The following is a 72,089-nucleotide window of genomic DNA, read 5'->3' as shown; positions in this document are numbered from 1 at the left end:
ATTGAAGAATAGCCTCTAACAGTAAAGGGGGACATGTTTTAATTATAATGGCAGAGATAGGATCACCCCTGCAGCTAGTTGTTTTCAAGTGTATGACCACCTCTGTCGGTTCTTCTTAGCGTGATTGCAGAAAAAGAGAATGCCGGGATTGTGGGGCATCTAATGGGCTCCTGACATTCGGGAGTGTTACCTTCATTGGGGGCACTCGCATTTTTTAAGCTAATATTAGCTTTGATTCCCTGTAGTTTAGCTGCCATAGCATCTTGGATAGCCTGGCACCATTTTTTGTCTTTTACGACTTCCTGAACCTCATGAACAGGTGTCAATTCTTGCTCCTTGAGAATTTTGAACAGTTCCTTAACCTCTGTCCGTGCTTCACTGATCCTATTATTAAAAAAATTCTTCTTTGCATCTAGGATAGCCGCTTTGTACAATCTGGCTGCGCCTTTGTAGGCCAGGAGCAGGTCAGCTGAGTTATTGGTTTTCCATTTAAAATACTGTTTACGCAAAGCCACTTTCAAATTGCGTAGCGTGGGGGTAAACCAGGATTTATTAGGAGTGACCAGCTTATTTTTTCTCGCTTTCTCCGGTGCTAAGCGATTGGTAATGTCATCAAAGGTTTCCGTAAGTATAGCAGAGAGTTCCTGAGCTGATTCTGGGAGTAGATTGTTTGTCAGGTGTCTAACCAGAGGGGAAATCTGTTCCAGAGTGAGCAATTTAGAATTGCGTCCCGTGGTGAGAGGAGCGATTTTGCTTTTAGGTTTGACTGGAAAAATCAAAGGAATTGCAAAGTTGATGAAATAATGGTCTGACTATGGGCAAGACGAAGTCCTTTACTGGACAGTCCCTCTTATCATTGGACAATTGTGTTGCAACTAACTAACTATCCATGATCTTTTCAGAGATAAGCCTACCATTCTGTCCACATTACCAAAATAAGACTAGAGAGGTTTATAATTTGCTTGTGTTTCCAATCTGTTCAGATCCCTTCTGATGTACTTGAGGTGTGGGGCTGATTGATGGTTTACAAATAGATATTCATCCCTGGACCACTGGTACCCCGGAAGTTGATTCATCACAAAGGGAGAGGGCCTGGCACAAAACGTTGCATCATCCGGATGCTATCTTTTGTGCTGGAATCCGCAGTGTGACCTTTTGTGTGCGGCAAACGGACATAGAACCACACAGTGCATCTGTCCCCTATGCCCACCCAAAGCTTATTGTTGTCCCACTCTCATATTTCGCTTAGCGTTGTACAGAAAATGTGAGTTAGAGAAATCTCTTTTGCTGTATGTACTTCACAATAAACTACTGGTGAGTGGGGTATCTCACACAGGCAATCTGATATTCAATAAACCATGATCAGGAGGGCAAGGATGCATTGCCAACCCTCTTAATTAGTCCCAAATTTTAACAGAATTGGTCTGAAGCCATTTCTGTAGATTATTTTCTAGGGTATCCTGTTTGGCAAGAGTGCCAGGTGTTCAAGCTGTTTCTTTTCTTATTTATATACTTTCTGTGTGTCTATACAAGAGTATGAATAGATACTGGGAAAAATAATATATAAGTGAGAGAGAAATCTTAGGCAAGTATGAGAGGACAATGGATGGTCGTTACAAGGAAAGGAGTATGAGGGAGAGGAGTAGGAAATAGGCTTGTTTGAGTGCATAGAAAGGGAAGCTGGAAGAGAGTCAGGAAGAATTGTTCTTCCTAGTGAGAGAAGCAGGATTGTGGAGGTTAAAGAGTTGGGGAAGATGTGGCATGCAAAGGAGGATGATTAGATCAAATCAATTTTTTATTTCACTTTTACACCCAGGTTCATCGCAATTTTGTCATGTCCCTTTGGAGCAAGATTCAGACAATGTAATGTAACGATTAGCCATAGAGGTAAGCCGAGTGCTTCCAATACGAGTCAAAAAAAAAAGGAAACACTAGCACTGTGATTATGCTGCAAATGCAAGGGATGTGCTATCACACAATCTTGCGGCTGTTAGTTTTGTCCCAGTTGAGAATCGGGATGATGTAGATCATCCCCACTTGTCTGTCCACCAAATTGTAACTGAATGAAGGAATCTTTGAGACTCTGCCCACCCTAGGATCCACTAGAGACTGGGTTGATCCAAATTCCTACCCGATATGTGGAGAAAAATGGAACCTAGATTTATTTCCCTACAGTAAACTGAAAACATGGAGACTGCTTCAATGTAATGCACCAGAGGCTGTGCCCAAAAGTTTGTTTCGGCAATATTTCTGCCTCTTACTCGCCATCATGAAGAATAAAAGGGGTGCACCTGCAAGATACAAATACTTAACATACGCACCAGAGAGACCTCATTGAACAAGTAAAGCAAGTACCACAAACTACCACAATTTATAGGCCCTTTTAAGTACATTATGTTCAAAGAATGAGTTTCGATGCCAAGGTAAAATAGGACATGCAGAACTAGCCCAGTTGAAATCAGAACATTGCCTCGTGTAAAAGGATAAGACCAAGAAATGGAGTTCATTTATGAGCAAGAGAACCCCTCCCGTTCCAGATTATTTATTTAGAAACTCTAAAGTTTAAAAGAAGAACTCTATTACCAGCATCTAGCCGTATCCTTTATTGTAAAGTTAAGAGAAAATACAGCTTTGATTTTAACATTATATGTTCCTTCATTTGCAGTGGTAAAGTAATGTGAAAATGCAACCATAAAGCAAGAAAAGAAACACCATTTAAAGTCCTATTACTTTGACTATAACTGCATTCTATGTAACTTGAAATAGTGCATGCCTTTACGAGTAAACTAGATTTAGCTCGGAACACATAGTCCCAAACTCAGGAATCTGTCATGAGACTCCAATTACAAGATGGTTTCTTCTCTACAATAAGGTTTGCCTGTCTGAAGCTCATTTAAACCAGTTTTCCAGGCTCTGATCACAAGACAGTCTTCACCAAAGAGAAAATTATATTTTGAGATTCCTATGCTGTTATCAGGGTGAAAAACGTATTTGAAATGTACCCCCACTGACATTTAGTGGCTAAAAGTGACATTTATGTAACATATACCACTTGGCAAGATGAACAAAAAGTTATTTGTGTTGCATTTTAATCCCAAAATATAATGGATAAAATCATGAACGTTCTAGTTGAAAATGCTAGGGATTTGAAACTAATTCCGTTTCGTAGAAAAAATAATTTTCAGCCAACAGCACATTCGAATTGTTGACAATTATGAAAAAACAGTATATTTGTAAATATTCATGCCACTGAGTCATGTAGCGTTTCAAAACTTCTGTCCTGATGTATAGATTTCAATGATCTTTATTTATTTTTTTAGCAAACTTGCACCTTCACAGTCAAAGGTCTAGTAAGAAAACGAAATTGCTAGTTCAACATGAGGAGTGATGTACCCCCCAGCCTCCGCCTTTTCCAAGTCATGAGACTTTAGGAGTGTGGATGACAGAGCCAGCCAATGAAAATTAGCAACATAATGTCAGGTGGAGGATATGCACGCAGGTGGATGGAGATTATCATCATTAGTCTGGATATTACTGGAAGGGGAGAACAGACTCTAAAAGAAGGGATAGATTTCTATATAGGCTGCACAAAGGAGTATTTCTATTCAGAAGGAGATGAAAAGTCCAGTATGGGAACATATGCAGCAGCTAAAAAAGATCTTGTAGATTGAGAAATTCCAAACTAAGCGGGTCAAAACTGATTCCCAAAGATAGAAAGCAAGAAAGTAAGTATTGGTATTTGTGCATAAGCTGTCTTTGATTGAGTAACATTGTGGTGACATCCAAGGCATAAAGCTGGAGATTACCTTTGTTTGGATGTGACTTTAACTTCTTTAAATAAATTTGAGTTCTCATAAACAACCTGTTTATTGTTCAGAATTATGGGGTGAGACTGTATGAGTAGGGGACATGAGATCATTCATGTCACACGAATCAGAACCTATAATTGAAATCAAAAGTATATCTTACAGATATGTCTCCCAGCGGGTTGAATGACTGAAACCCCACAGGCTTGCATCCCCAACAGGATATTGTATTAACAAGCCTGTGGCGTTGCAGACCCCATCCACAAAGTAATTCAGAAACAAATTTGCATTGAATACCCGAAAACCCCTTTTACAAAGTTCTCATACATATTTGGATGAGAAGGAAGAAAATCTAAAATATGGAACAGCCTTTGATACAAGTTTGCCACAATCACAGTACATAGTAGCATGAAAGCCTGGCCCTGTTAGATGGGTGTAGTGTTTTAAAATGAGCATGCAAAATGTGCACAGCTGGAGGAAATCCGTTCCCAAACTCACCAAGTAAAGGAGCAGTGCAACTGCGAGCACTGTAGGGCAGATAAATTGATTGTTTGTTTTTCAGTGACCACAGAATGCCTGAACGGGCATCAAAATGGCAGTGTTGTTGTGAGCCTCGTATAAAGGTGCTGGACAAAACTATACAACACAGAGAGACCCAAATAGATGGATTTGAAAATCTGTTGAAGGAAGCAATCCCTAGGCGAAGCCAAAGCCCTGAAACAAACACAAGCTACGGTGTCCATCCCAATTGCTGAGATAATTACGAGCCCTGAAGGGTTGAGACCAAAGAAAGACAATAATTGGAGAAAGGCAGTGATCTTCCCATTGAACCCTGGAAATGCAGGAAAACCACTACCTGGCAGATGTAGCACACATCTGGCTAACCTTTCAACAGAAAAGGATAAACCAGAGGATGGATTCTCACGAGGGAAGACTTAATGTAGCAATGGGCCTAAAGGAGCAGCTCCTAGCCAAGAAGTGAAACCTGAAGGAAGCCTGAAAGGAAAGGTCTTCCTAACGTTACTGACGAAGAGGCTCCTTGCTGGAAGCTATCAAAATATTGTCTACCTGGGAAGGGCATTGAATGAGTAGGTGAGTGTGACAGAATGCCATCTGGTGAGTGGTGGCATAGGCTGAGTTTTTTCATTTTTAGAAGTAAAATGATGCTGGTAATTCTTTTTCTGAAAAGGAGATATGTTATTTGGACCTCTCTTTCACAATGCTCCCTTCCAAAATCATTTCCTGACATGTTATGTAATTTGGCATTTATATAGCGCTGTATATATCATTGGGATGACCTCAAAGAGCTGGTAGGTTGAATGCCCTCAGGGACCGAAGGCAAGGTCAGGTAAGGGAGTAAGGTGTCATAGGGTGCTTGGGTGCATCAGTTATGTGTGCAGCTGATGCAATTGCCTGATGGTAGCTGCATCCTAGCATTAGGTGTGGTGGTATTGATATCAGTTGAATGTGTGAAGTCTGGAGGATGGACACCAAGACTGGGTTCTGGCTGCGCTAGCCCTGTGTAGGATGCTTATGTGTGCAGCTGGGCCGGTTTGTCATGGGATGTAGCTGTGTTTTATTAGAATGATGAGGTGATCATGGGGTAATGTTCGTATTGAGCAGCTAGGCCGAAATTGATCGATACATCTCCAGCAACTGTGATGCAGTGGCAGTAGGGCAGGTTCAAAGCTCACATATGCATCCTGACAGCTGCTGAGGCAACAGGAAGTGGTGACTTTTTAATCTTCTGCACCTCCTGATTCAAAACATAATTGCGTGCCCCAGTCAGCCCCATGGCACATTAGACTGTAAATATAAGCCATGCCTGGCCCTGGCGGCTACTGGGATCACACAATTATACAGCCACAGCATTTGGTGAAGCGTATTCCATCCTTGACAGGGCTGGTGTGTTTAGCTATATGTCCCAGGTGTTTCTAAGGGAACCTGCACCAAGAAGCTGCTCTTTTGCCTCCAGCCTCCTAAGGAAGGCAACACCTTCCTTAAGGCACAGTGGTACACAAGACCCTGCTCACTTGAGGTGGTAGAACCCTGCAAGTGTACACTGGAACCCTCCTAGCTGGTAGGTAGAGAAAGAGAAGATTCACTTGGCCCATGTGGATCCTGGATTAGGTCTCGACAGCACCAAGAAGTCAAGGAGCAGAACTAGATCCTGTTTCCCTGATTACATCCTTTTTTTTTTTCTTTTTTTTTTTTTAGCTGGCTCGACGGCTTAGAAATGCTTTTAACGCTGCTGCCAGTGACAGAAACTGCTTTTGAAGTCACCACTTTCTGATCTGCTGCAGAGTCGCTGACTCGACCCATCACTTTCCTGCGCTCCAGCACCTTCAAACTGATTGCTGCCAAAGCACTGCAACTTGATGTTGGACCTCCTGAAGCCAACTTGGCTTATTTGAGACACCGATTCTACCTATTGATTGCCTGTGCTGAGCAGATCATTGCTGCAGAGGCCTTCTTGCACAGCTGGACCTCTTTGGGCTAACTCAAACCTGTTTCAAGGCCCATGAACTACTGGGAACCATAGATTTGACATGTCTCGATGCTGACTTGACCCAGTAAAAGCATCCAAAAGCCTAGCTCCATGATGTCAAGCCGCAACGAGAAGAGAAAGGTATTTGCAGTGGCGTGACTGAAGTCCACATTTAAAACATTTCAAAGTATGTTTGACATTTGCTGCTTAATTGCCTGCACCCCTGTATATACCCAGATTCCACCCATTGGTCTCAAAGTTTGTATTTCCCGTGTTTCAACTACAATGGTGGGACTTTTGTGTTTTTAAATTCGTTTTATGCATTGTTAATTTTTATTAAAGTTCCTACCTTTGTAGAACCTCGGTTGGATATTCTTTTATATTGGTACCACTATACTATTGTTGCTTCTTTTACAACAGTATCTGAATTATTGGGCATACTGCTGGTTTAGTAGTAGTGTAGAGAGGAGTATGTGTTTTAGACCCTACTCATCCATGTACTCATGCAGAGGAGTAGTCATTTCATCCCAGGAAGCAATTCCAATTACCACTGAATTGAATGCCGAAGAATCCATGGTCTGGGAGAGACCTGAATTGAATGTTGACAAACTCGAGGTCTGAAGTGAACACTAAAATTCCTGAGTAGAGTGAAGCCCAAAATGTGGGAGAGGTCTTGCGGGGCATTGTGAAAGCAGAGAGACAGAAGAAGGGTCCTCGGTGCCCAAAACAAACATTCTGTCTTGTATTAGATCAGTGTTGTGTATTTGAGAGTAGGATGTGTGATCCCTTCTATTGGCTTTTTTTTGGGGACCATTTAGGTTCTAGCGCAGGGTAGGGCTTCTTAAGATCAGGATTTGGACTTTTATTTTGGTCACTTAATTTGACATTACTTTGTAGACTAGGCTTTGCCTGGAGGGACAAGGACTCCTAAGCTCACGTTAAAAACTTGATAATTTGGACATTCGTCTTCAATGCATGGGTCACATGAAAACAAAAACACTTTGTGCTGTCCCATTCCTGATACTGTTTGCTTAAGGATTGTCCTTATACATTATAGATGCTTCCCTACTTCCTATACATTTTTGTTCCGACCCCTTCCCAGTCAGGATAATGAACAAAGCCATCTTTTGTAAAACTCAATTCTACTGTGTCGCCTGTCTTGGCTCAGCCATGCAACAATAGCCATACACTGTAACTATTGACTGCGGTGGGGTTCTAGAACCTTCTGGTACGTAGGGTACCTATGTGATGAATCAGAGATGATTTTTCCGAAAACCTGGCCTGGGACCCTTCTCATGTGGCCAGGGCAAGGCAGACGCTTTCTGATCCTGACCCTGTGGGTGGTGTTCTGCAGGAGGATCACGCGAGGGGCAATCAGGCCAGGAGGATTGGGGAAAAGCCCTTTTATATCTTTCCCGAAGAACCCACCATCATAATGGCTTATTGTAAAACTGAAGCTGTGAGAAAAGATGATTTGAACATTGGGGACTTCAAGTCCCTCAATGCCCAAAGTACTGGATAAAAAAAAGAGGGCTGCCAAGGCACAAGACTGCAAGTTGCAGCCTAATAGTGTTAATGACCCACACATGAGGGAAACTGGGAGGCATAAAAGGCCCCCTCCGGTGCAGGCCTTAGAGAGCAGTAGCAGGAGGTGGAGTAGTTGTGGTACCTCTGCGTTGCAGTGGAAGCAGAAGCTGGAGAGGAGAAGAGAAGATTGGACCACTGTTGTGTGTAGAACGGATGCCGGTTTCTTGGATAGTTTGACGGCTTTTCCCCTGGAGAACGTTGCTGCAGAGGTTGTACGGCGGGAAGTGCAAAGTTTGAAAGTGTCCCCCAAACCCTCCATAGTAAATCGTTCTGATAGACATTAATGATACACTAGAGGATGAGAAGCAGGCCAAGAGTACTTCCCTTCTGGTGCCCCCATTAATGGGTGACGAAGAGTAAGGGGAGAGGACAGAGACCATGTGGGGGAGTCCATTGATCCGGAGAGGGAGTGACAATGAGGAGGTCTGTGACAGTCTGCCTGGAAGAAGCATTGATAAAGGTGTCCATGATGGGCAGGCCTGGATTGGAGACTCAGATCTTTTTTTGAACTGTTTCCTTCCAGGCTTCAAGAGAGAGGTAGGATAGATGATAGAGTAGCAGTTAAAGTAAATAGGATAGATGGAAAGCACCATGGAGGGAGAGGGCAGCGAGGTGGAAAGAGGGCGAGAGAAAGACGGAGAAACTGCACAATACACAATGAACTCACCAGGCGGCCAAGCAGCAAGGCAGTTGCAGACAAGTTAGGTCCATGAGACATCCCAGGTCGCAAAGAAACAGAGTGTGTAGCTGAGAAGGCAAGGGAGTTCTGGATCCAGTCATTCAGGGTCAACAGGCTCTGCACCTCCTCTGAGGCAGGCCCACAGGGTACCTCCCAGCCACCGAGAGGCACACAGAGCATGGAGGAAAGAAGGCGGCTCAGGTGGAATGAACCCTTCATGGGTCTCTACCCAATGGGCACGCAATGTATCCCTTCATACCGGTTTTGGTTTCCCGGCAGTGGTCAAGCAGACGCCGCCATCTTCTACCCCCACGTCACTATGTGTACAGCTTGGAGTGGTTATGAGGGTCCAAAGGCCAGCAGACTTGGCAAAATGAGGACGAGCAGCTAAGAATTTCAGACTTTTGAAGCAGCCAGAACCAAGAGACTCTATGACAACATGGGTATTCAGGACCAGTTGGAGGAGGAAGAGGCACATCAGATGAATGGGAACATCTGCAATTTCAATTTAACTTCTGGAATACAATGAAGAGTGACTCTGATCCGGGGGCTGGGTATCCAGTGCTGGGTGATTCTCTGCCTTTCAATCAGCCCGGGAACACTGCACTGCATGGGCACACCCCCACCTCACGATGCCACTCGCTATGCCAGTCAGGAGCATTTACAGGAGGTACTTGATGGTTGGCATCCTCATGCAGAGGCCTGATTTAGCTGCATCACACAGGGATTGGACTCCCTTATTGACCTGGAGGCTGAATGGCTTCTGCCAGCTGCCAGGGGACCGCAAACGAGGATCAGCAAAAGTGCTGCCGTGGTTTGCGTGGTGAAAGCATGTGGGCTACCTGGCCGCTATATAAAATGGCTGCTGTGGCCTAGATCATAGGATAAGTCCCAGAAGGCAGCACAGTCGAGGCCCTGAGCGAAGCCCTGCCGGGACCAGTCAGGTGAGCATGCACCAAGCAGTAGAGGGTATCAACGAGCCAGGCCAGGTACATCTCTGTCGCAGAATGGAAAGGCTTCAATGGCGCTGGAACAAGTAAAAAGAAAGAGCTAGAAGGCAAGCCGCCAGCCCAGCAGTAGTCCACAGCTCTCACGTACTAGGTGCCTCTGTATCATAATAGGGGTGAGTTGAATTGGCCGGCAGCAGGGAATCTCTTAGGCCGGGAAACACTGCGGGCGTTTCAGCAGCAGGCATCACAGGTACAGTGTCCCCCCAGCTGGATTCAAGATGGCGGACCCACTTTCACCCTGCAGCGGCTGCAGCTCCCAGAGCGCAAGCAGCGGCCACCGAGAGCCTGACAAGTAGATGAGGTGCTGATGGAATGGCTCACTTCAGGGCACACCAAGCAGAGCAGCAATGTGTGGCAGGCCGCCAAGCAAATCTGAACTCTGTATATGCGGCACTAACGAGGACCCAGCCCGACATCCAATGCATACCCAACCAGCCTTTCTCCGGTTTTGTTTTCTTATACACCTTTTTGTCTCCTTACTTGTCATCCTTGTTTTAAACTACCTTAAAGGCTACATTTTTGCTTTAACAAATCTTTTCTTTTCACATCTTTATGAAACTGTAAAATACTCGTATCATCTCAGTCAGAGTAAATGTTTAAACATTTTATCATTGATGCGACATGTATTGGTAGAGGAATGCGTCTGCACTTTTATAGATCATGAAAGGATCTGCCACTGTTGCGACAGCTTTTCACTAAGCATTCTTTGAAGTGTTTTTTTTTTACTTACACATATGAAGGTGACCACAGTTTATTATTGAAATAATTGTGTTATGCATTTTGTTTACATATTGCGTTCGAGTCGTTAATTTCATAAACTGTGTGATTACCGTTGTTTCATCATTTTCGCTGCTTGATCGATAAATTCTTTTTCTTATAGGTCAGTTGCCAACACTTGTGCATTCCTTTTACCCAGTCTCTTATAATGTATGGTTTGCACACAATATTTGCCCCTGAGTACAAGATAAAGTCAAGAACTCCAGGCCTAAAACAGCGATGGTGAAGATTAAATTCCTGAACCTCAGGCAAGTTGTATAGATGATGTATTCACTTAGTGTCAATGACAGCATTGTGAACCGATGCCCACATCACTAGAAAACACCTGCTGCTAGGAGAATTCTTATTGTAGGGTCTACCAATCTGAAGAAAATCCCCCACAACAGTGCATTGCTCTGCAAAAGAACTTTAGGGCAGCATAACCTCCCTGAGGGCACTGTTTGTCTGTGGGTCCTGTGACGATTCACCTGGTCTCATCACTTCTCCCCAAAGGGGGAGCCCTTTCCTATTAAGCTAGGGAGGTGAGGCTGCTACCCAATAGTCCCCCTAGGGATGGTAATCTGTGGGAGGACCTCAAAGGGATGGACTCCCCTCCTGGGGATAAGGATGTCCACCTGAGGAAAAGCATCTCTACAACCCTGTCACAGAACCCTCTACCCTCATGGTCACCCTTTTCTCCCACCATGGATAGTGGAACCATGTGTTACTGTAAAGCTATGACTGTGACAAATGTAGGACATACTGGGATGAAGAAGAGCATGAGAAGCCATATGCAAAACCAGCCACGTACTGCCACGAGGTGGCTCGCTGGAGGCATGAAGAATGCCAATGAGACTTTTCAAGATGGTTTTGACGTTACGCAAGGGCAGAGTCAACAATATAAACTAGAAAACAAGAAAGGACTGGTGGACTCTAATTACGAAGCCAGCAGCACGCAAGACCTGCCGGGGAGATTCAAACCGAGAGGACCAGAGACACAGAGAAGCTGTTCCTCCATGCAGAGGCCACACAGAATGGGACGCTGTTACAACGTCCCAGGAGACGGCTGGTAGCCGACTCGCCAGACGGAAGAAGCAATCAAGGTGGTGGCATGACAGCAGAAAGGTGGACCGTAACGTCTGGAAACAGTGCCGAGACCACCAGCTGGAGTCTGCTGTGGAGCAGAACAGGTGAAGGAAAAAGGAGATGCAGGAAACCATGACCCCGGGAACAACTGGAGCCATGTCCCGGCAGAGAACCAGGTAAATGGGATGAGGGGAAGACCGGCAGGGGTCCAGGAAGCCAAACCAAGACACCAGATTGCAGCGTCAGTAATCTCTCTCCTCACAGTGGTCAGCCAAACACCACTACCCCCGCAGAGTATATCGGGAGTCATCCCCCTCATTGCAGTGGTCACCCAAATACCACTGCTCAAGAAGAGTGCAAAAGCAATCAACCCCCTCATCGCAGTGGTCAGCCAAATCCCACTGCCCAAGCAGATACCATTGGGAGTTACCTCCCTCATCGCAGTGGTCAACCCTATACCACTGAGCAAGCAGCCTCTGTATCCAATACGGCTGGCCAAATATAATGGAAGGGAGCAATCTCCCTCATCACCATGATAAATGGAAGTCAAATAAGGTTGTGAGTTTTTCTGCTTCCTGGAAGGGGTTACATAGACTGATTAAAGTTTTATGTAACCGTGCTTAAAGACCACTGTGGAGAACCTTTATAGAAGAGAAAGGAATCATTCCCTGGTCCTTTGCAATTGAATACTGATGCAGCTATTTATAATATAAGGTGTGAGCAGGAAACCAGGAGAAGGGAGTTACTGTGACTTAATGGCTACAACTGTTTTGGAGAATATGGTTGATAAGGGGCCAAAGCACTGTTACGCTCACCAGGTCTCTGCGGAGGCATTGGGGCACGGGGGTGAGGTTGCTCGGGTCTGACTTCGCCCTCTGCGCTTATGTGGTGACTGGTGGTAATAGGTGATGCTGCTCGGGACTGCTCCTGCGTGGAGAATAGGGGGTGTGAGTATGCCAGCTTGTGCGCCTGATCCCCATCCAGACCCCTTCTCCCAAACCGTGGGATGCGCTGTCCCTGGAAAGCTCACCTGTTGATTAGTTTTGGCAAGCACTCCGTCCTGCTGCTTCTGGCAGGGGCGCTTGTATGATCTGGACCCTTGCACGTGGTTGTCCAGTCCTGCTGCGACTAAGCCACTATACTTCAGGTAAGTGTTCCTGTTGGCCTTTCTTTCCTCATCTGTTTTTGTTGTATTGTAAAGTTTGTTGTCTTGTATTGCTGTCTGTTTCACTTGTGATGTTTGCTCTTTTGCTTTCTTCCCTTGCAGGTGATGTTGCCAGCCCGGCAGAAGCTGCAGAGATCGAGGCAGCGGCAGGAGGGAATGAGGAACGAAGCTGCAGCGGTACAGTAGCTGGCAAGTTGTTAACTAGGGGGCTTGTGGGGTTCAAATGCGGCGCGGCCCTAGGACGGATGTTTTAACCTCGTCTTTCTTCTTCTTCACATGGTCTGAGTTCATGGATGCAGACTGCAGTGATGCAGGGTCGGGATCAAGATCACTGGATGTCAGGAGATAAGTCTGCAGATGAAGCGATGAAGCTCCAGTTTCATGGAGGTGAGTATGCAGGAGAATGCATGGTTTCAAAGGTACGTAAACTGGTCCAAGCGGCGGTGAGCACCACGTTGCACGTGAGTGCACAGTAACGCGAAGCACCAGCCTTAAGGATGGAGCAGCTTATATAGTCCAGCCAGGGCCCCTGTGTTTATGGGTCCCAAAGTGACATAAGTGAGTCAAGTGACCCATTGCCCCATCACTAGATGGTGTGGTTTTTGTGTTCTGGGGCCTGTGGACATGACAGCACTCCCCCTCAAGGCCCCTCTCATGGGTGGTTTCCCCCCTGGCCCTAGTTTAGTGGGGTTATTGCGGTGGAACGGTCTGATTAATCGTGGAGCGTGGACATGCTCACTAGGTTCCCAGGTCCGATCTTGGGGTCCATAACCTTTTCAGTCTATAAAGTAGTATAACTTGTACCGGACCATCTTAGAATCTAGGATCCTTTTAACTTCGTATTCTGGTTCTCCTTCAACTATTTCGGGACTATATCGATCCGTGTACCTGGTCTCAATAGTTTTAGGAGGGAGACATGAAACACCGGGTGGATCTGCATGTGGGCCGTTATTTCTAATTTCATGGCCACAGGGTTGATTACAGCCTTGATAGTGTAGGGTCCCAAATATCTGGGACGGAACACCTGTGGTACTTAAAGGGGGATGTTTTTGGATGCTAACCAAACCTTGTCTCCGACTTGGTAGTTGGGAGCTTCCCTTCGGTGTCGATCCGCAAACTGCTTCTGTTTCTCTTTGGCTCTGGCAAGATGCTCTGCTGCATCCTTAAAAACCTGGATGATGGTTTTGTGTAAGGTTGTTACAGCAGGCATTTCTAATGATTCGAGTGGGTCAAAAACGCGATTCCGTGGATGTCGACTGTACACTATGTAGAATGGGCTTTGTCCCGTACTGGTGTGAATGGAGTTGGTATATGCGTATTCTGCTAACCAAAGTATGTCCGTCCAGGTATCCTCGGTTTGTTGCAGCATACACCCTATGTATTACTCGAGGGTCTGGTTAGTCCATTCGGTCTGGCCGTCATTTTGGGGATGATGGCTTGTAAATAACCAGAGGTCGATTTTGGCAATTTTACAACACCTTTTCCAGAATGCAGAGAAAAACGAAGTTCCTCGGCCTGATATCAATATTGATAGGAACCCGTGTAGCCGGACGGTCTGTTCCAAAAACACGGTAGCCAGAGTAGAAGCAGTTGGGAGACCTTTCAGGGGAATAAAGTGGGCCATTTTTGAAAAACGATCTACAATGACTAAGATGGTATTGTATCCGTTACAGGAGGGAAGGTCTATAATAAAATCCATTGATAGCATATGCCAAGGTGCTGGTGGTACTTCTAAAGGACGTAGCAGACCTGCAGGACTTTGTTTTGGGGACTTGTGTTGTGCACAGGTGCCACAGGTTGCGATGAACTGGACAATGTCCTTTCGCCAAGTTGGCCACCAGTAATTTCTCTTTATTTTAGCTTGGGTTTGGCTATTCCTGGATGCCCTTCTACTAATGAATCGTGATAGTTTGCGATTATTTGATTGTGTAATTTCTTATCCAGGATGTACAATCGTCCTTGGTAGTATGGTAGGTTGTTCACGATCGTATACCCATCTCCCTTCCCTAGCCATTCCTGTTGCGCTGGTGGACTCATCAAGTGTTACAAGTCAGATTTTAAGTTGTCTAGAGTGATGGTTGCGGCAATCATGCCTTTGATTCATCCTTCAGGGATGATGGCCACGGGGTCTGGTGTAGTGAATGCCTCTTCTCCCTCACTCATGCGAGAAAGGGCGTCTGCTTTTCCATTGCCTACCCCGGGTCTATAGGTGATGACAAAGTCCTATTCCGCAAAGAAGAGAGACCAGTGGAGTTGGCGTGATGATTGCGCTTTAGAGGTCTTTAGATATTGTAGATTGCGATGATCCGTGACGACGGTGACTGCCTAGCTCCAAGAAGATAATGTCTCCAGGCTTTGAATGCTGACTTAATTGCTAGCAGTTCTTTATCAGTGATTACATAATTCAATTCAGGGGCTGAAAACTTGCCACGGGATGCAACTGACCTGTTTCGTGGTCTTGTTGTGACAGGACTGCTCACATTGCTATGTTGGAAGCAGCAGTTTCGACCACGTATGGTAGTTCTGGTCGAGGATGCCCTAGAATTGGTGCTGTGGTAAATGTTTGTTTTAGCTCCTGGAAGGATTTCTCTGCCTCTGCGGACCAATTAAATTGTTTATTTTTCCGTAGTAAAGAGGTGATTGGGTCGACGATCTGGGAGAAGCCAGGAATGAACCAGCGATAAAAGTTGGTGAACCCAAGTCCCCTCTGTACTCCCTTTATGGATGTCAGTGAGGGCCAGTTAAGGATAGCGTCTACCTTGCGCGTGATTGTTTTGTTTTGTTTGTTTGTTTGTTTTATTCACTTATAATGTGCACCAGACCCGAAGGTAATAGCGCGCAGCAGTACAGGATATGCGAAGCTTAGGTTACAGAATTACAGATAATAAGAATAATATACAGGCAGTGGCATTAATACAGTAAGTAATATACAAAAGAATGTATACATAGTTACAGATAATATGGAGGCAATGGCATAGTACGGGCAATAGTATACAGAACAATAGGAAATATACAGGCCATATCTGTAGTATAAATACACTGGAGTACACACGAATGGGAGTGTAGATAATACTATACGTGGTCATAGATAATATACAGCTGGTGGCAATAATGCAGGTAATAGTACACAGATGCGGATATTCAGGCCATATCAGTGTCACAGATATCCACAAATAAACTGGATTGGGAGTGTATAGATGCTGGGTGCGGAGTATGTATTTGCAGGTGGATAGGGGAGCTAGGAAGCACTGGCTAGTTGGTCGATTGCTTCAGCTGGTTGATGTAACTGGATCTAGATTTAAGCTAGGATTTCTCAGCACATATAGGGTGGAGCAGAGAGTTCCATACTTGAGCCGCCCGAACGGGGAAACTGGCACTCCCGGCCTTGGTCAGTTTGAATCTTGGAATGATAAGTGTGTTGGCATTGGAGATTCTTGAAGGTCTGGAAGATCTTCTCTCTACAAATCTATCAATGAGATAGGAAGGAGCCGCGTTGTTCAGGGCTTTATGCGTGAGGGATGCAACTTTTAGGAGGATTTTGTCTTGGGTCGAAAACCAGTTGTTGTTACGCCTTATCTTAGATATATGTGATAGTCTAGAAATACCAAGAGTTTCTTTCAAGGCATTATTTTGTAGAATTTGTATTCTATGTGCGATGTATTTATTGGCCCCAATATATAAAGCATTGCAGTAATCGAGTCTAGATAAAATGAGAGCTCTAGCTAAAATAATGCAATTGTCGTCTGAGATAAAGTGTTTACTTGCTCTGATGAGCTTACATGTGTAAGCTGTGGCTGAGGCCAGTGAGTTCACCTGTTTGTTGAAGGAGAGGGTGGCATCTAGATGGAAGCCAAGAGTCTTCACTTCCTTGGCTACCTTAATAACATTCCCATCTATCTCAAAGGCAGAGTAGTCCTAGCCTAGTTTTTTGAGATTGGAGTGTGTGCCCAGAATGATTAGTTCTGTTTTGTCATCATTCAGGCATAGACCGTGAGTTGCCATCCATGCCTGGATAATGAGCTACACCCTATTTACCAAGGCCAAATCCTTATTGTAATCCCCTGAAAGTGGGAGGAGAATCTGGGTATCATCTGCATAGTTAGTGTAGGTGATACCAAGAAGGTCCAGATCCTCAAAAAGGGGCTTAGTAAATATGTTGTATAGATTTGGGGATACACAGGAGCCCTGAGGAACACCACACAAAATCTGGATCGGGTCCGCCGCATCTGAGGGGGAAAACACCCTCATGGTCCTTTCACTGAGGAAGGATTCAACCCATGTTATAGCTTCTTTAGAGAAGTGTGCAGTGGAGTTTAGGTGGCTACAGAGGACTTTATGATCTACAAGGTCGAATGCGGCTGAGAGATCCAAAAGTAAGGGGAGGGCTGTTTGACCTTTGTCTCTTAACTCATCTATTTGCGCCTTCAAATCGATGAGGGCAGTCTCGGTCCCATGTTGTGGACGGAAGCCCGATTGCCTTACTCCTAGAAGCTTGTGGTGTTCCAGGAATATTTGGATTTGGGTAGATGCAATCTTGTCCAGGATTTTTAACAGGAAGGGGACTGTCGTTATGGGGCAGTAGTTAGTAGGGATGAGGGGGTCTAGGCTTTGTTTTTTTAGCAAAGGCAGTACCTATGATTGTTTCAGGTTGGACGGCACAGTTCCTGAGGCGAATGAGGCATTAACAAGTTTGGATATGAAAGGGGAAAGTTCTCTAGCGGCATCTTTTATGAGTTGTGCAGGGCACAAGTCACCTTGACAGTTGGAAGGCTTAAGAGAGAGGATGACTTTCTCCACCTCCTGTTTAGACGTTTTGGCAAATCTGAATTGGATAGTTGGGATTTTGCTCCTTAGAGGGTGGGTTGGTATTGGTTAGTGGCCGTTGATTAAGTGCTGCTTTCTTAGCAGCTATTTTCTTTTGGAGTTGGCCAGTGCTTGTTGTATCTCTGTGCACCAGACTCTGTCTTTTGTGCATATATCTGGAATGGGTGTGGGCGACTCTAATTCCTTTAGGATGGAGAACAGCTCCCTCATACTCGAGTTGGCCATGGAGATACGCTTATTATGAGTTGCGCTTGGCCAGGAGGATTTCCTTCTTGTAGGGAGAGGAGATTTCTATGAGTTTGTTTTTATGGTCTTCTGATGGGGTGAGTCTCCAAGTGGATTTGCAACTCCTTTTGAGTTGTCGGAGATCCTTCAGTTCAGGGGTAAACCATTTATGGAGATGGGCTTTAGTTTTACTTGGTCTAAGTTTTAGAGGGGCTATGCTGTCAAGAGTGGCTCGTATAATTTTGTTGTACTCTTCAACGAGCATCTCTGGGTCTAGGTGTTCATCAAGTTGGTTTAGAGTGGGTAGGATAGCAGGAATCACTTTATCCTTTGTGATACTCTTTTTGTTCCTGGTGGGGCATGAAGGGGCCATATTGGCTGCAGGTGGGAGTGGTCTAGTGGTGGATAAATCATAGGTTACCAAATAGTGGTCCGTCCATAATTGTGGGGAGATGGAGGTAATGGAGGGGGAGCAGTTATAGTCTGCTAACCAATCGAGAGTTCTCCCTGATTTTAGAAATGATGGCAATGCCACCACTGTGCATGTTATTTCTATCTTGTCTCAGAATGGTATAGCCATCTGGGATTGCTAGAGATAATAAAGGTCCTGCTGCCTCATGTAGCCAGGCCTCTGTGACGGCGAGGAAGTCCAACTTATTAGAAAGTATAAGTTCACAAATGTCAGTGGCATGCACCGCCAGGGATCTGGCATTTATTAGTTAGCCTTTGAGCGAAGGGGCCACTATGGTAGGTTTAGTTTGTTTGGTTTTGATAAAAGAAGATTGAGGTGTCTGAGTTTTGCTATTAGCAATGTTAGCTTGTTGGCTAATGGTTCTTTTGTTGGTGGCAGGGAGGGATCTTGTCAAAGGCTCATGTAGTCTTGTGAGTCTTGCTCAGTTTCTGGTGGGTAGGCTACATGGTCTGCTCGGAGGTTCGCTAGTAGATCCGCTCATGGGTCCACTAGTGGGGTAGGGTTGCTCCATGGTGGTGGAGAAGGAAGTAGATATACAGGATGGGTTGTGTCGGAAATTCTTTGTAGTAAGCTGGAGGCTGATATCTGATGTTAGGCAAGTCGAGAGAAGTGGACCAGAGGCAATGTGTTATGATGCTCATAGTGTGACACTGTTAGGGCTGTGGATTTGTGTACTTAGGAAGCACTAAAGCGTGAGTGCAGTTGGGGTCTATCCTAGTTACTTGGCCTAAATGCAGCAGACTGGGTCACTTTCTAACCAGTGGCATAATGGATATGAAAATCGAGGAACAAAAATCAAGGAGAGGCATAGTGAATCACATATAGCATGAGTATTTGAGCATATTAGCATGCAGCTCATCTGTATATGTGCCTTGCCGGTAACAGGTAAGCAGAGCAAAGTGTAATGTGGTCTGGGCACAGTGAGTACAACAACTATGACTGGTGTCAGCGTCTCAAGGCTAGTGACACAACCGTAATACAATCGTATAGACAGGTTCACATGTGTGCAGATAGCGCCATGTCTAATGTTAGGGTTTCAAGCATCACAAGATTGCAGCAATGACAGAAGCTGGTACGAATATGATTAAGTAATTGTGCCACATAACAGTATAAATAAGTGATGTAGCTCTGGTACGGGTGCTTACTAATCAAGATGTGTACACAGACATACGGGAGACTTACAATGGCAATATTGCAAATAATGGCATAGGGTGTCCATGCGTACGCCCCGTGGTGTGAGAATAAAGCCGAGGAATTCTACCTCTGTCACATGAAAGAAGCATTTCTCCAATTTGGCATATAGCCGGTGTTGCCGCAGTTTCTCCAAAACTGCCCGGACATGGTTGACATGGTCCTCCTTGGTAGTCGAATAGATAAGAATGTCATCAATATAGACAAGAGCGCAGACGTCCAAGAGTTCGCGGAGCACGTCATTCATGAAAAATTGGAACGCCGCCGACGCATTTCATAGTCCAAAGGGCATAACCTGATATTCATAAAGGCCAAATTTCGTGCGAAAGGCCGTCTTCCACTCATCTCCTTTTTTGACTCTTACTAGATGGCAGGCCCCTCGTAAGTCTAGTTTTGTATATATCTGAGCGTTTATGACTTGATCCAAGAGCTTGGGGATAAGCGGTAACGGGTACCGGTTTTTTACCGTGATCTGGTTAAGTGCTCTGTAGTCAATGCAAGTTCTCAGGTCTCCTTCCTTATTAGGCACAAAAAAGAGGGGCGAGGATGCAGGGGACTTGGACGAACGAATGAAGCCATTTGCCAGATACTGATTGAGGTAGGTTTTTAGATGCTGGTTTGCCTGTTCTGTTAGGGCGTAAATCCGGCTGCAGGGAACTTGAGCTCCAGGTACCAGATCAATTTGGCAGTCCTACAGTCTGTGCGGAGGTAGGGTGTTTGCTTGCTCTTTTTGAAAGACATCTTGGTAATCCTGGTATTCAGGTGGTAGTGAACTGGTGAGGCCCAGTATGGTTTCTTTCTTCGACGAACCTGGATTGGTAAAACCTTTTAATGAGAATCCATTGCTAGAACAGGTGTCGGCACAGTCCTGGGGAAAGGTCAGAACTCGTGTCCGCCAGTCAATCCCGGGATTGTGGGTCTCCAGCCAGGGCATTCCCAATATCATCTGGAACTGAGGAGCGCCAATGAGATCGAAGGTGATGTCCTCTTTGTGACTGTCCTGACACAGAAGCGTGACCTTCTCGGTGTAATGTGTCACTGGGCCGGATGATAGCTGAGATCCATCAACTGCTGTGATGTTTTCCAAATCCTGCTTCTGTCGGAGAGGAAGGCCTCTCCGAGTAGCCAGATCTTGGTCTATGTAATTTCCCACAGCCCCACTGTGAATGTATGCCTCCAAGGCATGCATTTTCGACGGTTGCTTGTGGTTTACCAGGAGCACAGGGATGACTAGATGTGAGGTTTGTATATGTTCCTTTTCACCGCTCGACAAGTGGACCCCTACGCTTGCCGGGCATTGGAGTTTCCAGAGTCCTGTTCTTCTTCTTCACCCTTGTCAGTTGCTCCAACTGCTTTCCTGGGTGGTTTCACTGGGAATTCTTGGAGATAGTGGCCTGCCTTACCACAGTACAAACAAAGCTTCTGCTGTCGCCTTTTCTCCCTTTCTGCCTTGGTGAGTGGGCTCCGCAAGCCTCCGATTTGCATTGGCTCGATCATGTCATTTGGTTTGATTCCCACGGGGTCGCATGTAGACCGACCACCCCTCTGCCTTGGCTCGATCCATCTTCCGATCCTTTAATCTGTGATCGAGCTGCACTGTCAGGGGGGATTTACTACTTAGGCTAATACGTCCTTAAATTCCCCTCGCAAGCCTCGGTAAAAGAGCGTAGTTCTTTTCTCCTCTGGCCAGTTAGTTTGTGCTATCAGATGATTGCAGGAAGTGATATATGTTAGTAAGTCTTGATTATCCTGCCGTAGTGATAACAGTTCATTGTCCAGAGCCCGCCCTTGAGTATGCCATGCAAATAGTTTCTCCATTTCACGCTAGAAACCTCTGAAGTCTTGAAGCAAAGGATCATCCTGGTTTACCAAGAGTATTGACCAGTCCGCTGAACTACCTCCCAAATATGAGAGTACAAATGCCACTCTCGCTTGATCGTTGGGGAAGGCCCCAGGTCTGCACAAGAAATGTAGGTGACATTGATTCATAAAGATGGCGTACTTATTCGGATCGCCTGTGATGCGTTCTGGTGGGGCCAGGGGAAACCCCACTGGAAGAACCACCTGTACTGGCGTGGGCTGTGGAGGCGCGACAGGTGGGGCATACCCTGGCAGTGGGACCTAGCCTGCCTGTACCTAGAGCATTTGCCTTTCTAGTTCATCTGTCCGCTCCCGGTTCACAATTAGATCTCTCCTTAGGATATTAGTTTCCTGTCTTGAGTCATGAACTTCAGCACGTAACTCTCCCAGTAATCAGGTCAATTGGTCCGTTTCAGAAGTTTCCATAACGCCCAGGCAGAGATTCAAAGAGGCTTTGCGTTCTGTTATGCTCACCTGGTCTCTGTGGAGGCGTTGGGGCACGGTTGCAGCCCTCCCGGAGGTGAGGTCGCTCGGGTCTGACATCGCCCTCTGCGCTTATGTAGTGACTGGTGGTAATAGCTGATGCTGCTCAGGACTGCTCCTGCGTGGAGAATAGGGGGCGTGAGTATGCCAGCTTGTGCGTCTGATCCCCTTCCAGACCCCTTCTCCCAAACCGTGGTACCCGTGGGATGGCTGTCCCTGGAAAGCTCACCTGTTGATTAGTTTTGGCGAGCACTCCGTCCTGCTGCTTCTGGCAGGGGCTCTTCTATGATCTGGCCCAAGTTCCTTCACTCGTCCCTTGCACGTGGTAATCCAGTCCTTCTACGACTATGCCACTATACTTCAGTTAAGTGTTCCTTTTTGCCTTTGTCTTTCCTCGTCTGTTTTTGTTGTATTGTAAAGTTTGTTGTCTTGTATTGCTCTCCGTTCCACTTTTAATGTTTGCTCTTTTGCTTTCTTCCCTTGCAGGTGAAGTTGTCGACCCGGCAGAAGCTGCGGAGCTCGAGGCGGCAGCCGGAGAAAATGAGGAACGAAGATGCAGCGGTACAGTAACTGATAAGTTGTTAACTAGGGGGCGCGCTGGGTTCAAATGCGCCACGGCCCTAGGACGTAGAGGTATAAGTAGCCCCGCCCCCGCGGCTCCCTCAGATTTCAAACTTCTTCCAAAGTAGTGGGATTACCTCGAGTATCTACTATTTTTGCTAGGTTGGGCGTTCTTTTTTCTTCGACTTCCTTCGAAAATGTCTGGAAAGGCGTTGTTTCGTCCGTGTGCTACTGCGGTCTTAAGAAAGTGTATGAAGGTGATGGGCATATGGACTGTATTTACTGTCTTCACCCTCATCATTCAGCCGACACGTGTGAGATCTGTCAAGGCTTCTCCCAGAAGACCCTGAAGGACCGAAACAGACGCCTGGTGACTTGGCTCAATGACGGGGCAGGTGCGTACCCTGCATCAGAGGTAGGCTCTACGGCCTCGAGATCTACATATCCGGTACCCCCTTGTCGCTCTGCGTCGGCAGAGCCCCCGACGAAGAAACCACGTTCCTCGGAAAAACACCCCTCTGATAAACATCCTGCGAGGGACTCTTCGTCAAAGAAAACATCCTCTTCTTCCTCCTCAACAAAAAAGGAGAAGAAATTGAAATCCTCCTCAGGAGACCGCTATGGCTCTACCTCGAGTCGAGTGTCGTCGACCCACAAGCCGAGTTCTAAACCGGCGAGTGCGCCACAAGGCTCTGCGCCAAAAACTTCATCGTCATCAACGGTCAGATCGTCAACGTCTTCTTTGCCATCTGGGCCTGCTCTTCCCGCAATCACTTCGGCGGGTCAAACAGCGGTTATGGAGAAGATGTCATCGTCAACGGTGGCACCTTCGGTGGGTTGGCTGCCGGAAGTTTTCGACCCGATCTTGCCTGAGGCCTTGTTGCAGCCAGAAGCGGCCCTTTCCATCTCGTCGGCGGAGGATGACCGTGGTCCGATCGTACAGCCGACTGATCTGGGGTTACGTGTAATAAGTTCGGGGGAACTCCCGAGTGGGAGTGCCATCCCAACCGGCTCTTCCTTGCTGAATCCCCAGTCTCTATTGTCCCTGGAGGTGTTGAACATGTTGCAGAAGCTGTTACAGCATCTGGACACGCAGTTGCCTCACACTGGTGTCCCGACGATACCGCAGGCTACTCCAGTCATCGCCGAACCAGGCCCGGCTCCGCGCTCGACGACCAGAATACCTACAACTTGCCCGGTGGAGGAGGATTGTTCTCGCCCACACTCAGAGGAGGGAGAACTGCCGGAGTCGGAGTCTGAGCGTGAAGGGTCCCTTTCAGACATCTCATTATCCCCCTCAAGGGACCCCACTTGGGAGTCGGATGCAGAGATGGAACCTCCAAAGAGCCCGGCGCAACCATCTCCGCCGGATGACTTCTGGGCCTACCATGCAATGATGGGAAAAGCGAGTGCGGAATTTGGCCTGGCGCCGGAAGAATTGAAGAAAGATTGCTTTCCCTTCCATCATATGGGCAAGAGAAGAAAATCGATGTTTGCCATCCCAATTTTGGACCATGTCTGGCAAGAGGGGTTGAGGAAAATGCGTCATCCTTTCTCAGAACCGGCGATAAAAGGACGGTTAGAAAAGAAATTCAAGGCTCCGGAGTCAACCCCCAAATGCTTGACATCTCAACTTTTGCCGGATTCGGTGGTGTCTGCTGCTGCGGCCAGAAAAGCGAGGTCGGAACACAAATGCACGACCCCGCCGGACAACGACGCCAGGAGACAAGATGCGTTTGGGAAGAAGGTATTGTCAGTCAGTACGACTACAGTGAAAGCAGCCAACTCCCTGGCCATTATGGCACGGTATGATAGAGATGTGGCATCGTTTGGCTCCTATCTTAGACCATCTGCCGGAGGAACACAGGAAGTCTGCTATGCTACTAGTACGTGAAGGGGAAGAGGCCTCCAATGGTGTCTAGTCAAATGGTCGACAAATGGTCGACAGACAAATGGTCGACACAATTTGGTCGACAGGACAAATGATCAAATTGTTTTTTAGTTATATATATATTTGTTAGGTTTTCGTTTAGGGAAAAAAAGGGGTTTTTAGCAAAAAAACAGAGGTTGGGGACCCCCCGCCCCAAAATAAAAAAATGTGAAAAAACAAAAAGCAACACATTCGATCATTTGACCTGTCGACCTTTTGGTGTCGACCATTTGTCCTGTCGACCATTTAGATTCGACCATTTGACCTACAACCGCCTCCAATCACTCCATAAATATTGTGGTCGACCTGGCAGAGGCCGTGTGTAAACAAATTAATAACGGCGTAGTGTTAAGGAGGCAAGCCTGGCTTAAGTGCACGACTTTTCGACCAGAGGTGCAACACAAGGTGCTGGACATGCCATGCGAAGGGGAACAACTGTTTGGCGAGAAAGTTAATGAAGCCTTGAAGGGCATGAAAGAAGACTCTGTCAATGCTCGGTCACTCAGAGCCCTCCAAAGTGGCAGAAATTTTCGTTCCTTTCGTCCTTTCAGAGGTGCTTCCGGAAACTCCCAGTTTGGATCACCTAGAGATCGAGGTTTCAGTCGACCCTCCTACTCTTCCTAAGGCTACAGACGAGCAGCCCAAGCTACTCGTAGAAGCAGAGATTACCAGTCCTCAAGAAGGAGAGTCTCCTACTCATCGTCGGCGAAGGATCGACAGGCAAAAACCCAGCAATGACATGTTTCGAGACGTCCTGGGGGGCAGAGTGTCTCGACGCGTCGACGAGTGGGAACGCATAACAATGGACCAATGGGTTTTGGACACAATACGTCTGGGTCACTCCCTACAGTTCAAAGACAAGCCACCACACATTCCGCCAGTGTTCTCGCCGCAATCCCATCTTCAGGTACTGGTGCTGGAAGTGACGCTTATGCTGCAGAAAGGGGCTATAGAACTGGTCCCGGTGGCCGAAAGAGGAAAGGGAGTGTACTCCCGTTACTTCGTGGTCAAGAAACCCAATGGAAAATGGCGTGCCATTCTAGATCTACGGGCTCTCAACAAACTGCTAAAGAATCTCAAATTCAAAATGCTTACTCTGCAAGAGGTTTTCCGATCGATACAACCAGGAGATTTTTTGTCGTCGCTAGACCTTCAAGACGCGTACTTTCATATCCCGATGCGTCGACGACACAAAAGATTTCTGCGGTTCGTCATCGGGCGAACCCACTATCAGTTCAAGGTCCTCCCATTCGGACTAAAATTGTCTCCCAGGACGTACACGAAATGTTTGGCACCAGTGGCAGCCTGGTTACGGAAGGAAGGTCATCATGTGTACCCATATCTGGACGATTAGTTAGTAAGGGGCTTATCTCCGGAAAGGGCACGTGAAAGTCTGAATGCCACCATGTCCCTCCTCCAGCGCTTGTGCTTTGCAATAAACCTCGATAAGACCTCCTTATCGCCATCAAGGACCTTGGTCTTTCTGGGGGCGGAGTTCCAGATGCAGTCAGGGTTGGTAAAACCATCCGTCGAAAGAGTTCTGAAACTACGACACAAGGCATCGGAATGGAAAGTCAACACCAAAGCGTCGGTGAGAAGGTACATGTCCCTGCTAGGGACCATGGCTTCCTGTATACCCTTGATCAACAATTGTCGTCTCTTCATGAGACCCATTCAGGAATTCTTGACGGATCGATGGTCACAGAGTCAAGGTCGTTGGTCGGACAAATTGACCATCAAAAGCAGGCTCGTGGAGGCACTTCAGTGGTGGAGAATCTCCAAAAATCTAACGAGGGATGCCCTTACTGGAACCTGGGTTCCAGATGACGGTGGTGACAGATGCTTCTCTGACTGGATGGGGAGCTCATCTGGATTCCCTTCAGGTTCAAGGTCGGTGGTCATCGGAGGAGTCCAGCTTTCACATCAACGTGCTGGAGTTAAGGGCAGTGTGCTGGGCCCTGAAGTCTTTTCTGCCGCGCATAAAAGGATCCGTTGTACGGATAATGACGGACAACACGACAACGATGTTTTACCTGAGAAAGCAGGGGGGTACTCGCTCCAGGACTCTGTCAACCAAAACCCAGGAGATCTGGCATTGGGCCCTCCACCACAGGATATATCTATTGGCGTTCCACTTACCAGGAGTCAAAAACGTGCAAGCAGACTCTCTCAGCAGAGAGATGAATCGACTACACGAATGGGAATTGAACGAACAACAACTACACCGTGTCTTCGAAAAGTGGGGTCGTCCGGCTCTAGATCTGTTCGCGACGACAGAGAACAGGAAGTGCTCACAATACGCGAGCAGGTGGCCACAACAAGACTCACTGGGGGAAACGTTCTCCTTCCCGTGGACGGACAAGTTTTTGTATGCGTTCCCCCCCCGTTTCCCCTCATACGTCGGATGCTGCAATGGATTCACAGATATCCATGTCGGGTGATCCTGATGGCCCCGTACTGGGCGAGACAAGTGTGGTTCTCCGATCTACTCCATCGTTCAGCAGCGGAGCCCATGAGGTTCCAGAGGATCCCAAACCTTCTGTCTCAGGACAAAGGGGTGGTTTGGCACCACGACCCGAACAGCCTCAGTCTGACAGCCTGGATCTTGATTTCTCCGAGTTTGGTACGTTAGCAATTCCACCGGACTGTCGTTGCATTTTGCAAGCTGCGGGGGCGCCGTCCACGAACGCTTCGTATACGTACATATGGAAGAGATTCTGTATTTGGTGCGGGGATCAGCCAGGTTTACGTCCACTTCACATCACACCGGAGCAGCTTCTACCATACTTGCTACTCCTGGCTCAAAAAGGTTTGTCTTTTTCATTGATAAAAGTGCATCTAGCGGCCATTTCGAGATTTACTCAGAAGAGACATTCAACTCCATTATTTAGTGACCGGTTGATTAAACATTTCATGAAAGGATTGTTCCGAACTTTTCCTCCTAAGAAGAAGTTTCCTCCGATCTGGAGCCTTAACCTGATCCTAGCAGCACTAATGAAGGCTCCTTTTGAGCCGATGTCATCGTCGTCATTGAAATTCCTGTCATGGAAACTGGCCTTTCTGGTGGCTATTACTTCGGCTAGACGTCTGTCAGAAATACAAGCGTTAGTGATCGATCCACCATATTTGAGGTTTTTCAGTAATAAAGTCGTGTTGGCTACTAATCCTCATTTCGTTCCTAAAGTCCCTACCATGTTCCATAAGCACTATTCTATGGTGCTACCAATGTTTTTTCCAACACCTTCGTCTGCTGCGGAGAGAGGACTCTCCATACATTGGACGTGAGAAGGGCTCTGAAATTTTACCTCCATCGCACTCAAGATCTCAGGGATACAAGACAGCTATTTGTGGCCTATGGCCCTTCGGCTAAAGGTAAAGCAATCTCAAAACAAGGACTGTTCCGCTGGGTGTCATCTACCATTTCTTTTTGCCACGCAAAAGCTGGGAAACCGCCGGAAAGACGTCCACGGGCCCATTTGACGAGATCTGCTTCGTCGTCGGCGGCATTGTGGTCTGGGATTCCGCTGGGAGATATATGTCAGGTGGCTTCCTGGTTGGTACCACATACATTTACCCAGCATTATTGCCTCGAACAACAACATGCTGAGGATACACAGATGGGTTGTGCAGTCCTACGGCACCTGTTTCAATAAGGTAGGCTCCAGTAAAGGGGGTATATCCTTCGGCTAATGTACTTTAAAGTGTTGTTTTTTAGCTGTTCATGTACTATGATTTGAAGTCTAGCCAAGACGAATATGCATTCATGGTTATAATGTTATTGGTTTGCATACACACCTCCATCTATGGGGGATACTGCTGTACAATCTATTCTAAGCATGTGAATCCATGAAAGATCCAATGCTGGAGAAGGGAATAGTTTCTTACCTGTGACTCCATTTCTCCAGCATTGGTATCTTTCATGGATTCACATGCGCCCGCCGGCCTTCCCTGGCATGCAAACCAGATGTCCCCCCATACTACTTTGGCGGTTGAAATCTGAGGGAGCCGCGGGGGCGGGGCTACTTACACCTCTACGTCCTAGTGGCGCAGGCGTACGCGGCCCAAAACTACGTAGATGGGACACAAAAGTGTCGAAATGTTTCCTATGGAAAAGGTCTATATAATTTACTGAGGATTCCCAGCCTGACGACGGGGAATATTCTAAGCATGTGAATCCATGAAAGATACCAATGCTGGAGAAATGGAGTTACAGGTAAGAAACTATTCCCATCTTTCATCTTCTTCGCAGGGTCCGAGTTTGTGGATGTGGAGTGCGGTGCTGCGGCGTCGGGATCAAGATCACTAGATGGCAGGTGATGAGTCTGCAGATGAAGCGATGAAGCACTGGTTTCCTGGAGGTGAGTATGCAGGAGGACGCCTGGTTTCAAAGGTAAGTAAACTGGTCCAAGCGGTGGTGAGCGTCACGTTGCACGCAAGTGCACAGTAACGTGAAGCACCGGCCTTAAGGATGGAGCAGCTTATATAGCTGAGCTTCTGAAGCCATGTCCACCTGGTTCAGCCTGCCTGCCACACCCTGCCACACCTGATGAGTCAGCACATGAAGACCAGGCCTAGGGAGCCACACCCGATGAGTCAGCAAATGAGGATGTTCTCTGAAATGAATAAAGGCTTTCAGCTCCTGGAAAGGTCTTGTAAAATAAAAGCACTCCTGCACTGAAATAAAGTAAAAGCACTCCTGCACTGAAATAAAGTGTTCCTGCTCACATCTCTATATGAGCCTGGCGCCAAAGGCGCCAGGACTGAGTCCAGCCAGGGCCCCTGTGTTTATGGGTCCCAAAGGGACATAAATGAGTCAAGTGACCCATTGCCCACATCACTAGATGGTGTGGTTTTTGTATTCTGGGGCCTCTGACCATGACAAGAACCTACTCAGCCCCACCCTACTACTGCAGTGGGTTCCTTAGTCAATTTACATCTGGACTACTGCAACAGCCTTCTGGCTCGACTTCCGGCTAAGCAGAGTCAGAGATTAAAAAGAGCACAGAACACTGTCGTAAATTAGTTTGTCGATTGCACAAGTTTTCCCATGTTTCGGCCACCCACCGGACCCCCTGCTGGTTGCCAGTGGAAGATAGAATTAATTTTAAAGTGGCCTGTCTGATCTTTAAGAGCCTTTAGGGCTCTGCTCCTTCATATCTGGGGGATAAACCTACTTGATGTCAACTGACTAGGACACTATGCTCTGGGGATCAACGGCTTTTGAAATTCCTTGATCTTGCTGTGTCACAAGGGGAGACAGAACGTTTGCCGTCTATGCCCCTTAATCGTGCAATAGTATACCTCGAGAAATTAGAGCCTTGGAATCTATCCATCAGTTCCAAAGAGTCCTTAAAACCTTTCTTTTTAAATAGAGGGCCAACAGAGGCTGCGCCTTTGTGGATCTCCAATACGTCTCCTTTAGAAAGAAATTGCCCCCTTATACTGTTGTTGGTTGCTTTGCATCTTTACATATCATCTGCGTCTCCATACGATTAAGTTCGAGCTTGTGCGCAATTATAAATGCCTCCAATTCAAATACTACTGCAGTGATTCCAATCATAAAGATGAAACGGGTACAGCCTATCTTGCATACCTCCTTTACCTCTCTTGGTAATATGGGTTGAGAGTAGACTATACTTTTCAGGAGGATTGTGAGCTGACACGGAGGCAACACAAACAGTAGTACTGTGTGACCAAAATAAAAGAATGTTCAACCAAAAGTCCTATCAAATAGGATCTTTAAAGTTGCCACAATGCACCCAACTAATAAAAGCCCAACTGCCCCACCAAATGTACGTGAAAATACAAATAGAAAGCAGACTTTAAAAACAAAGAGGCACTCTGGGTTTGTAGGCAGCACAATGTCACTGTTCATGAAGATGTCCTTAAGAAGGTAAAGAAGTGTGACCTTTCAGTCACTTTGTCCCTTTAAGGTGGGCAAAGTGAAAGAACCACTTCATATACCTTCAGGTTCATGTCTTTGTGGCTCAAAAGCATTGAGACAGGCATCTAGGTGCTTTTCTGTGGTTGAGCTGGTGTCGACACAGTCGAGTCATGCTATCCCAATGGCGAGTTGGTGCCAAGGTGACTTCAAGATGGAGCTCTCAGTGGATCAAGTCGACTTTTGAGTCGAAACTGAAGCGATAACACCCAGAATGCACCAGGAAAACCTGCTGTAATCAGGGAATGGAGTTGTGATCACAATTGAGATGGATTGGTACTTTGCCTTCCCAAAAGGAATGAGACCCCCACCAACCACAGACGGACCTTGGCAGAATAACAGCCAAAGGACAGAGAGTGGAAACACTTTAGGGGAAGATGAGAAACACAGAAATCCTCACCAAACCCAGTTGGAAGCAAAACTTGGCAACGTTTGGAGAGAATCACAGTCAAAATGAGCAGCCTTAGCATGTGGCTGCCTGCATACGAATGGCGATTGGAAAGGGGATTGGCTGGAAGCCCTCTTAAAGACTTCCAGTGGAAGTCCCGGCGCTCAGGGGAAAAGCACATTTAGCAATTGGGCAAGGGGGAACAACTGATTTAAATGTCCAATGGGAGAGCAGGGTGTGGGTTAGACAGGGAAAACGGGAATATAAAAGCCAGCAAATGCAGAGGAGGGTGAAAGGTGTTTGGGTGAGGTCTGGAGCAGAGGAGGAGGAGATGGACCAAGAGACCATCGTGCATCAGGTGAAGGGGACAGTTGGAGTATAGAGAGAGAGTTTTAAGGTAAGGTGTTGGGTTTGAGAGAGTGCTACTAATTGAGTTGTATGTGGGTGAGCGATTGGCTGGCGGAAGAATCGAGAGAAGGGAGAAAGTTAAGAGTAGGTGTGTGTGTGTGTCACACAGCTGAACTTGATCGGAAAACGGCCTCACCAGGTAATGGTTTTATTACTAAACGTGTACAAACTAGAAAACATAAAGAAATAGTGTCTTAACGAAACTGAAAGTTGTCAGGATGATTGTTCTACTTGGTGGGCTAGTGCTCTGGGAAAACGTACCCAAATGAAATGTTTTTCATGAAAGTAAAGTGTTCCAGCAGACGGTTTAACAGTACTCCATAGGTCCAAGCGCTGAATGTCCCACAATAAATCAGCACATTGCTTCTGAGCTCACAGTTGCAGGTTTTAGGGGGATCCTGCACCCTATTTTTCACAGTTCTTGGGGTCTTTTCTCCTTAGCTCACAGTCCCAGGTGTTAGCCCCATACTTGGAACTGGTGGAAGGATTCTGTAAGTGGGGCTGTCTGTGCTGGGATTTTCAAGATGGAATACAGCCAGATGATAGGAGGCTGCCCTAAAGTTGTGATAGGGTTCTCACTATGGTCTTCACTTCCTCCCTCTCTGTCAGGGGTTGGCTCCTCATGCCACTTGCTCCAATCTCTCCCTCCACCCCAGCATCTCAACCCCACAAATCCATGCCCTCTGTTATTTGCCTTCTTGTGTGTAGCCTTTGTTATTTTTGGCTACAGCACCTCTGTCTTAACAATTCTGCATGGCCCGCTATAATACCCCTTCTCCAGGGATACCTGGAGAGGGGAATATTAACAATTTTGTATGGTACACTATAATGCGACCTCTTTCTGCACCATTCGAGGGTACCCAAAAAGTCCCCTCGACTTCTTTCGGTCACCTCCTTCTCCACCTGCCTGAGGTTTCTCAGCTCCCTCACTTGCTTCGATAGCTTTCCTCCGCCCCAGTCTGCTTTACTTTCCTCACCTGTTCTTTCCATCCCTCGTCCAAAGTTTCCTTCAATATCTATCTATTCTCCTCACCTTTTTTGCCCCTGTGCACCCCTCTCGGACACCACAGAAGACACTCCAAAACCTCTCTCACAACCCTTAAGCTACACCAAGTCGTTCAACTCTCCCAACTTCTTTATTCATTTTGGCACTTCTGTGATTACATTTATGGTTCCCAAATTTACTCTGTACTCTCCCACCTTCTTTACCCCTCTGTGAAGTGTTCTCCACTTCTCTTCTATTTATGCTCCTCTTAGGACTTTCCTTTCCCCAGCTTTCTGGGTCTTCCGTCTCCCAACTCGTTGGGTCTCTGAACCCCCCTCCTTTTGCATATGCCTTTACCGTACTCAGCCCCTAGGTCTTCCCTTAGCCTTCGATCTCCTCCTTACCCCAGAACATCTGTGTCTCTCCTGCTGCCTCCATGGCCTCTACTTCAATCTTCTGCTTCCTGCTCTCCCTTGGCTCCAGGGTCTCTGCTCCTGTCTCCTGCCTTCAGCTCCTACTCTTGTTCTGCAGCCGGCACGGAATGAGCTCTTCCTCCTACCGCTACCACCCATTAACTGAGCCCTTGAGGTTTAATAGGGTTTTGGCCACTCCCTCTGGTGGAGTGGGGACTAGATGTGGCGGATTCAAATAAGAAACTTGGAAATCGTCATTTTTTGGGCCTGGATGAATCTGGACCGCAGGTTTTGAGAACCATGTCCACCCTCTTCTTTAAGCTGCTGGCTGACTGTATTGGTGATTTCTCTGACTAGCTCAGGTCCCCTTCTTGATTTAAATGGATTCCAGTGCAGCTTCCGCACCTGCATGAGGGGAGTCGGGCATACCAGCACTGCTGGCCCAGCGGGAACACTGCTGTCTGATTTTCTTAAAGGGGCCGGGGTAGCACCTGTTACCCTATGATGAAGTGCCCCCACCGTCCACAAGCTCAGTCAAACAGGGCACTTTGTCAAAGTTGGTATGCGTGAAAGAGAGCGGGCGCTGATAGTAGAGGCAGGTGTATTGGTATGATTGTAGGGTGTTTGAGAGAGGGAAGACCAGGAGGGAGTTGGTGGTGGAGACCAGAGATTGGGGATAGTGAAGGAGGGTGTCAAGATAGAGGTTTGAGTGTGGAAAGAGAGAGATGGAAGGAGATGGGTAAGAACAGGCAGTGGAGCATAGGGAGAGTGGAGAGACCAGTTGAAGGGAGGAGATAGGCGTAATGTAAGAGGCCAGTAAGATCAGTGGCAGGAGTGTGGAGAGAGAGAGTTCGAAGGGTGTGTGCAAGAGAGTGGAGACAAGGGAGAGAGGACAACTATTCAAAGAAAAGAGATAGAACAAGCAGGCAACCCATTACATCCCTTTGGAAGACCCCAAGGAAGAGATTTAGACATGGCCATGGCCTTTAGACCCCTCTTAGGGAAAGGGATAGATCCAAATCACATCTTTATGAAACTTGAACAAACTCCATCATCTCAGTCGGAGTACGTGTAGAACGTGTTATTACTAATGCAGCATGTATTGATTCAGACTGTAGAGGTTACCTGGCAATAGTCTACGGACAATGGAGAATCATTGTGGAGAATAGAGAAGCCTGGGCTAGCGAGGTGGGAGCCCACTTGGCGGTTTAGCTAGGTGGCAGGATCCACCTAATCTGTTAACCCAAATTGTTTAGCAAAATACCTATTTCCTTCTTTAATAAAATGTTAAACATAAATTGTCGTAAGATTCTTGAAGCCAGGTGCCACACCTACCAGGCGTGCTTTCTTCTTTGCACGATGGACATTACACACATTGGGCCTCATTACAAGTTTGGAGGTAGCCATGTAGCTATTAGCTTCATGGCTACCTCCAAACCGGCCTCCTTTACTGGGTTCTTGCAATGGGGACTTATCGGGTTACTCCGACATAGGAGGACCCGGTAAATCCTCCTTGCAGGAACCATTCCCCATTCCCATTTGAGCCCCCATAGGGCTCAATGGGAATGGGGAGGAAGGTACCAACGGGCACATTATGAGTGTCCCATTGTTACCTCCCTCTTCCCCTCGCAGGACCCAGAAAAGACGCCTGGTTTTACCAGGCGTCTAATCCGGGTCCTGCAAAGGGAACCTCATAATCGGCCCTGATGGAATGAAGGGGGGCGGTCCCGTACCAGCCCCCTTCATTCTGTCAGCGCCTGCCACGTAATGAGGCCCATAATGTCTGAAACATCCATTATGCATTAAAGGAAATGGGCCAGAGAGGAAAGGTGTATGGATGGTAGCATATGGCCTTCTGAGTGGAGGGGCGTGGGTATACGGAGTGGGCGTAAGTAGGGGACTAGCTGGTGTTCTGGGGATTTCTCCGGAAAACCGAAGAGGTTAGCTGGGAGGCGATTGGGGTCAGGGAGAGGGTGAGGGTTCCGGAGGCCTCTGTCAGATAGTGAGGAAGGGTAAGGGGAGGTAGATTGAGAAGCGAGAGAGAAAGAGATACATTTTAGAGCTCTGGTTGTGCAAAGAACAACACAGTGGGAGTTTCAAAATGGATACATTTCTGACTAAGCACAGATGGACATCTGCCATGGCTAATCAAATGTCTCATAGCTAATAGTTTAATGTATTTGCTGCACGCTTTATCCATTGTATAGTCCTTAAATCAAATGAACAGTCTATATCCTCTCAAAAGATATTACCATCTTATAGCATACCACATATACTTGGTGGATTCACTGCAGACCTGGAACCAAAGTGCATTAACTGGTCCCTGCATGTATGGTATGTTCCATCCGCAAAGAATGCCCACGTTCCTCGGGACTTTCTGTGCAATTTAGGAGTATAGAAGATATCGAAAGAGCATGGGCAGTATAATAATAATTTACAAAGGATATAAATTGGATAGTTTTAAACAAATAAAATAAGTGAATGATAAACTGACAATTCTCATCATTTGATATTTTGCTATTAAAGATTTGAAGAGTATTCCTGTAGCGTCTTGTTAGTCCTCGGATGTGTGCTGCTCTTTTAAAATCGCACTTAGAGGTAACACTCCAACAAAGGATGTAGTTGGAAACGGAGGAGCTAGTCGGTGGCATATGCTTGTATTTGGTGTGTCTTCAGGATATTATCTAATATTCAAAACTACCTGCTGCACAGTTCTTTAACATGTGACATTGTCTCGAATATCCTATAAATATTTTCAAACATTTATGATATGATATGATATGGCATTTGTAACGCGCCTATACACAAGTGTTTCAAGGCGCGACGAGGCAGGGAGGGGGGAACAGGGGGAGGACAGACAACGATCCTACTAGGCCAGGTGTCATTCAGACCGCGCAAGTGCAGGGGTAGGGGGAAGGGAAAAGTGCAGTACAAGGTAAGTAGAATAGAAATAAATAGATAAATAAATAAATAGGGCGAGCTGGTGGCAAGTGCAAGGTAAGTGCAGACAAGTGCTGGGAAGGCGGGGCTGTAGGGATACAGAGAACAGTCCCGCAGTGCAGGGGTTGCTAGGGAGGCAGTGCAAGTGGAGAGTGGCTGGGCCCAGGACCGAGGTCGGTGAGAGTGGCCAAGTTTCAGATTCAGTGCAGAATTTAGTGAAGAATTAGCAGGGGAGAGGGAGAGAGAAAGCAGAAGCAAAGAGGAAGGTTTTGAGGTGCTTCCAGAACCGGAGATGGTTCTCTTCAAGTTTCAGGGAGGCAGGGAGGCTGTTCCAGAGGGAGGCTCCTGCCGCGGAGAGAGATCTACCCCCAGCTCGTTGCTTCGAGAAGCGGCTGACCCTGAGGGAGTTGGAGACGGATGAGCGAAGGGCTCGGAAAGGAAGATATTTAGGAAGAGAGAGTTGCAGGTATTTAGGCCCCAGGCCCCAGAAGTCCTTGTGGACAATGCAGAGGGTTTTGAACTTAATCCTTGCAGCCACTGGGAGCCAGTGTAGAGATTTCAGTCCTGGAGAGATACGGTCCCTGGGCTTGAGGCCAAGGACAAGTCTCGCAGTTCTGTTCTGGATGAGTTGCAGAGGGCGGAGAGTGGAGGCAGGCAGATTAAGATAGAGACTGTTACAGTAGTCCAGCTTCGAGAGAACCAGGGCTCGGGAGACAGTGAGCTTCTGGGGGAAGGAGAGGAAGGGAAGAATACCTCTAAGGAGGTGCAGCTGGTAGTGTGACTTCCATTTGCAAGATGTTCTGCAACTTCATGCACTGTTCTAACAAAAAGGCCAGTTTTTAATCCAGAATGTGTGTGCGGGTGTGTGTGCGAGTGCGCTCATCAAGTTGCTGTTTCGATGCCATCAAGTCTGACTCAGGGCCTCACCACATGATGGGCGGAGTGGTAAAATGCAACGGTAACGCTATTACCACTACAATTACTGCTACACCCAGTCGATTTGGGCGGAAAGTTGGAGTTTTACCTCCAGATTTTTGCTGTATGTATAAATCTCCACTTTCTGCCCGTTTTCGGCGCTATAGCGCAGCATTAATTGTGCAGGTGCTAATAGCGCAGAGAAACTCCAGTGTGAAATGCGTATTTACCATCGCAAATTGAGCCAGACCGAGTAGCGGTAACGCTAATTGCGTTGGGCGGTAGCCTGGCGCAATTACCGCCGGGATACTGCCCCACTTGTGATGAGGCCCTCAGTCATTCATCTTCATCTAGTGGAGAAATTAAATAACATATTATATGGGGTACTGGCACGTTCACAAGCGACTTTTGCACTCTGCAGTAGTCCGTCTCCCACACACTCCTTCTGGCTTTGTCCAAATCCTGGGAGCACTCACAGAGTATTGCTGTGCACAGCAGAATCTCTGAGTCTCCCTAGAAACTGCTGCTGAGTTCAAAAACTGTTAAAGCAGTGTCTCTAGGACAGCAGCCTCTAAATTGTGTGGCTGCCCCCCTCCTTCAAAGGGGGGTCTGGAAAATGTCCAATGGGAGGGGGTGCGAGACCCTTCAAAAAGACAGAATGTTGATGGAATGGGAAATATAACGAAGTTGCTGACTGACGGGGCTGCGCGAGGAAGCTGGGGCCCAAAATGGTGGGCGCTTGGTGGTGGAGGAGAAGGGGGGCCACGGGGGTAACGCGAAGCGTTTCCCCCCGGGGAGTATTTTGGCGCTGCACACGGCCAGCGAGTGGCCGTGGGGGTGTAGAGCGCCCCGCCCGGGGTATTTAAGGGATCAGGGAAGGTTCGGGAGGCAGGCGACGGTTAGGACTTGGCGATTGTCAGGTCCCGTTGCCCGCTCCCGAGCCTTCCCTGTGGTCCCTTGGGCCTAGTGGGCGAGTTAGTGCAGGTGAGGAGGGGATTTGCATAGCGGTAGGGCGGGTAGATATTAATTTAAAAAAAATAAAAAAAAAGTTTGGTTTGTCGGTAGCGGATAGGAGGGGTGCCGTAAATAAGACACCCCTCGTGGCTTACCGGTTGCTGCAGGCTTCCGTCTCCGTCAGGGTTAGCCTGCGGGCGCGGGGCTCCGCGGTGCGTCTGGTTGAGGAGGGTTTTTTTTTTTTTAGATCCGGCGTAGGCCCGCGGTTCGTGTGGGCGTTGGGGCCGGGGGAGGAGCGGATCTTCAGGGCCCCTGCAGAGGCTTTCCACGGCCCTGGGGAGTACCCACTCCGCATCCTGAGCGTTGGGTCGTGGGCGGAGGGCGCGTACCAGCGAGCGCACATAAGAGGCTGGGCCTGCGTGTTTAAAGGAGCCGCGCCCCTATTGTTTGAGTAAGGAGTGCGGTGCCGTCGGGACAGCGCCAGGTGGCAGTGTTCTCTGCTGGCTGGCAAGCGCCATCTAGTGCTTGCTAGCGGGGGTGCAGGGCTACCGCTTTGGGGTTTCTGGATTAGGTGGTGAGGAGGGAGAGGGTAGTGGGAAAAAAGGGTGGTAGGGAGGTACAAAAAAAAAAAAAAAAAAAATGTATATTATAGTTTACATTTGTCAATTTATCAATAGGGAAGAGGATAATTTAAAAAAAATAAATAAATAAAATAAAATAAAGAAATAAAACTATTTAGGGAAGTGTTAGTTTAAATTTTGTTGCTTTTATTAATTGGCAATATTAGGGTGATTAGGTTCAGGGGAGCACACTAGGTGGGTGTTGTGTTTCTGTTTCTGGGGGGCGGTTAGCTCCGGTTAGGTTTTGAGGTTTTCAGGGCCAAAAGGGTTAGTCCAAGGGTAGGTCCCGGCTCGGGGGCTTAGAGTGATTAGGGCATTTTTTGACGGGGTATATCTTCTGGGCACACGCGTTTTAGTGTGCATGATGACAGGACGGGGGGCGAGCAAGAAGGGGCTGGTGGATGCCGGGGCCTTGAAGAAGGCCCTGGAAATAATAAGCAGGGCAACTAAAGCCCAATTGGAAGGGGCAATAGGGGAAGTTACGGGGGAGGAGGAGAGCGGTGGGGGCCGGCCGCAGCGCAGAGCGGCGGCTGTGGTGGCTTGCACCCCTACTGCAGGGAGGGGGGAGATTTGGGAATCTAGGGGCAGGAAGATGAGGAGGGAAATAGACAAGAGGGCAGATGGGGGTTTAAGTAGGTCAGGGGGGCAGCCAGGGAGGGAGGAAGGGTATGAAAGCTCTAGGGAAGAGGGGAGCGCTCGAGAGGGTAGGGACCTAGGGAACACTAGTTGGGGCAGGGGTGGGGCGCAGGTGGGGAGGGCAGGGCAGAGAGGAAGAGGGGGTAAATACCTGCAGAAGAGCGCAGGTGGGAGAAGGAGGGAGAGGTCCCCGTCAGTGGAGGAGGGTAGGGTGGGGCGCGGAACGGCCCCCCCGGATAGGAGGAGTGGGGGCGGAGGGCGCTGTGCAGCCCCCGCGGTACGGATGGAGGGTAAGGGTTTCAGTACGGCCCCTCCTCGGTTAACGCAAGGAGAGCCTAGAGGGCGCGGCACAGCCCCTAGCATTGAGGATTTTAGGGTGGAGGTCGGAACGCCTCGCCCAAGAGAAGAGGACCGGGCAGAGGTTCCCACAGCCCCGCCGAGAAGACGTCAGGGGAGCGGCGGGGCGGACGCCCCGGGCTCGGAAGAAGATCAGCAAATCATCTCGGGCAGGAGCTCGCATCCTCAATGGTATTTAAGGGGTGATGAAGTTGGTTGGGAGGAGTACGGGGGGCAATGGGAAGTTGAGGATTACAGGGCGGAAAGGGAAAGGGTGGAGGAGAGAAGAAGTTCAAGGTGGGATAGGGAAAGGGAAGAACAGGGGGGTTGGGGTGAAAGGGGTCAAGGGAATTATTGGCTGGGTGATTGTGCTGACATGTTTTGTCCCCGCAGCAGGAGCCCTCTAAGAATGGAGTGGAGGAGCACCGGTGTGGATGCTAGGCCGCAGGTGGCAGGCGTGGAAAGAGGTGAGTGGGAAAGGGAATGGTCATCTGCATGGCAGAGAGGGGTTACAAATAGGCGGTTGGGGGATGACTGGGGTGGTCTTCAAGGTGTGATGAAGGAGGTCGGGGTGCAGGCCATTGGAGCCGAAGGGGTTGAGAAGAACATTTGCTCAGTGGAGGTCCAAACGGACAAACTGGTGGAGCCATTGGTGCTCGAAGTTCAAGCTGGAAAGGATAAGGAGTGTGAAGTGAAAAGAAAAGAGAAAAAATGGCCATACATGGGGATAACAAAACCATTGGGGGCGCACTTGATGGCAGCGACCAGGGAGAAGATTCAGGCAGGGGAATTTGTGGATGTCTTTAAATTGCTCCATAGGGAAGTGAGAGCAAAGGAGGGGTCTAAGGAGGAAGAGAGGGAACTGACGTCACGCCCAAGGGTCCCGGTGACTATTGAGAATTGGACGTCGGCGTTTATTATTTATGCTAGTGTGTACTGTGAAAAATTTCCGGAGCGTTGCGTGGCCCTGCTTAAATATATGGACGTAATTAGGAAGGCTTTCACGAGTTTTCGGGGTTTTGCCTGGGTACGCTATGATGAGGAATTCAGAGCGAGAATGGCGGAGGATAGTCAGGTGGTCTGGGGGGAGATAGACATGGATCTTTGGCTGCAATGGATGGCTCCAACGAGGCCTGCCCCGACATTACACACAGCAAGTGGGCTGCCTGTGCCTTACCGGCCCTTTCTTGGTCGCCCCGCCCATGAGGGGGCGGGGGGAGGAGGCGGAGGACAGCCCTCAACAGCATGTTGGGCGTTCAATAAAGAAAACTGCACGAGGTGGATGTGCAAATTTAAACACGAGTGCAGCAGGTGTGCGGGTCGGCATCCGGTTACAGATTGTTTTCAGGCAGGGGACAGTGGGTCAGGGCGAGGAGCGGGGCAAGAAAGGGGGGGGGAAGGACCGCATGCCAGGTAAATCGGGGTGTGCTGGTAGGTCGGGCTCAGTTTATCGTAAAGGAGGTGGGGGGCACAAGGTTTGATGAAAGGTTTGTTGGGAGCAAATTAAAGGGGGCAGGAGAAAGGTGAGGAGGAAGATGCGTAGGTAGGGGAGGGCCCAGGGGGGAGGTAACGGTGGAAATTGTTAAGGGAGAGGTAGCTGTCGTTTGGAGGGCAGGGTAGACGGTGGGGAAGCCCTCACGCTTGCCGCACGACAAGGTGAGTAGGCTTCAGGCTGCATGGACGGAGGTGCGGGAGCGCCTCTGGTGCAGCAGGGGGGAAGTGAGGAGATGGGGCTGCATGGACGGGGGTGCACTAGGGCCCCTGGTGCAGCTAAATTTAAAATAAAAAAAAAAAAATAAAAAAAAGTGGGGCAGAGAAGCGAAGTGCCGGAAGAGGAATTTATGTGTAATGGTCTGCATGGACGGGGGCGCAGGTTTGGCCCCTGGTGCAGCGGTGGAGAGGAGTAAGGAAGAAAAGGGGCCTGCATGGACGGGGGTGCATTAGGGCCCCTGGTGCAGGCGGGAAAAGGTGGTAATGGATGCGAGGAGCTTGAAGAGTTATATGGAAGGGACTGCATGGACGGGGGCGCAGGTTTGGCCCTTGGTGCAGCGGTGGAGAGGAGTAAGGAAGAAAAGGGGCCTGCATGGACGGGGGTGCATTAGGGCCCCTGGTGCAGGTGGGAAAAAGGTGGTAAGGGATGCGAGGAGCTTGAAGAGTTATATGGAAGGGCCTGCATGGACGGGGGTGCACGTGGGCCCCCGGTGCAGGGGGGACAATGGGTGCGGGGGGACAATGCAGGAATGTAAAGGAATAAACTGGGCACAACAAGTGGAGCAAATGGTTTATTGCTTGTAGGGGAGCGGTTTGCGACTTGTTTTACGTGGGTATTGTTTGGGGGCTTTCAAGGTTTTTTGAGTTGGTCGGGGGACAAGGGGGGGTAGGGGGACTGCAATGGGAAGATGTTCAAATTACAGAAGTAGGTTTAGACATCAAGATTAAAAGGCTAAGACGGATAAGGAGGGAAGGGACTCTTGGGTTCGGCTGGGTCGTGGGAGCAAGGTCTTATGCCCAGTTTCAGGTGCTAGGGGTATTGCGGAAGGAGTTGGTGGCAGTGGGTGAAAAGGAATAGGTTTTTGGGACTCATTACTTTAGGATGGGCGCAGCATCTGAGGGTACCGGGCTGGGTTTTTTCAGAAGCCAAGGTGAAAAGATTGGGTCGTTGGAGGCTGGGAAATACAAGGGGTACGGCAGGGAGTTTGATAATGGGGATGCTGAAAAGGTGGTTAGGTTTTTGCGGGCCAACTGTTGTTGAAATATTTTGACTTGTCAGTGATTTTGTATTTTCTTTTTCAGATGCTGCGCGAAAGGAAGGGGAGTTGGCGCAAGTTTTGATTTGTTGGCCATTCAATTGTTAAGTGGGCTGGGGAAAGAAGTGGGGAAAAGGGGTTTGGAAGGTAACAGGGGTGCAGTTACAAGGAAGTGGTGGTGAGACGGCACGGGTTGGGGGGCCTGCGGTGGGATCACCTGCTTCCTATATTGGCAGGGATGAGGGATGCTTGGGGTTCCAGAGGTGGTGATTATGCATGCAGGGGAGAATGACCTGGTGAGAGATACGGGGTTGGCTCTGCTAAGGAAAATGAAGAGGGACTTAGTGTGGGTGCGGGAAATGTGGCCTCAAGCAGTGGTGGTATGGACTAAGTTGTTGCCGCGATGAGGGTGGAGGGGAGTGAAAAGGGGGGAGCAATAGAACGGGCCAGGAAGGGGATAAACAGAGAAAGGGTAAACATTTTGTGCCTCGGTGGCAGTGCAGGTCATGGACCATAAGGAAATAACATATGAGGGTCTCCTTATCTTTAGAGAGGTGGGGGTACACTTGTCCGTGTATGGGAATAATCACTACCTGGCGGACTGGGGTGCTTGGCTGGGAGAATGGGTAAAAAGTTTGAGGTAGAAAAGTTGGGGGGGGGGGGTTGGGGCAGAAAGAACTCCTCGGGGGAGGGTTTTTCTGGTGCCGGGGGCATGGCCCCTTTTGATGTGGGGGGAGGGAAGCACAATGGGGGAATGACACGGGAAAGGAGGGGGTGGCGCTGTTTGCACAAGCAGGTCACCCCGGGGGATCAGGTATTGAGCCTGGAGGGGCATGGCCCCTGGGGAGAAAGCGGGACGCCTGGAAAAGGGGCAAGGATACGGTAGGATCCAAGGGATCATTAGGGAGGAATGGGTTATTTAATTATTTAACTGTTGGGGGGAAATGGGAAATGTTTAAGTTATTTAATTGATTGTTCAAATAGCTATTTAGTTTGTTAGGCCATGGAGCCAGTTAAGCGTTTTGATTGTAAGCTTTGGCCTGTCACATTAAAGCGACCTTTTCCACTTTTAAATGAGTCTGGGTTTTTGTGCAGTAAGCCAAAAGGGGGGCCCCGGGGGGAACGCGAAGCGTTTCCCCCCGGGGAGTATTTTGGCTCTGCACACGGCCAGCGAGTGGCCGTGGGGGTGTAGAGCGCCCCGCCCGGGGTATTTAAGGGATCAGGGAAGGTTCGGGAGGCAGGCGACGGTTAGGACTTGGCGATTGTCCCGCCCTCCCACCCCTTCATTTTTGTTTAGGGAAGTTAGTTATGTAATGGGGGGGGGACGTTCGTCAGAGGATTATGAGGGGGAGGGGTGGGTTTATGGTTTAGGGGTCTGTTAAGAGGGTAGGGATGGTAGTTTGGTGTGACAGGTCAGGGCATCGGGAAAGGTGTGTGTAATATTGTTGCTGATGTGGCAGGTCAGGCTGGCTGCAGGTCACAGGTAAGAGGAGTTTGGTGTAGAGGGGAGTTTCAGGGGGTCAAAGTTGGTCGGGGTGCCGGGGGCATGGCCCCTTTTGATGTGGGGGGAGGGAAGCACAATGGGGGAATGACACGGGAAAGGAGGGGGTGGCGCTGTTTGCACAAGCAGGTCACCCCGGGGGATCAGGTATTGAGCCTGGAGGGGCATGGCCCCTGGGGAGAAAGCGGGACGCCTGGAAAAGGGGCAAGGATACGGTAGGATCCAAGGGATCATTAGGGAGGAATGGGTTATTTAATTATTTAACTGTTGGGGGAAAATGGGAAATGTTTAAGTTATTTAATTGATTGTTCAAATAGCTATTTAGTTTGTTAGGCCATGGAGCCAGTTAAGCGTTTTGATTGTAAGCTTTGGCCTGTCACATTAAAGCGACCTTTTCCACTTTTAAATGAGTCTGGGTTTTTGTGCAGTAAGCCAAAAGGGGCAGCGAGGCGAGGGCATGCCAGCGGCAAAAGGTGAGCGGAGCAGCGGAGGCACAGGGGCAGCACCCCGCACCAGAGTGAGAGCAGGGCAGTGGCGGCCCCGAACCTGCCCCAGCCTTGCACCAAGTGTGGAGTGTAAAGAGAGTCTGTTGAGGATCCCTGCCTCCCTGCCCGACAGCGCTGACTCCCCAATCTGGGACACAGGCACAAAGGAGTCAGGGCAGCGAGGTCCGAATGAGCAGCTGCGGGCTGCGCATCGCCCCGACATAAGCAGGAGTGATTTGGTGAGCACGGCTCCTGTGGTGAGGGAGTATCAACACGGCCCCAGCCTGAAGGCAGGCTGGAGCAAGAGCGGGCAGGAGACGTGGCCCGGGTGGGGTACCTGGTCCGGTATGCCCACACTTCCTCGCTCAATAATAATCAGCAATCGCGTGACAGAAGCCGCTGCTGTGTCCACCTAGACCCACATTACAAACTGAACTGTTTTAACGTGAAGAGCTCCACTGCATACTCCAGGGATTGAAATTGGCAATCAGCTGGACGTGAGAGCCGAGGAAGGCTGCTATACGCCAGAGGCACACAGTACAGTGCCCTGATGCAGTAACCAGCCAGGGTGACCATCTGATCACTATTCAAGGGGTCTGAGTGGAGAAAGGCGAGACAGCTCACTAGCAGCACAGCGCACACGGACTCAGCCCAAGGCAGAGGCTGCCCTCCAGACACCAGGTGTGGGAGAGCCAGACCCAGGTGTTTCGGCAGCCACCCTCAGCAGGAATTTCATTCAAACAGCAGCTGCAATTGTCTGGTGGTGGGAGGCAGAACTGGGGGAGTACCGCAAGCACCCCTTTGACCACTGGGGTACAGCACTGAGAATGAAGCTGACAGACAGAAAGAGAACCACAGCAATTATCAAAGATAAAGATAGCGAAGAGGCCAGGCAACCAAACAAAAATGGATGCATACACCACTGGGGCGTGGCATGGTGACCTGCGACGGAGGCCTCAGGGGTAGAGACAGGACAAAAGGATGAGGCGTCGAGCCCAAGGCAGATCATCTTGAAGGCGATCCAAGAGGCAAGGGCACAACTGGAGCACAGGATAGATGCAGTGGGCATAGACGTTGGGCTCCTGCGGCAGGACCTCTGGAATATGTCCACCAGAGTTCAGGAAGCAGAAGACCACATTTCTGCGGTTGAGGACGGATCACGCCATTGCAGAGGGACACACAAGCTCTGTTAAAGAGAATGGCGCTCTTGTAAAGCAGGATGGAAGACACGGAGGGACGATCCCGCTGGAATAATATACACCTGAGAGACTTGCCTGAGAAGGCAGAGGGCTCCTCCAGGGAGCTGTTCCTGTAGAAATGGATCAAGGAGTAGATGGGGCCTCAGGGATTGTCACAGGAGAGGGAGCCACACCTGGGGGCCCCACCCAGATAAGTGATCACCAAACTGTTAAACTATTGGGACAGGGACATCTTCCTCCAGGTGGTGCAGAGAAAAAGGGCCCTTGGAACATAACGGGGCAATGGTGGCGGTGCAGCCGGACTTCACCAAAGCGCAGGGATGTCATTTCATCAAAATGCCAAGGGTCGTGGAAGTGACATCACATGACCCGTCCCCTGAGTGACATCACAGGAAGTGATGTTGTTGGACCCCGCCGCAAGTGACATCACAGAAGTGATGTCTTTTGACCCTGCCCCCATGCTTCATCACAGGAAGTGGCATCATAAAGCATTATCCCTCAGTACACTAAGAAAAATATGATTACAATATCACTGTAATACGATATACATTTCATACAAGAATGGATCATCATATGTAGCAGTGTGTCAAGGCCCATGTTACCACAGGAAGTGTATGAACAACTAAGCCAAGTCTGCATGTACATTACCCTCCCACAGTGGTCACAGATAAGGCTGGATGTCAGCTGCTCAATGGTGTTACTGTTTACAGAAGTCTGAGAACACAGAAAGGAAGGAACTCCCACGAGAAGATGCAGGTCTGAAAATATATGTGACAAATATGAAAGATTCAAGTACTATGCATCACATTAAACTAATGTTTTTGGATTGATCATGTTAGGAGGTAATAGAAAAACTACGTGGGCCAAGGATTTGGAGGGAATAAATAAAAACTCACTGCATCTGAATTTGTTTGTGAACAGCTCATTTGAGGTGCCTTGCAGTGGGTAAGCGGAAGTGATCAACAAGACAAAACTCTGTGCTCGGTTATATTCGCCGACATTAATGGGATATCAGCTTTGGTTTACTGAGCAACTGGGCTTTTTTTCGAGCTTTTGCAGGGCACATTACTGCGTATTTAACCCTATACCCTTTATAGATTCCTAAAGAAAGTGGCGTAGCTATAAAGAAAATATTTGTCTCAACATACAAGCACTTTAGCACCCCCTGTAATCTGAAACTATTTGATTGGAAAACAAATAGGAGGGAGATGAGATGTTAGGAGGTACACACAGCCTGTGGGTGTTGTTTGGTTATTTACCCACCCAATGACCACCTATGACCTGACCTGTGCAGCAGGGCCTGCTGCGCCTGATCAATCAGCCCTCCGCGCTGCACATTATATTTTTGTAATATGCATTGTTTTTACAGGCATATATATGTACCCGGCGGAGTGGCCCTATGGAAGGATCCCCGCGCGGGCGGCCGCATGGTTGGCAGAGATTACCATCTCGAAGCCCTCGTGCTTTGCAGCAAAGATGTGTTTGTCTTCCTGTTCAAGTTTTGAGAGCGGTTCATTGGTAGCTACGTTGACTCCAGCTATTTTGGCATCTAACAAAGAGCACGGACTGGACCGTGGGTGCACTTTGTGTCGAAAATGCCAATGTGTGGGATTTTTGCATGTGCTAAGACTCCATAACGGCAAAGTGTCCAACACAAACCCTTGATATAAACATAACAATCTACAAAAATCTGCGCGTCCCAAGGCCGGGACTGGAGGCTATATACTTTACCAGCAAAAACAAACCCAGGCCAATCACCCAAGCTTACGCATCATTAAGCAACCTGTCTAGTCAATAGTACCCACCCAGCTCTTATCACTTAAACGAGTATTTCAAACCGCTAAGAACTACTTTTTTCCGTCACCTACAAACCAGAAGTACAACTCTTAACCCCCAATCTGAAAGACTGATTAAATAATGCACACGAGCATCTCTATTTGACCCGCGTTTTACCCATATAATAGATCAAAAGATTACATTTACAGACAACTAGCTGGCTTGGCACGAACCAAATTACTAACCGTGCCGCAGCAATTTAAATAGTTAACTGAGCAAATGTTGTGGTAAACTGGCATGACATCCAGAAACCCTAAGCAAGTTTGTAGAAATATGGTAGGATTTTGTATCTACTGTCCTACACTGCCCCCCCAAAACATTAAAAAGTAAATAACACCTCCTGTGACCCTAACGCACGGTTCGCCTTGAAGGACTCTGTTTTCCTGGTTTTCAAAAATAAACCATTGCAAGGGATGGGGCCAAGTTGGCACTCTACACATCTAGTTACCTCATATTTCCACTGCATGAAACTCCTGTCCCCACCAGCCCACTTGAGTTGTAGTCCCCGCTGAGGCAAGCGTTGTTGACTGGAGCAAAACATTTTTAGGAGCAGAGAAGCTATCCCTGGACAGCACGCGCAGCCTCGCACAGGAAAACCACACACACACACACGCACGCACGCACGCACACGGGCAACTTATCACCTGAAAAACAACCCACAGACGTTAAGTGACTCGAGGACAGAGAATGAACTTTGGTAGCACGTCCCCTTGTTTTGATGACGTCTTGGCCAGCCCTTCTTTGCCCAAATTGGTAAATATTCGTTCTGCATGACAAGCCTTGTAAGAGGGCATTTAGCACGCTCTTGGTGGGGGTCCGGGAGCGCACGCGCTGCCACTGCATGTCAAATTGCCTTAGCGCCCGCGCAACATGGCTATCGCGAGTTGGGGTGCGTGTCAGAGGAGGAGGGCGGAGAAACAAAAGCCCGGAGGGACTGCATTTTCGTTATTTCCCCCGTAGCCGGATTCTCCTTCAACAATATATGTCGAAAGTCCCTCGCTACCGGGAGCAGGTGCGCCCAGAGCTGCTGTTCTTTGGTGCACCAAGTCCTTTTAGTCTAATCCCGGTTACGCCACGTTTTGTCAATTTGGACAAATACCACTATTCGCGTGAACCTCTTATTACTGATTTGCCAAAAGCGAGAGTTTCCCTGGGCAGCCCCGAACGCAAATATTCCATGTGCAAATCGGGACATTTACAGCCACGGCTTGTGAATGACTAGTGCAAGTTAGGCATTAAGTCCAGGTTGTGGCTGACCACCCTAATGTGCTTGCCACAAAGCCCCGGGGAGCAAGTAGCCCCCCCCCCCCAAGACGCACACCCCCTTGCTTCCATTAGTAATAATACACACTTAGGGCCACATGCCTGCAGCTTCAAAGCACTGTAATTAAGACATTATTACCCAAACTCAGAGGTGCTCATTTTATGGGCCACTGTGAGAAACCTGAAGGTGTCTCACCCACTAGTCCCTGGGGATCTGTCATCCAGGTGGCCAGGACACAGCCATCCCTTTTAGATCCAGTTCTGGGGGGTAAACTAGTGCAGGAGGATCACCTGGCTGAGGGATCTTTGCGGAGTGAAAGTGGGACACCGAATGGCAAGACGCGGTATCCCCTTCCCTGTAACCCCTTTACCCCATCTTACCAGGTAGGATACTTAGGAACTCTACCCCCCCCCACCCCTTTCCAACACAAACACTTTCTCACTGACAGCTTACTGTGAGAGAAAACGGACTAACACCCGAGCCGTACAATGGTCAGACAGGGTCAGGCAATTACTGATCATTACACACACCTGACTTCCATCACATTTTCCCCACACGGATAAAAGGTGGGGCACGAAAACACACTCTGAGCAAGGCAAAGCAAACGAGGAAGCAGCAGTTCCAAGATACATTTTAATACAAGGCGAAAGATGGCAAGACCGAAGAGGATTGAAAGGAGGGAAGTGCCCTTGACCTTTTGACCGAAAGACTGTAACTTTCATGAGCCTTCGAGAATAGGAAACGTAAGACCCAGAATCAAAGCTGAAGAATCCTGCATTGTGTGTCGGAGGTACCCGGGGCTCTCCTGCGTCGATAGTCAAGGAGAATCGTTTGCCGCCGTTGTACTATCCTTGGTTCCTACAACAAAGCAGCAGCAGTGAAGTCAGCATAGCTGGTGAGTTGGGGAGACTGATACCAGACCGGTCTGTGTTGAAGCCAAGGTTGCAAGCGGCAACATTGTATAGAGAAAACGGAAGAGACAGTGGGCCTCATTACGAGTATGGAGGTAGGCATGGTGCTATTAGCGCCATGGCTACCCCCACACCGCATACCGGGTCCGGGTTCCCTGAATGGGGACTTACCGGGTCATTTCAACCTTGGAAGACCCGGTATTTCCCCATTCAGGGAACCCATTCCCATTTGAGCCCCCATAGGGCTTAATGGGAATGGGGAGGGAGCTAACAACGGGCCCGTTAACAACGGGCCCGTTGTTAGCTCCCTGGTCCTTTAGCGGCTCCCACTAAGGGCGGCTGGTTTTACCTGCCACCCTTAGCGGGACCCGCTAAGGGACCTCGTAATGCGGCGGTAAGGGGTTAATGGCATTGGCATCCTTATCGGCACCGTTAACCCCTTACCGCCGACCTCGTAATGAGGCCCACTGTGTGAAGCATATGTGGCAAGCAACGCAAATATAATTAAAACAGCAGATGAGTGACTGTACTATGAAGCCAAGATACAATACCGTTGACAGAGTGGTCCGCCACATGTGTGCTCATTTGAAAGTCTTGGTTAGATATCCAACTGAAAGGTGGCAAATGTTAAAAGGAAAGGAAATGTGAAATCGAAGTGGTCCTGCAATGGGTCAAGCCATACTATGTGCACATTCTAAAGCCTTCAATAGTTGATGCTAATTGAAATTGGTCCGTGCCCGGCCGAGGGAAACTAATGGTGTTAAAAGGGATCTGAGCCCAGCTGAGGGGTATCCGGGGTGAACCGTGAGTCACCCGAAAAAATATTCCTACGAACATTGTGTTAAGAGGATTTGAGCCCAGATAAGGGGGATCCAAGTTGACGAACATTGTGTTAAAGGGATCTGAACCCGACTGATGGGATCCGGGGTGAATAGTGAATCAACCAAATTGAGTACTTGGAAAAATCTGAAAGAGGAATATAACTTATCGTTTATTTTGTCGCATCATACCCTCTGAATGAAGAGACTTTGATAAGCAAAGAGACTTGGGCACAGAAGGCCCTGATGCTAATGATTGAACTGTATCCTCGTGCTAAAGAAGCCAGAGACTGTGCTACGCTCGAGTCAACCGCCTTGTTCCGTGCTGAAAACGTGGGGAAGGGAGGCCAACAGCCTGAACATCCTCACATATCATTTTGTGAACACTTCTTTCTTTTTCGTAACACTGTTTCCCACACTATTTGTATTTAGAGTTAAGGATTGTCAATAGGTTTATTAGTATATGTCCTTTTACTTTGACAAGACACCACTAGGACTGCTTTATTATTATTTGATGTTCGTAGCTTGCTCCCATCGGTACATTTAGGATTAGATAGCCGTTTTTAAAAAACCTTTTTTGAAGTTCAATAAACACCCTTGAACTCTGGTCATCTGTGTCTGTCTTACTGTTGATACCATGCCTTCCTTATACTGCATAGAGATGAAACTCTAAGGACCAGATTTACAAAAAAATGTTAACATGTGAAACTCCCATTGAAAACCTATTTGTAAATCAGGCTTGTCTTGGGTCTCCCGCAACTTAAATCTATGGTTTCGGTTGTGAGCAATCAGCAGCAAGCATGTTAAACCACTGAGCTATTTATTTTGGCAGGCATTTATTTATCATGGCATAACCAGGATATTTTCTGCACAAAACCCCAGGAGGCACCATCCTGGTCTAAAGAAGGTTACCACTTCCAAACAGCACCTGAAAAGACATACTCTTATTCCGGGTAAAAGAAACCCACCTTTTTAATTCTGCTTTCTATCCGCTAAGAAGGGGTTCTCCTCCTGGCCTGGTCAAGAATAAATGTAGACTTTCTTTATGAGGGGGGTCGAATGAAGAGGGCTGATTTTATATCACCAATGGTGTTCACACTTCCTGGTTGCATAATCCACGTTTATTGCTTTACTCTGTACACTATTAAGGTATGCGGCATACGCCAAATGTAAAAGAAACTCCACCCCTCGTGTGTTTAACAAGCCAGTAGCAGCGTTGCTTCATCGGTGGACGGCCGCCGGCGCCGCCACCTCAGATCTCTCCCGACCTGACCCTCGCTCAAAGGAAAGCCTCGAGTGAAGTTACATTAAAAACCACACACTTACCTTTGGTACCTCGTTGGCACAGCAGCACACAGGCCGGGCATGCTTCATCTTTGCAGTTGCCTGCTCAGCTCCACCTCAACGACTCCACATATGAGAGACATACATGCCAACATTCTGTGACCAAAAATCTGTAGGAATCTTAAAGTTTCAAAAATATTCAGGCGAGAAGGTAATGATAGGAATAGGGCGCGTCAGCAGCCCATTGTCATTGAATGAGCCCGCTGCTGTGGGTGCATTCAATGACAATGAGGTGCCTGCCACTCCTTCTGCCACCACGCCAGCTCGGGGAGCCCTTGGAAGACTCCCCCGAGCTGGCGTGGTGGGGAGTTAATGGCGCCCTTTGTCAAAGGCACACGCGGCGGAGGGGCGCATTTAGCCCCCCACCGTGGGCGCCTTTTACATCAAAAGCCTGCATGCCGCGCCTTCTCCCACTACGCCAGCTCGGGGGAGCCCTTGAAAGACTCCCCCGAGCTGGCGTGGAGGGGGGCTAATGGCGCCTTTTGTCAAAGGCACCCGCGGCAGAGGGGCGCATTTAGCCCGCCACCGTGGGCGCCTTTTACATCAAAAGCCTGCATGCTGCGCCTTCTCCCGCTACGCTAGCTCGGGGGAGCCCTTGAAAGACTCCCCTGAGCTGGCGTGGTGGGGGGATAATGGCGCCTTTTGTCAAAGGCACCCGCGGCGGAGGGGTGCATTTAGCCCGCCGCCGTGGGCGCCTTTTACATCAAAAGCTTGCATGCCGCGCCTTCTCCCGCTACGCCAGCTCGGGGGAGCCCTTGAACGACTCCCCGTAGCTGGTGTGGCCAAAAACACATTTTATAAAAAATAAAAATGTTAAAAAAAATAAAATTGGTATTTGTTGCCAATAAATTCGTAGGCGGTAGGACTGATTAAAAAGCGGTATCCTACCACCTAAATCGGTAGGGTTGGCAAGTATGGAGAGAGACTGCTACTGCGAGGCGAGCGGGCCAAGAAACAAAATGGAGGAGCCCATGCTCTGCAGCCCAGGTGCAGCTATTTAGCCACGCCCCCAGAATCCTCTGATTGGAGGAGGATGCTGGGGTGGCAAGAGTAATTTAGGGGTTGCAAAAAAATCAGCAGGGGTCGACCCCAGAATGACCTCCCTGGCAAAGCGATACAAAAGGTGAAGCAATCCTTCGACGCAGTAAGGAGAAAACTCAGAGAGAAAGGTGTCAAGCACGCAATGATGTACCGTACCACCATGTGCGTGTGCGGTCTGCAGGGGGTGCACTTTTTCACCAAGCCCTCTGAAGCCTGGGACTGTGCTGAAACAATCACCTGCCAACCAGAAGACTGACCGCAACAGGCGTCACCAGGCAAGGCCCAAGCAGAACCACCCAGAGCGGGGACCCGGGGAAGCATGGGGCCCTCAATCGTTCAACTGCCACAAGAAGCGACCAGGCCTGAGCACTAGCAGCCTACATATACTGTATTGTTTTTCTATTTACTGTGTTCAGAGCAGTAAGGTACCATGACTGTCAGCAGCTGGAGTGTGGGAGTAGGGGCAGAGCGACCAAAACGCAGAGCCCCCCCACATCAGATGCCATCACCCGCTGGGGAGTCCACAAAGGGTTTGGGGGTGGGTGGGGATTCATTTGATTACGGCACAATGGGTGACGACCGCTAAGAAGTTGAATCCATGTGCTGGTCAGTTCAATGGCCCTGAGTGATCTTATAGTAAGCCGGGTGGGGTGGAACGTTGGACGGTCAGATGCTTGACGTGGAACATCAACGCATTGCTTGATAAATTGATGAGGAGCTTGGTAATGCGCTACATCAGGGATCAGAAAGCAGTGGTAGTGTTGTTGCAGAAAACCCACCTGTTGGGACAAAAGTGCCGGTGCTTTGGGAAAGGGCATTATAACGTGGTGGAACACACGGGCTATCATGGGGGGTAGAATTTACTATTATGGGTGGCGATTGCAATGACGTTTTGGACAGGGATCTAGACAGATAGTCCCGGTAGGCGGTGCTTCAGAGAGGAGAGACACATACCAAACTTGCATCATTCCTGTCGGTGATGGGGCGGTGGGGTGTGTGGAGGAATCTACACCCCAACCAGCTGCATTTTCCCTACCACTACAGGGCCCATGATTCCCAGTCGAGGCTAGATTATATGTTGCAGCCCTGCACGGCAATGGGCAGGGTGGTGGAGGCACTGTATCTGCCCAGGGGGCTATCAGACCATGCCCCATTCTACATCCAAGTGGAGGGGAAAGCGAAAGCAAGAGGGGGGGATGGAGGTTGAATGCACATCACTTGGGGAATGGCACGAAGGATCTGAGGAGTATTTTAACTTGAACACAGGAACAGTGGCCATTAACAGCACATTATCGGAGGCGTACAAAACGGTGATTCAGGGGGCAGCGTGATGTGTGATAGGGGCACACGAAGCTGTGAGAGGGGCCAAACTATGGGAAAAAGAGGAGGTGGAGGACGCAGAGAAGCATCACGCTAGCACACACTGTCTGTGGAAATCAATCAGGCACTTGCAAAGGCAGAAGGGGAATACAAAGAGGTATTGACAGATGAAGCGGGGCAGGCTTACCTGGTCACGCGGGCAAGGGTAGACGACCTAGGGGACAAGGGTAAGGGGGTGCATGCTAGTGCATGGCTGGGAAGGCGAGAGGAAGGGGTGAGGTGGTTCCGGGCCATATTGGATGGGAAAGGGGGAGAGTGCACGGAAGGGGAGGACATAGCCCAAGCCTTTGCAGACTATTACCAAACCCTTTATGCAGAGTTCCCAGGACCCTCCTCCCCGGAAATAGACAGATATTTGGCTAACATAGATCTGCTGAACCTGGGGGAACAGGATAGTCTGGGGCTGGAGGCAGATATAACAAAGGAGGAGCTCATGGGGGCAGTCTAGGGGCTGCAAGCAGGGAAGTCACTGGGGCCCAACGGGTTCCTGGACAAATTCTGGAGGTGTGTTTGCGACAAAGTAGGTGACCCCATGCTAGAGACTCTGCTAGAAAGCCAGGTGAGAGGTGAACTCCCAGAGAACCTGAGAATGGCCAACATAGTGGTCATCTACAAAAAAGGTAAGCCTCCAAATGAATGGAAACACTTGTGTATAGGCACCATAGAAATGTCCAATAAAATAAAAATAATTGTTCCTCATATCGACCAATTTTATTATTAAACGTGGAGGCCAAGATCCTAGCAAAGGTCCTGGCTAATAGGTTGCTCCCACTGATACGCAGACTAATACACCAGGATCAGTGTGTTTTTTTTGCCAGGAAGGGCCACCCGGATGAACCTATGGAGGATTCACAACGCTCTGACACTCTCTATTTCACTGGGCAGACCCCATGTGGTTATGGCACGGAACTGAGAGAAAGTCAACTAGGTCGGGTGGACTTTCCTCTGGGCGGTGATGGATAAAATGGGATTGGGGCCCCAGTATATGAGCTGGGTGTGGTTACTCTATGCGTGACCAGGGGCCCAGATGCGGGTCAATGGCCATGGGACCCGCCAGTTCTGTTACAGAGGGGTATCCGAAAGGGGTGATCCTTGTCACCTCTACTGTTCCTCATGGTGATAGAACCATTGGCGCAGACCCTTGGAGCTGACCAATCAGTCCAGAGCTTTAAGTGGCCCGAGGTGATGGGGTGACAAAATCTCCTTATATGCAGACGACCTTCTGGTGTACCTGGGGGCCCGGCAGCATCATGTCCGAGAACCATTGAGATACTACAAGAGTTCCAATGATACTGCAGACTTAAAATTCATTGTGAGAAATTGGTGGTCATGCTGGTTAAGGGAGGGATGGAGGCTATACCAAGGGACTGTAGAGTAGAGGTCTTGCAGTACCTGGAGATGAAAGTGCAGTGGGGTATGGGGAAATTCCTGTAGAGCAATCTTGACCCAGTAGTCAACAGGTTATGGGAGGACGCTAAGCATTGGGCTACCAGTGACCCTACAGTGGAGGGTCAACTTGTTGAAGATGTTGGAACCCCGCTACCCAATTATTGTACGTGTTGCAGAACACCCTGGTGCAGCTTCCAAAGAGGCAGTTCAACATGATTAATGCCCTGATCAGGGGGGTGAAATGGGGGAACAAGAGCCCCAACATAGCTCTGCGCACATTGACCAGGTCAGTATGGGAGGGTGGTGGGACTACCAGACATTAGAAAGTCCTCTTGGGCAGCCCACTCAGTTGTAGCAAATGAATGGCTGTTTGGGGAGAAGAGACCTCCACACACAAGACTAGAATTAGATTGCTATGAATGGCGCAGACCCGCTCCAAATACTGTATGGGAGTTCTGGGTGGCAGCATCCGCCCCCTACAGGGCAAATATTAGTGCACATACGGGAAGAAACCACACGAGCCACGCAATGCAAGGGGAAAATTACAAGATGTCAGCCTTTTTCCGGAGGAGATTCGGAAACTGTGGGACCAGCCACGGTGGGTCAGGGCGGGGATTATAAAAGTAGGGGATTTTCTCGAGCAAAACACCCTAATGTCCTTCCAGGGACTGAGGAACAAATACGGCCTGGGTCAGGGAGAAGCGTATACTTACATATGCCTAGCACACATGATATCGGTGCAGTTTGGAGGTGACCTCGACCAACCGGACCATAGCCCTTTAGAGTTTAACCTGTTCACTGAGGCACTGCAAAAGAAGTGGGAGAGGGATCTGGGTACAAAAGAGAGCGAGGAATGGATGGAGCCAATGGTGGCGGCCAAAGAGGTCAATGTGTCCTCATGGATGAGGCTGATCCAATATATAATTTTGCATAGACTATACTACTCGAGGGATCTGCTCCAAAGGATGGGCAGAACTGAGTCTGATACATGCTTTAAGTGTGAAGGGGCTGCAGGAACCTTCTATCATCTGCTGTGCGACTGCAGGCTGATCTCAAACCTTTGGGGCGGAGTCCTGGACAAGTTAATCAGGGTGCTTGGCAGAGCAGTCCCCAAGAACGCCAAAATGCTACTTTTACATACTAGCTGAGACTAAGAGGGGGCCAGGTAGGAAAGCAGAATGATATCAATTGTGGAAATGGTGGTTAAGAGAGATCTGGTGGTCAAGTGGGGGTCCAGAGACACGCCAACAATAATGAACTGGGAGGTGGGGATAGAGCACTGTCGCAGCATGGAGAAGATGACATATCGGAACAGAGGCATGCAGTGGAAATACTGTAAAATATGGGGGGAAATTGGAGGACTGCGTGGGATAGAGGGAGGAACAGGAATCTTGGAACTGGGGCCATCATGGATCACTGGGAGGCTAATTGAGATGATGGGGTGGCGGTACACAGGGGAGGCGGGTCGGGGCAATCCACATTGTGTAATTTTTCACTGTTTGGTGTTATTGTTTTTATATGAAAATGCTAATAATTAGAGTATTAAAAACATTAAAAATAGAGATTTGTTTGGCAACAATCACATATCATTGTATGTAACTAATTGAATATGTAATGTTTTTGATACTACACATAATGAATGGTGTGTGGCTCCATGTCATTTTGCTGACGATAATTACTTTGTAATAATTTACTTCAAAAATGTACTTCACATTTTTTTTTATTTGGGGAGGCCTCCCCAAACTCTTCCCACCCCTATCAACCCACAAACCCCGATGTTTTTGAAGTAATTATTTCCAAGTAAATCACTTTTAAGTAATTACTGTTGGAAAAATCACTGGATACCGTAGCAGCAATGTGGGTTGTTCACAAACTTGCCTTTTGGATGACCCAGGAGCCCCTTCTCAAAGAATTCTATGTGTTGGAAACGTGAGTAGCTCCGCTGCAAGGACAAAGCCCTTGATCATTTGAAAGATGGTGCAAAATGTCATACATGCTGACTTTTTTCATTGGCTGTTTGATACCCTGATGACCATATACTGTGATGTACGAGGGAGCAATGGCTATGGCTCTAGTTAGTCAGGCACAAATATCAGTTGCTTCAAGTGGTTTTGGCATTTCTTTATAAAAGTGTACACCAGTTAATTAGAATTAACTTCAAGAAATAATTACCAGCACAAAGTGTTGCTATTGCTCTATGTAACAACAAAACAACTGTTTGCCTTTGACTATCGTCTACTTTTTATGGATAGGTGTTTTATGTGTCCAAGTACTGCATCTGCAAATGAGAATTGCTCAGGGGACATCCTGGGATGTGAGACAACTCTTCCTAGACTGTAATATTTTCAAGACCTTTAGCACTTGGTTCAATTTGCTTATTGAGTATATACTTGCATCAAAGCAATTCTGCAATCTGCCCGCCCATAGCCCTCGACATATTTACACATTGTGTATCTAGCAGGGTAAAGCCAGATGATTAAGATACACAAAAACTAAAGAACTGCCTATCCTGACTCTGCCTACATGTTGCATAACTTTGTCAAGAGACCATTGTGTACAATAGTATTTTTATTTTCAAAAATTTAAACAATAACAAGATACATAGACAATTGCAAAACAATATCCATCAAACACAGTAAGGAACAACAAACTATGTACAGTGAAAGATACCCCCCTTATCCCCCACAGAGTCACAACATATCCAAAAGATCAAGTTCAGTACAATAAAAGAAATTTACTCCAAATCTTGTTGAATAAAGCACTTTTCTTCTCCCTATGATACAACACTCTCTCTATTTCCGCCAGATCATGCATTTCGGCCACCCACATCTTAATTGTAACCGGAGCAGACGTTTTCCAGTTTCTCAAAATCAGTTTTTTCCCCACCAAAGCTCCCCAGAAAACCCATTTTCTCTGGGAAGTACTCAAGTCATCCAGTTCCTCATCACTACCCAGCACAACAGCCTTAAAATCCAAATTTATCCTCACATCAAGAACTTTCTCACAAATCCGGTCAAATTCAAACCACATACCTCTCACCCTTGAACATTCCCACAACATATGTTCCATGGTCCCAATTTCATGTACACATGCCCAGCATTCAGAGTTGTCACTCATCCCCCTCTTCATCATTCTCTCAGGCGTCCAGTAGGTTCTATGTAGAATCTTGATTTGACGTGATCTTTCACCCAGATTCAAAGAGCACAACTTCACATTCTCACAGATCCGTGACCAATGGTCCTCCGTAATATTCTCATCAATCCTCCTATTCCAATCCAATCTTAGAGCATCATTTGTCCTATACTTAGACACAATCTGTCTATACACATAACTGACCAAGCAACAGCCACTCACCCCTGGCTTCCAGCCAAGCATATCCTTATTGATCCCTACGTCCATATTCACCGCACCCACCGCTCTCTTGATTTTCCGATAATCCGCCAGACAAAAACTCGGAATATCGAACTTTACCTGTATTTCCCTGGCCGTCATCCAATCCGCACCACTGAAAAGATCCCCTATCCACTGCACCCCGGCCAAAAACCAATCATGCCAGAACAACATTTTCCCTTCATGAGTAACACTAGGATTCAGCCAAACTGAAGCATTCTGATCTTCCAGTGCATTGAAACCCAAACAATCATTCAAGACCATCCATGAATTCCGCAAACCCTTAGCCAATGGATTCTCAAATTTCGTTTTGCATTGTTTACTCGTCAGCAGAGCCCTTGGAGACAACGGGTCTACGTGACTAGATTCCGCACAAACCCAATCATCATTTTGTGATGTGAGAAAGGTAAACAAAGTACGTGACATAAATGCCAGGTGGTATGCTTTGAAGTTCGGGACTCCCAGTCCACCTCTAGATAAGGGCAACTGCCACTTACTAATCCTCAGACGCGGAGTCTTATGATCCCACAAGAAATCTTGCATGAGTCTATCCAATTCACTTCAATACCTACTTCCAATTTCTAACGGGATCATACTCAAAACAAAGTTAACTCTAGGAGTCGAAACCATTTTCAAAGCATTCACCTTCCCCCAAAGGGAAAGGTGTAGCAGATCCCATCTCTCCAAATCCGATTTAAAAGCAGAGCACACCATTTCCATATTCACTCTCACAAAATCAACAACAGTAGGCAGAATCCAAACCCCCAAGTACAACAGTTTCTCGGCACACCATTTAAAGCCCAAGCTTGTAATTAACTGTTTGTCACATAATGGTACCAAGGGCAATCCTCTGATTTTGGCCAATTAATCTTGTAACCAGAGCACTGATGAAAGACATCCAAAATATTCATAAGCACTTGCTAATTGAATTGACCTGGATGTCCCGCTGGGGTGTGGTACAAGTATTTTAAGTCAACACATCACCCCTTCTGGCATATCCTTATCTGGATTTGTCCATTTTTTACATCTAAGGTATAAAATGGCAACTGACTCCAAATGTACATTTCAAATCGATTGTGTCCTCAGCTTATGATAATTATCTCTCCAGCTTCAGCTGCTTCTGAATTGTTTTCGACAGGAGCGCAGTGTGCCATCTCGTCGAGTCGATGTCCCTCGAGGGCCTCGGTTCGACTGTCGATGTCATCATCATCAGTGTAATTAGTGCACGCATCGCACGTTGGCTTCAGTTCTGTTTTTCCAAGCTAACGATTCGAGAGAATTACGGCGCGTTTCGGTTCTTCTGTGAAATCACTAGTTATTTTCGTTTTGAAAATGTTTTCCTCATCGCCACCATCAATGCCTAAGTCAGGCTTCAAGAAGTGCCAAGGCTGTGGCTCGAAGATGTCGATCACTGACCTCCCCACCGCCTATGTCTGTGGTGCCTTGGTTCCGGGCATCGTACCTCCAACTGCGGCTCCTGTCAGGCGATGACCGAAAAGGCTCTCAGGAGCGTAAAGGTAAATTGGCGGTGGGGAGGTTACCTTTGAAGTCTCCTTCAAAGAGTTAAAAAAAGACCAATGAGTCGAGGGATTCCACTTAACGTAATGAATCAAAGCGGTCTTGATCGCTTCGAAGAAGGCAAAGAAACGGCATCATAAATCGCCTTCGACCTCCAGTGATTCCTTGGCTGAGGTAATCTGGTGTCCAACAAAATTAGACTCCCCTGCAAAGTGGAATGCGTTTCGTACTGTGATGCTTAAGATCTTTGAGAATGTGGCCTCAACCCGCTCGAAGGACAAGCAGAAAGCCCATGCCCCTGTCAATCTGCAAAAAGATGACAAAGGGAAGTCGAAGACTAAAATCTTCCAAACCGAGCCTTAAGCCGGTGCTGCTCTCGATCTGACGAGAAATTATTGAGGACTTTGACGAGTCAGGAACCTAGACCATCGTGGGTTCCATCGAAGAAGCACAAGAAGTTGACTACGTCGACACCTTCACTGACTCCATCAGCGTCGGAGCCATCGACACCAGTATCAAAGTCGTCTCCGACTAAGGCGATCCCGACTTCGAGGTCATTGTCGACGATTACTTCAAAATTGTCAAAGCAAGTGATGGTACAGGAAACGGTTTTCAAACCTTTGCCTAAAAAATACTTTTTTAAAGTCTTTATCAGCCATCTATGAGGAAGATCATCCTTCTGATGATAACACATCACCTTTCGGGCTAGAATTCAGCACCCCTAATGTGCCAGAAGAGCTAATCTCCGATAAATCCAGACTGAGGGATTTATATGACAACCTTCAGTCATCCAGTGGGATAGATACATCTCCCGAGTTAGTTTGGCAAACCCGATCCAACTGAACACGCTGACTTCTCATATAGAAAACTAATGAGTAAGGTTATAGAGTTTTTAGGCTGGAGCAGGCCTACTCCTTCTTTTGAACAAGATGATATGACAGACATCTTGTACCAGTGTCCCCTGAAAGATCCAATTTTACCTTTCCACACAGCATTACAGAAAAGGGTCTCTGCAAATTGGGAGACACCAGAAACTGTGGCTGAAGTAAATAAAAATGTTGCCAAAAAATACAGACCATCCAGCAGCGACCCAGAGTATCTAACTAAACACCCAACACCAGAAAGTTTTGTGGCTCAGGCTGCTACATCTACCAAGCAGTCAGCATACCCATCCATCCCTCCTGATAGGGATGATAAGAAAATGGATGCCTGGGACGAAAAAGCTTTTTACGGCTGTCAGTGTGGCATTAAAATCAACAAATGTAACTTGTACTTTGTCAAGGTTTCCGTTTACCCTGTGGGACTGCGCAGCTATGGTGGCTGACCACATCCTGGAAGGGGAGGAAAGAGACGGCTTCCTGGCAATCATCAAGGATGGTAAGGAGGCAATGGGTGAATGTCTCCAGTCAGGTCTGGATACTGTAACAGCATCAGCCGATCCACGGCAGCTAGCACAGTGTAATGCAGATGTGTGTGGTTGAGGAAGTCCGGGCTTGCACAAGATGTGCAAGCTAGGCTACTGAGCATGTTCTTTGATGGCTCGAGGCAGTTTGGCAGCAAGGCAGATGAGAGTTTGGAAAAGCCTCGAAAGCAGTGGCTAAATCCCTTAGCGCCTCAATTAGACAGCCTCAAGACCCGTACTCTAGCTCATCTTCCTGGAGGGGTAAGTCTTTTCGATTCTACTCCACAAACGAAAGAGTAAGAGGACAAGCCAGTCAAAGAGGTCAGAAAATGTTCCCTCATGGTGGACGAGGGAGAGGTGCTAAGCCATCCCAAGCAGCGGCAGCTTTACAATCAGCCGCTGCTTCAGCTGCCTCAAAACCACTCTGAGGCCTTGACTCACAAGTCCCCGGTGGGAGGCAGACTTCCTCAGGATCTGAACGAATGGCGAGGCATTACTTCAGATGCTTGGGCACTGGAAACTGTAGCCCAAGGTTACTACCTTCCTTTCCAAAGAAGGCCTCAGGATCATCCACCGGGGAACAATTCTTTCAAAATTCTGGATCCGTTCATTGCGTAGGAAATTTTAACCATGCTAGATAAAGGTGCAATAGAACATGTACCTGTAGCGGAAAGGAACAATGGTTGGCATTCTCCTTACTTTCTGATTTCCAAAAAGGACGGAATATTGAGACTTAAGAAACTTGAACAAGTTCCTCAGAAAGGACAAGTTCAATATGGTTACCCTTTACCAAATCTTTCAGGCTCTCCAACTCCAAGACTGGATGGCGTTGTTGGACTTCAGGATGCTTACTGTCATGTATCTATCCATCCCAAGCACAGAAAGTACCTGAGGTTTGCGGTTGGCGGTTCTCATGATCAGTTTTGGGTTCTGACATTCGGGTTGACCTCCGTCCGAGGATTTTCACCAAGTTGATGGCGGTGGTGGCAGCGAGTTTCAGGAAGGGGGGGGATTCATGTCTTCCCCTACCTGGACGATTGGCTGATCAGGGCTCATTCACCCGAGCAAGCCTGGGAAAATATCACCATAACCTGCCACTCGCTCCACAGACTGGATTTCTCCCTCAATGGCAAGAAGTCCAACAAGATACCATCTCAAAGACTCCAATTCATTGGAGCCGTCTTGGATGCTTCCTTTGGAAAAGCCTTGCCACCTGAGGTGAGAGCTCCACACATTCTACAGATGGTTACCATATTCCAGAGTGCCCAGCATCTTCCAGCCTTTGATTTTTTTGAGGTTGCTCAGTCTTATGGCATCCTGCATTTTCCTGGTGCCAGAGGCTTGCCTGGGAATGAGATCCCTCCAATGGGCTCTCAGGATTCAATGGTCCCAGTTTTCAGGCAGAATGTCAGACCACCTGAAAGTTCCGAGCAGAGTCTCTCAGGACCTTCTGCGGTGAGCTTGCAAGGACAATCTATTAAGGAAGAATCTTTTTGGCAGCCATGGCCGGAGATAACAGTAGTGATGGATGCCTCACTCACGGGGTGGGGAGCCAACATCAATGATCTGACAATCAGCGGTTGTTGGTCTCCATCGGAGTCCAAACTACACGTCAATCTTTTGGAGCTGAGGACAATCAGACTAGCACCGAAGGCCTTTTTGCCCTCTGTACTGGAAAGACTGTCCTGATAATGACGGACAACAAAGTGGCCATGTACTCCCTCAACAAGAGTGGAAGTGTAGGGTCACTACCACTGTGCAATGAGGCAATGCAGCTCTGGTTCTAGGAAATGTAAGAAGGAATCTCCCTGTCAGCAGTTTACCTAGCCAGAGAGGAGAACACAGTGGCAGACACTCTGAGCAGGCAGAGCACAGTCTCCCAGGAGTGGGAACTAGCCCAGGAAGTCCTTAAAGAGATCTTCAACCTTTGGTGAACCCCTCAAGTGGATCTGTTCGCAACCAGTGTCAACCGGAAGTGCGAACTGTTTTGCTCAATGGAATTTCCTCCAAGAGAAGCTCTAGGGGACGCGTTCGTGGTATACTGGGAGTTTCCACTCCTGTATGTATTTCCTCCAGCCCCCATCATTCCTCACGTGATCAGAAGATTGAGAAAGTTTGGGAAATCCATGATCCTAATTGCTCCGGATTGGGCCAGATGGACGTGTTACCCGGACCTTCTGGACATGTCCATCTGCCCCCCAATGCGTCTTTCTCAAAGAGAGGATCTTCCCTCGCAAGAGGAAGGTCGAGTTCTCCATCCAGAGGTTAAGACACTCAGCCTTCACGCATGGTTTCTGAAAGGCTGTAATGGAGATTTTGCTTTCAGCAAAATGCCTTAATGGAGATTTTGCTTTCAGCTAGAAGGCCATCAACGAAATCTTTGTACCCCTGCAGTTGGAACAAGTTCAGCAGCTGGTGCAGGGATAAGAATGTGGATCCCTTTCTATGTGACACACCTATGGTGCTTTCCTTTTTGTTACATTTGGCTAATCTGGGGCTCCAGATTGGAACAATTAAAGGTTACCTGTCGGCGCTGTCTATTTTCAAGTGCTCTTCAGAGGAGAATTCATATTTTAAGGTCCCTCTGATTGTTAAATTCCTAAAAGGCCTTACTAATGTATTTCCACCAGTTCCATTAAATGTACCTGTATGGGATCTCAATCTGGTGTTAAGATTTTTAACATGTATTCCCTTTGAGCCTCTACACTCATGCCCATTAAGATTGTTGACATTAAACACTGTTTTGCTTATTGCAATAACCTCAGCCTGCAAGGTACGCGAGTTGCAGGCCCTGTCCTATAAGCCTCCTCATACCGTTTTCCATGAAGACAAAGTTATTCTCAAGGTGAAACCTTCTTTCTTACAGAAGGCAATCCCCGACTTCCACTTGTCGCAAAAAATTACTTTACCAACTTTCTATCCACCTCCCCATCTGGGGAAGGAGGAGGAGGAAAGAATACATAGACTAGACCCGAAAAGGGCTCTCCATTTTACATATCCAGAATGGCAAAATATTGCCAAAATTACCAATTATTCATTGGCTATACTGGCCCCAAATTGGGTCTAGCTGTTATTAAACAAACCATATCCGGATGTGATTATCCTGGCTATTGGTGAATGTTACAGATTAGCAGGCAAGGACCTGCCGAAAAGGCCTAAGAGCACATTCCACAAGGGGCCTGGCAACCTCTGCTGCTCTTAAAAAGAGGTGTCCCAATCAAAGACATTTGTTCAGCGGCCATTTGGCCGTCTATTCATGCTTTTGTGAGACATTACTGTCTGGATTCATCTTCCAGTCAGGGAGGACAATTTTCAAAAGCAGTCCTTCATTCAGTCCATGATTAGAACAAAATATTTAATTTGTACTCCCACCAATTATTACTGCTTTGGGAGTCTATCATAAGATGAGGAATATGTGGGAGGACACAATCCATTCGAAGAATAAGTTACTTACCCCTGGTAATGTTCTTTTGATTGGATGTTCCTCCCACGTATTCCTCATCGCCCCTCCCAGCCTACCCCGCCGTACTATTTACGTGTTCTTACACTTTACGCTTTCTGTGAGCCTATGATCTAAGGTACGCCTGGTAATTCCTCTTCATAAAGTGGGGGAAAACCAGAACTGAAGCCAACGGATGCTGCATGCACTTACTTATAGCATGCGCTACTTATACTGATGATGATGTTGACAGTCGAACGGAGGTCCTCGAGGGACATCGACTCGACGAGATGGCACACAGCACACCCTGTCGAAAATAAATTCAGAAGCAGCTGAAGCTGGAGAGGTAATTATCATAAGATGAGGAATACGTGGGAGGAAAATCCAATCGAAAGAACGTTACCAGGGGTAAGTAACTTGTTCTTCTGCAGATTCAATTGGGAACACTCTGCTAGCCAAGCAAGTATATTTCCTAATGTTCCTCCTCTTCCATCTTTGTTGCAAATTCAAAAACTTGCACAAAAAATAATTTCAGTTTGGAGTTAATTATATTTAGAATTATAATATTGATTTGTAAAGATGTTTAACTACTAATAAGATTTTTAGCTTATATGGCCCTATTTTGACAATCTCATTATGCATTATAAAATATGTTTAATTTTAAATTTCAGAATTTGCTTTTATTAATGAAATGCCCTCTAGCATCATCATCATCATTGGTTGTGCCAACACTACACATACCAATATGGCTAGCGCAATACCACACATTTTCTCCAAAGATATTACGCTGATCAACTGACAATGGCTACTCAACTCTGGCATTCAACCAGATGACATTGATAAGCATACTAAGTAAGTATTAGAAGAGAAGAGGAAATCGATTCTGTGTAAGCACCCAACATGTCGGTGTGTGGATAGGCACCAGTCAGAGAAATTTACAAAGAAGGTCCATCCCAGACTCACTAAGAGATTGTTTGCTTCTGCTGTACCAATGCGTTTCCAACATTGGCCAGCCAGTATAATAGTGATTATTGGCTTAAATTCATATGTATTCCACCATTGCATGTGTGCCTGGTATGTCTGAATCTCCGCTTTTTCTCTTGACCCAAATATTTTCCTGTCTATAGGAAGAAACGCAGGTAGCCAGGTCTGATTGATCTCTTAGGTTACAATTCTGAGCAAGCATGTGACTAATATCTGTTGGTTTAGTGTTGTCCTATGGTATTGTATTGCGCCATCCCATATACTCATGAGATAAGTGCTAATTTCCCTTTTGACCCATTTAATTTCCTATCCGACAGGAGGAGACTGACACATCACAGTCCATGCAGGTCTAACAGGCATAGATGCATTGTCCAATACAGTCCTTGTTCCCTTTGTAATTCAAAAACTGTGTATTTTTCAGAATTTTTGAAAGTTTACCACACTGTCTCCCTCCATATCCGGAAACCACATCCCCACCCTCTTGATCTTTTCACAGTTTTCTGTGTTTATGCACACAAATACCATAGCAAGCCATACGCAATAGCAATGTAAATAATTCTAGTGTTTGTACATTTATTGTTGTAGCCTGAGGCTGGTCCAGTCAGGTAGTCTGCTGTGCTGCTTCTAAAAAATAAGGATGAGTACCAAGAGACTGTATTTGAACTATGATTATCACTTGTCAAGGAAATTATGTTCAAGTTGCCGGGTCTACGGGCCTTCGCTGTATAATAACTTGTTATGTTATGTTAAAAGTTCTTGTACCACACACTGTTGCCACCTGTGTGGTCTCTTGGCGCTCTGGCTGATCTGCAATGCAAGGAGGGTGGCAGGGTTTGTTAGTCAGATTGAGCGGGACGAGGGCAAGAGAGCTTTGTGGCAGCTTCAGCTTGGAGAAACTGGTCACAGAGCGTTGGCTCGTTTCTTTGGTCGATAGCCGTCATGTGGTGTTAAGGTGAGATTGTGTATGGTTTGGATTCAAGTTGGGTGTTGTGAAGTGTGTGCTGTTCGTGGTGTGGTAGAAGTATGGTTGTGTTTATTTCCGAGTTCGAGGGAGAGTATGCAGACTGATGAGTTTTTAGTATTTGGTTAGTAGCAATACATTTCCTACCCCAGCACTCCCTCTAAGTGTGGTACGTTTCCTGCCCCCAACAGTCCATCTAATTGGGGTACATTTCCTACCCCCAATGATCCATCTAAGTGTTGTGCATACCCTACCCCCAACAATCCATCTAAGTGCAGTACATTTCCTACCCGCAACAATCCATCAAAGTGTGACACATTAACGTTCACAACAATGCATCTAAGGGCAGTACACTTTCTACCTCCAACAGTCCATCTAAGTCCATTGACGTCATGGGTGTTGGTCTTAGCAGTGCACAGTGGTGGCGGGAGTTATGGTTGCTTAACTGGGGAATTTCTGGGGTTTTACTTGTAATCATAATATCCTTTTAACACACTTTTTCCACTGGTTTTGATAGGTTTTTATTAGTGCAAAGTAACCATAATGTCCCTTTTAACAAAGATTCTTCACTGAATTTCACAGGTTTTTACCAGCATACCCTTTATTTGTATACATGTGCCATACAACATACTGACACCCCTGGCCCAATATGATAGCCACAGAGTCCGCAGACTATGCGACTGTCCGTGGACCCCGGCAGCATCCATATTGCCCAAAAGCTGAGGGGTTCTCTTACATTGTTGTAGCGTGCAGCAAACAAACTGAAGATGTTTAAAGTGCAACACATATGTAAAGCACAAGGAACAATTAAGTAAGACTACAAACTCTGTACTTATAAAAGCAGCAATGCAATTACATAGGTTGTGCAACATAATGGAATGCACCAAGCAGAAAAATAACATGTGCATCCAACAATATTACCTCAGTACTGCTTGGCATACACAGTGAGAAGCAACTGTCACAAGGAAGTGCAACATACTAAGAGGAGAACCATACAAAAAAGTAGTAAGTACACTATATTTCTTCCGGAGACTATAGAGTTTGTTCTGTGTACATGACTAGTAAAAATCACTACTTTTCTACACAGAAATGGCAAGCACCCTAGAGTGGCTTGAGGAGAATTTCCCTCATGGTGAAATGAGTGATGAAAGCAACTCTTATGGTACACAGTACAATTCTTGAAGTAGGAACATTAATGCACATTGCTTCACATGTAACTGAAACATGCTTCTTTTTTAACAGTACATACTGCAAATGAAGGCAATGGGCCGGAAGCGCCAGCTAATGTACAGAAGGATGGGCACTTACACACCCAAAGTGCAAATGTGGGAAGTGAACTGATGAGCTTGTGTGCAAAAATGGACCAGCTGAACACCAATTTTGCAGACTTGAAAGTATTTGTAGGACGTCATATAATGGCTCATATTAAGTACCACTGCCCACTTGTACCTGTGCCCCTTCCCCCGGTCCCAGCCAACCATCCCCACAAATTCCCTGTAGTCAAAGACGCTATGATGTAACGCTCACCTGATTCCCACGGAGGCGCAGGTCTGGCTTCGAGTGCTGATGCTTCTTCAATGGTGAAGCGCAGGACTCTGAAGATGGACAGGAAGGGCCCCTCTACTCTGGCTTCTCCGGCTCGCAGGAATATTCCCCTGTGCGTGAAAAGGGAGTATTACCTACTGACTGAGTTATGCTCAAGCCCCCCACTCTCTTCCAACCCTCCACGATACCCTTCCACGATTCCCTGTGAAGTCTCACCTTAGGGTCAGGAAGGATGAGCTCTCCATCCTGCTTCTGATGCAGGGGCGCGTTGAAACCCAGTTACTTCACTGGATTGAGGATTATGGGAGTTCAGGTAAGGTTGACTATTCAGGTAAGGCTCTGTAAAAGTTCTGTTGCAAGTTCAAAAGTCCAAGCTTAATAATAATGTTCATTGTCTTTTTCCCCTTAGGGGCCGGGGTTCGGAATGCCAGAGATATGGCGCCGACCCGAAGTGATACGTGCAGTTCCAGTAAATGACAGGTAAGTTCTGGATGAGCGCTCGGGTAATGTCTTTGCATTCGCTCATTCAATGTCTTTGTCTTTTTTCCCCATAGGGGCCGGGGTCCGGATGCCTGGAAGCGGCAAGACCCGAAATTAAATGGGAATGACCCAACAGGTAAGACTTAGAAGGAAACTGAGCTTTTCCTATTCCCTTCCTTCTCTCACCTTGTTCTTGTCTTTCTCTATAGGTTCTGGGAAGTGGCTGTGGATCCGGATGATCGCTGCTGAAGATGGTGGCGTCCAGGAAAGGTGAGTGAAATGCAGCGCTGCAGCGATCGTAGCGAAATGCTTTTAAAATGATGTCTTCCTTTTCAGGATCGTCGGTGTGATGTCTCTGTGGTACTGATTTAGCAGGTAAGGTCTTTTGTCTCCCTTTGCAGGTGACCCAGGATACTGACAGGCGTGGCTGAGGTCCAGATGCAGGAGCTGACACGGTGAGCGTCCAGCTGCGAGGAGCAGAACAACGCGAAGCGTGAGTTGCTGATCGGGTGTGGTTTAAATAGCTTTGGAAGAAGTTCCAAGTGTGTATCCTTCCTCCGATCAGGTATGTATCCTTCCCCGACCACACCCGGGTGGAAAGTAATCCCACAGGTAAAGTAGTTCCATTCAGGCCTCAAGAGGGCCTGGATGTGGCAGCATGGTCTGCATCAGGTAAGTGCACATTAAAACACTTGAACACATGTCTAGCTTTATGAGCCTGGCGCCTAAGGCGCCAGGACAGGGGTCCAACATGAGCCTGGCGCCTAAGGCGCCAGGACTGCGTCCAAAGGGCCCCAGCTTGGGCCCGCTGGCACTCCCCTGGGGGAAATGATGCCTGCCTCTGGGGTTGCTGGGTCGGACCTGGCTCCTTGGAGATAGGCATCATGACATATGATGAGTCCTCAGTCCCTTCCTCCCCTGATGACCAGCCTGTGCAAAACCCACATTCCCCTGTATGTTTCCCATTCTGCTATCCCTTCCCTTTCTTAATTGAATGTTTTTTTGTCTGTGTTAATACATTTCTATGTGTTTACTGTTGCTTTGTGTGTGTGTGTGTTTTTAGAAAATGTTTTACAAGTCCTCTTAGGGGTCCGCGGACAGTGCGACTGTTCTGACTGTCCGTAATCAAAATGCAGTTGTTCTACGGACAGCGCGCCTGTCTGGGTGGTCTGTTATCAAAATGGAGGTGTCCTACGGACAGCATGCCTGTCCGGACGTGTCCGCAAAATTATGACGCACCTTTATATGATCCAGGGACCCACACCGTATCCTGCGGACACCTGGGTGCATGCGCATCCGATCCCCTGTGCCCGCCGAACACCGCGCCTGTCTGCAGAGTCTGTAAAGTTGTGTTGCACTTATAATTAGTTTGGGGGTCCCGCCCCTGTCCTACGGACACCTGAGCGCATGCGCATCTAATCCGCTGTGCCCTCCGAACACCGCCCTTGTCTGCAAGGTCCATAAAGTTGTGGCGTACTATTAATTAGTTAGGGTAGCCCTCCCCTGTCCTACGGACACGTGGGCACATGCGCATCTGATCCCCTGTGCCCTCGAACACCGCGCCTGTCCGATCTGTCCCCTGCACATGTCGCCCTTTTAATTAGTCTGGGGAGCCCGCCCCTGTCCCGCGGACATCTAGGTGCATGCGCACATCGCATCCCACGCAATAGGTGTCCTATGGACGGCCGTCCCATCCGCAAATGTTCGCAACGTAACCATGTGACCGCACCCATGCTGAGAGTCCGTCCGTATCTGCGGACACTGTTCGGACACTGTTTGGACCCCCGGATACCTAAAAAGTGCTGTTTTGCCCAATCCAAGGTGTTTTACGGTGAAACCTCACCCTTAGAGAGGTCCTAGACAACGCCCTGATCGATCTGGAGACTCTTTTTGGAACTTTTTGAGCCCATCTTAGGGTTCGAAGTGTCCACAGGGTGCGCAACTGTCTGTGTTGCGCTCCCCTGCACCCCTATAAAAGGCCACACCCCACTGCTTCTCCTCATTCTGTTTCTCGCTGACCAGGACTACTGAGCACTGCTGCAGGTTGCTGTTTGGCTGTTTTGAAAATTGCTGTGTTCCTGGTTCCTGCTAATTTTACTTGGATAATGGCATCCATGCCTGCTCCTGCTGCTGCCTCTGCCTCAGCACCACCACCCCCACCATCACCATCTTCTGGAAGGCCTGGGGAGGGGAACAGGCGTGTTGATGTAGAGGGGGAACAAGAAGAGGAAGAGTATGAGGAAGTGGAAGTCCCCACTACCAGCTGCCAACATGAGTCTTGGATGTGGAGGCTCTTTACCACCGTTGGGGGGTACCCAAGGCACGTGCGTCCAAGGTTCGCTGCACTGAGTGGTACTCAGTCGCGGCAAGCCTGGGCTGTACAACTACGGGACCACCTCCATGCAACGATACCTGAGGTCAAACCACAAGGCAACAGTTCAGAGGGTTGTCCCCTTCGAACATGGTAGCAGGTTGAGTTCCTCTATCACAACCTCTGCTTCTGCTCCTGTCACCACAAGAGACACTCCTGTGGGGCAGCGGATCCCTGGCCAGGCCTCGCAGGCCATACACATCACAGTGGGCCCTTAACATTCGAGGGTCACTGTGCTGTGTACGTACTGCGACGTGGTAGTCTACAGTAGGGAACAGCTCCGAAGTGCTTTCAAGGCTACTTTACGGGAGCACAAGGACAAGTGCCCCCTATCTAAGTGAGGCCCATCCAACATCCTCCTCTCTCCACCTGCCCCTTTGTCCCTGTGGTTGGCACCCCTTCCCTGCCCTCCCTTCCCTTCCCTTCCTTGTGTGTCGTGTACAAAAACACCCAAAAAATTATAAAGCAACAAAAACAAAAAAAAAATTCTCTTTTCAGAGCCACCTTTCAAAGTTTAAAAATAGAAGTACCAAAAAAATGGTGCCTGCGAAGTCCTCGGACAGAGCGGTAGTCCGCAGACTTCCCAAAAAATGTGGGTGGTTGCAGCATCTAAACCATTGCCCTCTTTTGCAGGAGAAAGTGGTGGCTCTGAAAAGAGCCTTTTTTGTTGTTTTTTTCTTTTTGGAAGGTTTTTTCCATGTTTAGACAAAAAGTAGGCAACACCTACTGTGAAATGCTTGCTATAGTTGCAAAAAAGGCTGCAAAGCATTTTGGATATTCCGCAAAAAAAGCTGATTGTGAGCATCAATAAGATGGACTCCGTCTCTGTGAAAAATATTGGTGCTACGAAATGTAATATTTTCATTGTAGAAGGACATGCCAACATCTCTCAAAAATGCGCAAACAGGACACCCAAGATGGTGGCCGTGACGAGAGGACGTGCGTGAACTTCTCTCCTGCTGGGCTGCCACGGTAAAACATACAATCAAAGCGGATTAAGGTACTTTTCAGACATGTACCTTGCCAGGATGACTTAGGAAGGGAGAGAAGACTCCCGGGACTGCTACACAGAACGCGGAGGAAGGCGACACCCCCAACCACTCGCATCAAATATCAGCTGAGATGCACGAGGGAGCCCCGCGGTAGCATCCCCCCACAGGCTCCACAATGCTGGCGAGAGACACAGGTACTGGGAAGTGAGCGAGCTGCCGAGGGGCACACTCGGCGAGAGACAAGCCTGGTGGGTCGGGTGTCGGACTCCCCCAGTGACAAAAACAGCAGCAGACATGCCCTGGAACCACACAAAACAGAGGCATCCGAAAAACATAGAACAAGCGGGTAAAGACCCTCGAGCAGGAGGAGTTATCCGGAGGACAGCACACCCCTCACCCACTCGGACGTGCTAGACGGGGAGAGACTCCAAAG

The sequence above is a fragment of the Ambystoma mexicanum genome, chromosome 1p (genome assembly GCF_040938575.1).
Source record: "Ambystoma mexicanum isolate Mex_15411 chromosome 1p, UKY_AmexF1_1, whole genome shotgun sequence".
Lineage (NCBI taxonomy): Eukaryota > Metazoa > Chordata > Amphibia > Caudata > Ambystomatidae > Ambystoma > Ambystoma mexicanum.
This window is presented reverse-complemented; position numbering follows the sequence as displayed.